The 72,089-nt window shown below is 41.8% G+C and overlaps 2 protein-coding genes across 2 annotated transcripts; both read left to right on the forward strand.

Annotated features, from left to right (window-relative positions):
- The first annotated feature begins 29,902 nt into the window (after window positions 1-29,902).
- LOC128132836 (uncharacterized) lies at window positions 29,903-31,393 on the forward strand. Its single transcript, XM_052769826.1, has one exon. The coding sequence runs from the start codon at window positions 29,903-29,905 to the stop codon at window positions 31,391-31,393; it is 1,491 nt and encodes a 496-aa protein (XP_052625786.1).
- A 1,676-nt stretch (window positions 31,394-33,069) lies between these two features.
- Window positions 33,070-33,858, forward strand: LOC111885702 (uncharacterized). Its single transcript, XM_023881946.1, has one exon. The coding sequence runs from the start codon at window positions 33,070-33,072 to the stop codon at window positions 33,856-33,858; it is 789 nt and encodes a 262-aa protein (XP_023737714.1).
- The last annotated feature ends 38,231 nt before the right edge of the window (window positions 33,859-72,089 follow it).

Here is a 72,089-nt window from a genome sequence, read left to right on the forward strand (position 1 = left end):
TTCCTTCTTGGCCTCGGTCTCCGCTGGCTTCTCACCCTTCTTGTTGTTGTGGTCATAAAGCTTCTTGGCCAATCTATTAGCACTGTCGAAAGTTTCAGGATTTGCAGCTATTACGTTTCCTTGGATCGGGGAGGTTAGTCCCCAGATGAATCGCTCGATCTTCTTTCCTTCCGAGGTGATCATGCCAGGACACAACAGAGATAGTTCGCTAAACCTTGATATGTAGGCATCTATATCAGCATTCCGGACAGTGAGGTTCCACAGCTCTTGCTCCATTTTCTGAATTTCACCGCGAGGGCAGTATTCGGCCATCAGCATTTCTTTCATTTCTGTCCATGGCATGGAATTGGCTACGGGGAGTGTCATGGCTTCCACGTGTCCGTTCCGCCAAGTGAGCGCTTGGTCAACAAAAGTGCATGCAGCAAACTTCACCTTCATCTCTTCAGGGAAATCGCATATCTCGAACACCGATTCCACCTTTTTGATCCATCGTTTCAGGGTGATCACTCCTCCAGTGCCGTTAAAGGTTCGTGGTTTGGCGTTTGTGAAGTCTTTGTAGGTACATGTTTTGGTGGGTCCTTGATTCATTCCATTGTTCGAACTCCTGGCCCCTTGTCCGTTGACTCCTCCGTTGTTCCCTTGGTGAATTTGTGCCATTGCTGCGGTGACTGCAGCAGATACGGCTGCCTGGAATGCAGTTGAGTCAACTTCGGGTGGGGTTGGTCCAGGGTTTCTGTGAGTAGGTCGTCGAGGCATCTTTCTGTCATGAAACGGAAATATGTTGGGTGTATGTGGTTTTTGTGAGGTTGTGATCCTACCGACTAGGTGCATGGTACGAACTTAAGTACTTCTTCAAATTAGCATACAATCATGGATTCGCAACACATAGCAGATTATAATGTCATAATAAAACACATACAAGTTTACTAATATTATCCGCATTTGATACATGAAAATTTTGCTCGTAAGAGCATACATGAATGATATTAGTTCGACAGCATAACGACTTTATGACTACTGTGGTCACTTAAACATAGAGTCGGAGTACATAGCATAGATCCTAATGACATAGTACTACAGACTGATACTGCTATTCCTAGTACTCCACGGAGTATCCTAAGATAGGGGGGTGAGATCAGATGCTGAAGTGTTGCGCCAACAACTGAGCCATCTCCGCCATGTCTCCAATGACCTCATCCCTCTCATGCTTAGCTCGCACTGCACGTGCTTCCATGGCGAACAGTTGTTGCCGCAGGGCGGCAATCTCAGCTTCGGGGGAGCGATTCACCCATGCGGGGATCACTGGTGGGGCGGGGTGGTCCTACTGTGCCTCGATAACAAACGACGTGGCGTGATCTTTGCCCGAGTCTTGTTCTTCCTCTATGTCCTCATCAGTCTCCTCGAACTCGTAGTCGGTGTTCGTGTATTCGTCAGGTCCGACGCCGTGTGCTCCCTCTTGATTCCCATCGGGTTCATCTTCGAGTATCCCGTGAGCCACTAGGACTTGATGAAACTGGATACCCTGTTGCTCTCCCTCCATGAAGACTGGGGGAAGGTATGTGATGGTGTGCCTAGGGCAACACAACAGAACTGCGTCCAAGCCTTAGCGCCGGGCACACCAGCCAGGCTCAGCACCCGCTGGCGCCCCCGGGAGCGAAACGGACAGGCGGAAGGCTCGCGCCTGCCAAGTAACGCTCCTTGCTCCAAGACAAAAGATACGGTCAGGAGACAAAGGGCAGGATCAGAGCATTACCGTCGGAGCCAATGAGAGCGCTCTTGCGTTTGAGGGCGCACGGCCCTCCAATCAATGCCTCTGACCTTGTCTCTGTTGGATTAATGTCTAAGTCCATAACTATAATTGGTAAGACTTGACCCGACCCGGCGTGGTCCATTTGGGTTGTATGGCATCCTGCACTTGGATAGACTATAATGACAGAAATAAGACACTTATGGTCATTAATATATTATAAGTTCTAGTATATTAATAATCAGAATAATAAGATTATTTAATTAGTATTGATCAAGAATTAATCTAGGATTAATTAAGTGATCAAAAGAAGACTAATTAAATATATGGGTTGATTGTGTAAATCATCCATACTTGTATAGTGGGCTAATGCTCCATGGATAATCAAGTTGGGCTAAAACCCATAGGATGGTCCATGGATGCTCCATGGTGTATTTGAACCCATGGATCCAAGGAAATGGAAAGTCATGACAATTAGGGTTTACCCTAATTGTAACACTATATAAAGATCTTATTCTTGACAAAATCGGCCACTAGTATCAATCTAGTGAAGGGCTAGCCGATTTCATGAGTTGTGGATTTCTCTCAAATTATTCCAAGTGTATTTGGTGTTGTGTGAACCATTTGAGGTGTCACACTTGGGGCACTTGGCACTCAAGTTTCATGAAGACTTTCTACATGAAAGAGGTATGTATTCTATCTTGTTATATTCATTATTTTGTATGCTAGATTAGGATAATACCTTGGAAGTTCTTATTTGCATGTATAATAGAGAAAAAATAGATCCAAGGTATTTAGGGTTGCATGTACACTTAGGAGTGTTAGAATGCTCAAAACCCAACAGTGGTATCAAAGCCTAGGCTTGTTTTCTTGTTATACTTGCAAAAGAAGCTAGAAAATCGAGTTTTGATGCTGCCTGCTGTTGTGTGAAAAGTCACTTAGTTTTAAAGCTACTTTTAATTATCAAATAACACACAAAAGGCAGTGAACCTATCAATTGTGGTATAGCTAAATAAGCAGGGTATCGATCACAGGGAACGGTAAATTAAAATTAAAAACTAATTTTATCTAAGTTAATTAATAAGTAGGGGTTTTCTCTAGTTTTACAAGACTAGAAACTTACTAACTATTACTAATTTAAGAACTAGAAAATAAAGACTTAACTAGATTCAATAATTGGAAAGGAACTTCTGTTTAGTTCAACTTGGTTGACTCTACGGTTAATTTCAAGGTAATGGTGCATTGGATTAATTCTTTCGTTGGTTACCGATTCAAGTGATTAGATTCGTATTCACTACCCTAATCCTTAGCAAATAAACTAACTTAAACAGTGGCCAATTGTCTAATTTAATTAAATTCACTAGATTAATTATTCGGGTTAAGTTAGACTTGCAATAGTTAACTAATTTATTCTTTTAATTAACTTCTTGTTTGATGGTCATCTTACAAGCTTGCACATGGATTTACTGAATTTTCTTATTAATTCTAGTTTCATATTCATTAATCCTAGACATATGGTATAGTGATCACATAGCATATGAGGTTAATAATCAATAGATGTTCATGCTAATCAATTATCTTCCTATTAACAGAAAATTAATTATTATTCACACACAAGATTTTTTAGCAAGCTAAAATAACAAAAATTCACCAACTTAGAATTAGTCCTACCAATCAATCAAACCATATTGTCAACTTTGTATCCCCAAACAGAAGTCTAAAGGTTTTAGCTCATAATAGAAGTAAATAACAGCAAACAAACAATGTCAAATTGCTTAACCAAAATTATAAAACAAAAGAATAAGTGGAATGATGAATTTTTGCCTCAATTACTCTCCTGGATTGAATTCTAGCTTCTTTCGTCGTCTTCTAGGGTTTTTCTGCCTTCTCAATCGCAGCTAAATTCTCCTGAATCATTCCAGAACTCCCCTCTATCATTCTGAGGAATTATCTTTATATATATGAACCGACTCGTCGAGTCAGGTGGTGACTCGTCGAGTCTCTCTCACATTCCCCGTATTGTGATAACTCTCTGGGATCCCGAGTCATTATCTTCTCGATTCTTCGATTGGACTCGCCGAGTAGTCGATCTGACTCGCCGAGTCAGTGCCATTTTTAGTGTTTTTCTTCTTTATTTCATCCTCGATCTTCTAACTGTTTCTCCCGCTTCCTTTCGCTTCCGAGCTTCATCATTGGACTGAAAAACATAATTTAAACACTTTTAGGTACCTTTTGTCCATAATAGGCAATAATTTAGCTAATAAATGAATAATAATGTATACTTAATATGAACCAATTATGCACATATCAAAATACCCCACACTTGTCTTTTGCTTGCCCCCAAGCAAAACTAAATTTTAAACATATTAGAATCACATATGACAACTCCAATCTAACCCAGCCATTATGCCAAGACCGCAACGCATGCATTTGTGTCTAAAAATTTCCTAAAGACCTCCCATACTCCAAATACTCACAATCCTCATAAACACTTTCCCACTCATCCCGAACTATGCTCATTTTATGCAACCCTCCGAATCCATCCGCAGAAAACCTCTTACCCTCAAGGTGTTTTTAATTGAGCAACCCAAGCATACATAATCTAGAATTACAACTTTTCCGATACCACTATGGAGCTCTTTTGAATTCTTCACTTCCTTTGGTAATTTGATTTTTGATCTCTTTGAATTCACCACCTTTATTGTTTTATTTTTGGTATCTTCAACTTTTGAATCTTCGGAATTTTGATCTTCTAATTTCATACTTAACTTTGATTGCTCAATAGTTCTTACAACTTTTCTTGTAATTCTCTCTCTTTTTTTTAACATGTACCTCTCTTTTTTCACTCAAATCCTACATGCTTAAGCAGGGGCGCTCAATCTCAACCTTTATTGGCTAACGATAACAATCTTCCTGGATACATTTCAGGTTTAGGTTGCTAAACATATTGCATCCCTCGGGCTGAGCAGGGTCGTGTTTTTGTCCCATGATTTCACTGGAATAAGGAAGCCACAAATGCGCTAGAACGTATATAGGCTCAACTAAACATTTGGGTCTTCATGCAATTATCAACACAACTCTAACATGGGATCCTAATTTCACTTTTACCAAAATTTTCTAAATTAAATCCTAAGTAATACTTTTGGTATGAAAATTTTTTAAAATTAACCTAAATTAAGACTCTAAATTTTCTAATATGTAACCAACCCCCTACCCTACACTTATTTTATGCAATGCCCTCATTGCATATTATGCATGATAAAAACGTAAAAAGAAAATAAAGAGGGAATTGGAACAAACTCCCCTAGGATTGCCTTGGATAGGTTGGTCACTTTCATTTTAGCTTCAACTTCAATTGACTTTAGACATGGTAATATCTCATCCATGCCTTGGGTGTCAAATCTCATGTGGGTCGCTCCAAATACGCGGAAAAACAGTGTAAGATCTTCAGGAATCAATATAGGATGAATAAATGGTCAAGTGGTACTCTAATCAGCATCAAATTAGCAGCCCCTTCGACATGAAAGCAAACGACTCGTCGAGTATATACACGACTCGTCGAGTTACTTCGGGAAATCTTCGGATTTTTGAGAATTAAGGGCGACTCGTCGAGTCAGCTTAATGCACTCGACGAGTTGGTCACTGAATGAAAATAATAGCATCCTGCATCTGATCCAGCTTCCAATAAACTCTCTATACTTTCTATTCACTTCTAGACTCGCTTGCCAACATCTCTAAGGACCTGACTCAATACTTTAACTCTAACGATCCTCTTTCTCGACTCTCTTTCTCACTTTGATTCTATGATTCTAAACCTTTTGAAGCTAGGACTCCTAATTCAATTATGAAAAATTGTCAAAGCATCAAACATCAAATAAACATCAAAAGCAAGTTTTAAAAACATTAAACAAACCGAATAAAAACAAACAAAAAATAAAAAGATTGTTTTAAAAAAAATCGCAATGAAACTAATCCTCATCATCATCATGATTATCTAGCCCTGCTCCACTTCCTCCCGCACCACTTCTTCTTGCACTTATCACCTCTTCCCATGATGGAATATATGGAAAGTTACCACCATCGATGTGCGGAATGTTAAAGTGGTCGAAAAGTCGGATATGTGATTGGTTACATAAATTCAAGCTCTGCGCCATTTGATCTTGTAGCCACCTCATCTCCACATTGTACCAATCCATTGGTACTTCGTCGTTATCAACCGGAATCACCGGCGGTTATTCCTCCACATCCCGCTCTCTCCTCGATCTAACCCTTCTTCCCGGTGCTTCGGGACCAACAACCGGATCATCATTCGGAATGGCATAATGGCCACCACCATAGTCTTCAATAATCCTCGCTCTCCGGAAAAGAATTGGATTGAATGGAGGTATAGGGATAATTGTCATGAAGTTCCATGCACCACGGTTCATCAACCCGAATGAGTTGGCTAACCGGGTGACAAACATCCCACCATTGATTCGAGAAGTTTTGCGATCCTTGACCGCACCCTCCGAGAGATATGAAGCTAGACACCAAGGAATATTGCAAAAAACGCCGGGTGTGATAATGCTCCATAAATAGAAGACATCAAGGTTAGAAACCTTGTCATCATCCTTCCTTTGGTTGATGGTGGATGAAAGGAGACGAGGAATGAGGCGGTGTGTTGGGGATCAAATGCTCCCTTCTTGTGCCGACTTCGGAATATAGACCTGGTTACCAATTGTATTCCACCAGCCCGCGCTCGTAACTCCTTCAGGAAACACCATGTGGGATTGTGCCAAAAAGGCCCGAAATATGGGTGTTGAGACCAAGGGCTGATCATAAACCCCCAATCGACAGGCAAGATCCACCACAGAGCATTGATGAAATTCTCCACCAAGGCAGAAACTAAATCTTGACGGGTGATAAACATCCACTCCCCCGGTGAAAGATACCGTGGAGAAGAACTCCAAACACAGCTCCAAATAAACCAGCTCTTGAATACGGAAGACCCGGCTCCACCCGTCGCAAATCATTGTTTCGCCTTCATGGTGAAACTCCTTTAAAAGATAAGGAGCTAGCTCCTCTTCATAGCGTACTCCTTGCAACCAATCCCAATCTATCTGGTTGGGCACGTAGATCTCTTTCTTCTTTATGTCAGCCAACTTCTTCTTCCACTTCCGCAATGTTGAAGCGGACTCGATTTGTGGGAAATTCAACCAAGGAAAGTCCCCTTGGTGGCCACTGGAACTTTGCCCCCTTATGAACATGATTTCTGCAAAAACAAAAATGCAAAACCCAGAAAACACAGATTAAAACGTATCAAGCAGATGGTCCCCGACTCGACTCGTCGAGTCCATGGCCGACTCGGCGAGTCGCAAGAACTGCACGCGTCAGTCGGCGGGTCAATGGAAATTGGACCATGGAACCTGGAAATTACGTCAAGGGTTTTGTCTAGGCACATATTATTAAGGTATTAAGGCCAGAATAAGCATTCAAAACAACATAATTCATGAAAAATTCAAAACCCTAGAAATTTACTACTTTTCAAAAACGGGTTTTTTCATGCAATTTCTATCATAGATAGCCTTATAATCATGTTCTTAACAGAAAAAAAAGAAGAAATTCATTACCTTTTGAGATGGTACTTGAAAGATTCGAAGAATAATTGAAGGAAAAAGATGAATGCTTGAGAAATTGGAGAGAAAAGGAGGCACGACGAGTGTGTGTGAAAGAAAATTGAAAACTTTAGGGTGAAAACCCTAATTACCGATTGTAAAAGTTAATATTTTTTTGTGAATAAGACCAACTCGTCGAGTCAGGGTCAGACTCGGCGAGTCTGGTCCCGATGATACTTCCTTCTGAATTCTAAATGGACTCGTCGAGTGATGGTCAGACTCGGCGAGTGTCTTGCAAACTATTAAAATTTTATAAAAAATTTATCATTTGTTTAGAAAAGAATCTTCATTTCACCCCACACTTAGTCCATGCAAATTCTCAAGCAGACATGTTCGATGATTCGGAAAAAAACTAATCAAACAAAACCAAAAATATAAAAAAAAAAGTAAAAGAAAGCAAACTCTAAACAACGGGTTGCCTCCCGTCAAGCGCTTCTTTTTAAGGAGTCATTAGCTAGACTCATTCCCATCTACGTTTCGTCATCTTCGAGCATCGGGAGCGCACACCTAACTTTTTGTGGTTTGTACTTGGTCTTGTAAGCGTGAATCTTCTTCTTGTAAGCCCTTTTCAATGCATCTATTTTCTTTTTCACAGCATCATCCTCAGCTGCTTGGGCTTCCCTTTTCCTCTTTTTCTTCTTTACCCCATTCTTTTTCACCTTCTCTTGCACCTCCTTCTCTTTAAATTTAATTACTTCATATTTCGTGATGGGTCGTGCTTTAGGTTTAGTAGTGAATGGTTGATCAGCTTCCACCCTCCTTTCCTTTGTATCTTCATCCTTTCTTGTGCTCAACCCATCTTCAAAGGGAATCGTATCAAGACATGCTACATCGGCGTATTGAACTTTCATTCCCATTCCTCCTTTTGCTGTTTGTTCTTCTAAAGAATCATGAATAATATCTAAATCCAAGGTAGGTGAAGAACTAGTAACAAACAGACCTAAGTCGGCCAAGTCTTTGTCAAATTCGACTGGACTCGTTGAGTCCATTAAAGTGACTCGGCGAGTCTGATCGGGTTCCATCAATTCTTGGGTGTTTTCTGAGTTGGCTCCTTCCAGTAGCTTTTCTAACTCCTCCAAGTCCTTGTTAACATCTCCATCTTCTTCAGAGTGTATCAAAAACTTGCTTGGATCTTCTTTTAGCAAAAGTGCAAGCTCTTTTTGTAATATCTCATCATCCAATTGGATAAATGAGATTTCTTCATTCTTTTCTTCTTCTTGCTTGGCTTCTGGAATAGCTTTAAACATTACAGACTCATCACCCACCCTTAATGTCGATGTAGACTCACATATATCAATTAAAGCACACGCGGTTTTCAAGAATGATCTCCCCAAAATAATTGGAATTCCGGGGTCTTCTTCCATATCAACTACCACGAAGTCTACTGGAAAAATAAACTTGTCAACTTTTATAAGGAGATCCTCACAAACGCCTTGTGCATGACTTATCGTCTTGTCCGCCAAATGGATCTTCATATTCACCGGCCTTGGTTCTGGTAAATTCAACTTCTTAAAGAATGAAAGAGGCATCAGATTGATGCTTGCCCCCGAATCAGCTAATGCTCGGGCGAAAACTTCATTACCAAATTGGCATGGAATCACAATATTTCCCGGATCACCCTTCTTTTTAGGTAGCTCACTCATCAATATTTCCGCGACTTCAGCCAAATCTTTCCTTGCAGCAAAAAGGCCCTTAAGCAAGTTGAAGTACTTAGGTGTTTGGAGCATTGTTTCCACAAATGGCACATTAACTTGTAAAGTTTTAACATGCTTCATGTAGGTTCTGTATGCTTCTACTTTTTCTGCAGGCATGGCTTTGATTGGGTATGGAAGAGGAGGATTATAAGGCTTCAAAGAACTGACAGTTTTATCATTTACGCATGGACTCGTCGAGTCCAATGGAGTGACTCGGCGAGTCGGATCGGGTTTTGCTGGGTCTGATTCTTCTACTTTTTCTGCCTTCTTCTTGGAGATTCTCAGTGCTTCTGTAAATGTTTCTTCACTGCTGGAGGTTATTACACTTACATTCTCCATTCTTGGATTGGGTTCGGTGCTACTTGGAAGTTGACCCGGTCTTCTATCATTCACTTGATGCGCAAGCTGCCCCAGCTGTTTCTCAATGTTGAGAATTGATGCTTGCTGATTCCTTAGCATGTTTCTGGTCTCGTGTATGGCAGCATCGTGATCATTGTGTCTTTTTTCGGACGCGGCTATGAATCTAGTGAATAACTCTTCTAATCGGCTTTCTTTTCTACCGGTTCTTCCTTTTGGTATAGTCCCCTCTCCTTCTGCTTGTATTTCTCCTCCTTTGCCTTCTTATACTCTTCGTATGGTAGCCATTCCTTCTTAGGTTTCCGCCAATTTTCATCATATCGATTGCCACTTGAATAGAAGACTTGAGCTTTCTTATTTCCATTCTCATCCAAATCACAATCCTTTGTGAGATGGGTCCCTCTACAATTTTCGCATCCTACTCTAATAGCATGGATTGTTTGATCCATTTTTGTCATTCTTCGATTTAGACTATCAAGCTTAGCTATCACCGCAGCCATGCTATCATTTGCCGCGTTCACTACCCCTCGATTTACTTCGTTTCTCGGATTGTGGTATTCTCTAGAGTGCTTAGAGAATTCTTCAATTAATTCTTTAATTACCCCGGGCGCCTTCTTTGTGAGCGGGCCTTGAGAATCAAGCAATTGCCTTGTGGTGACATTGACTCCATCATAGAAGATGGAGACCTCTTATTGGCTATTAAGGTCATGGTGTGGGAAATTTCTAAGTAGGCTCTTGTACCTTTCCCAAGCTTCATAAAGAGATTCTCCGGGTTGTTGCTCGAAGTTGGCAATGGCTTTCTTTAGCTTGGCTATCTTGGAGGGCGGGCAGAAATGGTCTATGAACTCTTCTTTCATCTTGGCCTATGTGGTGACCGATCCGGGAGGAAGTGACTTTAATTAATCTTTTGCAGCTCCTTTAAATGTGACGGGAAGCATGCGAAGAAGCTGGGTATCGCGTGGAACATTCGGTACGTTGAAGTAATCGGCCACATCATTCACTTCGTCCAAGTGCTTGTAAACGTCTTCGTGATCCTTCCCGTAAAAAGGAATCTACTTGAGTTGGGCGAGAATATGGCCTTTTAGTTCGAAAGTAGCGGTCGCGGGAATTGTGGGTTGTACAGGTCCCGGCCCGGTGTCATCACGCATCCTTTTCTTCCATTCCCCCTTGGGGACTTTATCAATGTTAGCCATTGTGATAGCTAACTCTTCTTCGGAATCGGTTTCGTGCTCGTAAGTATGTTCTTCTTCTTCCTTGGTCTCGTACTCGATATCTTCTTGAATTGGTTCTTCAACTGTCAACGAGGAACCGGATGCTCCGAATTTGCTGCTCTTCTTCTTGCTGAAAACGGACTTTAAGTTTTTAAGTGGCGAGTTCTTTGACGATGCGGATTCTCCAAGGCTTTACCCTTGCTCTTCCTTAGCGCGGATTCCGAGTCTTCAAGAGGGGGGACCAGAGGTGTATCAGATCCTCGGGTCATGAAACAACTGTAAACAAACAAAAGAAAAGAATCAAAACACGTAAAAAGAACAAAAACGAAATAAAAAATTAAAACTGAAACAGCGATGTACTCGCCGAGTCTGCTCGAATGCACTCGGCGAGTTCAAGGCAAAAACTGAAAAAAAAAATTCTAGTTATCCTAAAAACAAAATTTTATTCAAACTAATTCTACTTACTGAATTACTTTGTAAATAACTTTGTGTAAGATAAATCTCACACAAAGGATCGATTAAACTAGAATTTAATATTAATTTTAGAACCGTTCCGCGACAACAGCGCCAAAAACTTGATGTGTGAAAAGTCACTTACTTTTAAACCTACTTTTAATTATCAAATAACACACAAAAGGCAGTGAACCTATCAATTGTGGTATAGCTAAATAAGCAGGGTATCGATCACAGGGAACGGTAAATTAAAATTAAAAACTAATTTTATCTAAGTTAATTAATAAGTAGGGGTTTTCTCTAGTTTTACAAGACTAGAAACTTACTAACTATTACTAATTTAAGAACTAGAAAATAAAGACTTAACTAGATTCAATAATTGGAAAGGAACTTCTGTTTAGTTCAACTTGGTTGACTCTATGGTTAATTTCAAGGTAATGGTGCATTGGATTAATTCTTTCGTTGGTTACCGATTCAAGTGATTAGATTCGTATTCACTACCCTAATCCTTAGCAAATAAACTAACTTAAACAGTGGCCAATTGTCTAATTTAATTAAATTCACTAGATTAATTATTCGGGTTAAGTTAGACTTGCAATAGTTAACTAATTTATTCTTTTAATTAACTTCTTGTTTGATGGTCATCTTACAAGCTTGCACATGGATTTACTCAATTTTGTTATTAATTCTAGTTTCATATTCATTAATCCTAGACATATGCTATAGTGATCACATAGCATATGAGGTTAATAATCAATAGATGTTCATGCTAATCAATTATCTTCCTATTAAAAGAAAATTAATTATTATTCACACACGAGGTTCTTTAGCAAGCTAAAATAACAAAAATTCACCAACTTAGAATTAATCCTACCAATCAATCAAACCATATTGTCAACTTTGTATCCCCAAAGAGAAGTCTAAAGGTTTTAGCTCATAATTGAAGTAAATAACAGCAAACAAACAAAGTCAAATTGCTTAACCATAATGATAAAACAAAAGAATAAGTGGAATGATGAAATTTTGCCTCAATTACTCTCCTGGATTGAATTCTAGCTTCTTTCGTCGTCTTCTAGGGTTTTTCTGCCTTCTCAATCACAGCTAAACTCTCCTGAATCGTTCCAGAACTCCCCTTTATCGTTCTGAGGAATTATCTTTATATATACGAACCGACTCGTCGAGTCAGGTGGTGACTCATCGAGTCTCTCTCACATTCCCCGTATTGTGATAACTCTCTAGGATCCTGAGTCATTATCTTCTCGATTCTTCGATTGGACTCGCCGAGTAGTCGATCTGACTCGCCGAGTCAGTGCCATTTTTAGTGTTTTTCTTCTTTATTTCATCCTCGATCTTCTAACTGTTTCTCCCGCTTCCTTTCGCTTCTGAGCTTCATATTTGGACTAAAAAACATAATTTAAACACTTTTAGGTACCTTTTGTCCATAATATGCAATAATTTAGCTAATAAATGAATAATAATGTATACTTAATATGAACCAATTATGCACATATCAAAATACCCCACACTTGTCTTTTGCTTGCCCCTAAGCAAAACTAAATTTTAAACATATTAGAATCACATATGACAACTCCAATCTAACCCAGCCATTATGCCAAGACCGGAACGCAAGCATTTGTGTCTAAAAATTTTCTAAAGACCTCCCATACTCCAAATACTCACAATCCTCATAAACACTTGCCCACTCATCCCGAACTATGCTCATTTTATGCAATCCTCCGAATCCATCCGCAGAAAACCTCTTACCCTCAAGGTGTTTTTAATTGAGCAACCCAAACATACATAATCTAGAATTACAACTTTTCCGATACCACTATGGAGCTCTTTTGAATTCTTCACTTCCTTTGGTAATTTGATTTTTGATCTCTTTGAATTCACCACCTTTATTGTTTGATTTTTGGTTTCTTCAACTTTTGAATCTTCGGAATTTTGATCTTCTAATTTCATACTTAACTTTGATTGCTCAATAGTTCTTACAACTTTTCTTGTAATTCTCTCTCTTTTTTTTAACATGTACCTCTCTTTTTTCACTCAAATCCTACATGCCTAAGCAGGGGCGCTCAATCTCAACCTTTATTGGCTAATGATAACAATCTTCCTGGATACATTTCAGGTTTAGGCTGCTAAACATATTGCATCCCTTGGGCTAAGCAGGGCCGTGTTTTTGTCCCATGATTTCACTGGAATAAGGAAGCCACAAATGCGCTAGAACGTATATAGGCTCAACTAAACATTTGGGTCTTCATGCAATTATCAACACAAGTCTAACATGGGATCCTAATTTCACTTTTACCAAAATTTTCTAAATTAAATCTTAAGTAATACTTTTGGTATGCAAATATTTTAAAATTAACCTAAATTAAGACTCTAAATTTTCTAATATGTAACCAACCCCCTACCCCACACTTATTTTATGCAATGCCCTCATTGCATATTATGCATGATAAAAACATAAAAAGAAAATAAACAGGGAATTGGAACAAACTCCCCTGGGATTGCCTTGGATAGGTTGGTCACTTTCATTTTAGCTTCAACTTCAATTGACTTTAGACATGGTAACATCTCATCCATGCCTTGGGTGTCAAATCTCATGTGGGTCGCTCCAAATACGCGGAAAAACAGTGTAAGATCTTCAGGAATCAATATAAGAAGAATAAATGGTCAAGTGGTACTCTAATCAGCATCAAATTAGCAGCCCCTTCGACATGAAACCAAACGACTCGTCGAGTATATACCAGACTCGTCGAGTTACTTCGGGAAATCTTCGGATTTTTGAGAATTAAGGGCGACTCGTCGAGTCAGCTTAATGCACTCGACGAGTTGGTCACTGAATGAAAATAATAGCATCCTGCATCTGATCCAGCTTCCAATAAACTCTCTATAATTTCTATTCACTTCTAGACTCCCTTGCCAACATCTCTAAGGACCGGACTCAATACTTTAACTCTAACGCTCCTCTTTCTCGACTCTCTTTCTCACTTTGATTGTATGATTCTAAACCCTTTTGAATCCAGCACTCCTAATTCAATTCTGAAAAGTTGTCAAAGCATCAAACATCAAATAGACATCAAAAGCAAGTTTTAAAAACATTAAAGAAACACAAAAATAAAAAGATTGTTTTAAAAAAAATCGCAATGAAACTATTCATCATCATCATCATGATCATCTAGCCCTGCTCCAATTCCTCCCACACCACTTCTTCTTGCACTTATCACCTCTTCCCATGATGGAATATATGGAAAGTTACCACCATCGATGTGTGGAATGTTAAAGTGGTCGAAAAGTCGGATATGTGATTGGTTACTAAAATCCAAGCTCCGCGCCATTTGATCTTGTAGCCGCATCATCTCCACATTGTACCAATCCATTGGTACTTCGTGGTTATCAACCGGAATCACCGGCGGTTCTTCCTCCACATCCCGCTCTCTCCTCGATCTAACCCTTCTTCCCGGTGCTTCGGGACCAACAACCGGATCATCATTCGGAATGGCATAATGGCCACCACCATAGTCTTCAATAATCCTCGCTCTCCGGAAAAGAATTGGATTGAATGGAGGTATAGGGATCATCGTCATGAAGTTCCATGCACCACGGTTCATCAACCCGAATGAGTTGGCTAACCGGGTGACAAACATCCCACAATTGATTCGAGAAATTTTGCGATCCTTGACCGCACCCTCCGAGAGATATGAAGCTAAACACCCAGGAATATTGAAAAAAACGTCGGGTGTGATAATGCTCCATAAATAGAAGACATCAAGGTTAGAAACCTTGTCATCATCCTTCCTTTGGTTGATGGTGGATGAAATGAGACGATGAATGAGGCGGTGTGTTGGGGATCGAATGTTCCCTTCTTATGCCGACTTCGGAATATAGACCTTGTTACCAATTGTATTCCACTAGCCCGCGCTCGTAACTCCTTCGGGAAACACCATGTGGGATTGTGCCAAAAAGGCCCGAAAGATGGGTGTTGAGACCAAGGGTTGATCATAAACCCCTAATCGACAGGCAAGATCCACCACAGAGCATTGATGAAATTCTCCCCCAAGGCAGAAACTAAATCTTGACGGGTGATAAACATCCACTCCCCCGGTGAAAGATACCGTGGAGAAGAACTCCAAACACATCTCCAAATAAACCGACTCTTGAATACGGAAGACCCAGCTCCACCCGTCGCAAATCATTGTTTCGCCTTCATGGTGAAACTCCTTTAAAAGATAAGGAGCTAGCTCCTCTTCATAGCGTACTCCTTGTAACCAATCCCAATCTATCCGGTTGGGCACGTAGATCTCTTTCTTCTTTATGTCAGTTAGCTTCTTCTTCCACTTCCGCAATGTTGAAGCGGACTCGATTTGTGGGAAATTCAACCAAGGAAAGTCCCCTTGGTGGCCACTGGAACTTTGCCCCCTTCTGAACATGATTTCTGCAAAAACAAAAATGCAAAACCCAGAAAACACAGATTAAAACGTATCAAGCAGATGGTCCCCGACTCGACTCGTCGAGTCCATAGCCGAGTCGACGAGTCGCAAGAACTGCACGAGTCAGTCGGCGGGTGAATGGAAATTGGACCATGGAACCTGGAAATTACGTCAAGGGTTTTGTCTAGGCACATATTATTAAGGTATTAAGGCCAGAATAAGCATTCAAAACAACATAATTCATGAAAAATTCAAAACCCTAGCAATTTACTACTTTTCAAAAACGGGTTTTTTCATGCAATTTCTATCATAGATAGCCTTATAATCATTTTCTTAACTGAAAACAAGAAGAAATTCATTACCTTTTGAGATGGTACTTGAAAGATTCGAAGAATAATTGAAGGAAAAAGATGAATGCTTGAGAAATTGGAGAGAAAAGGAGGCACGACGAGTGTGTGTGAAAGAAAACTGAAAACTTTAGGGTGAAAACCCTAATTACCGATTGTAAAAGTTAATATTTTTTTTGTGAATAAGACCGACTCGTCGAGTCAGGGTCAGACTCGGCGAGTCTGGTCCCGATGATACTTCCTTCTGAATTCTAAATGGACTCGTCGAGTGATGGTCAGACTCGGCGAGTGTCTTGCAAACTATTAAAAATTTTTAAAAATTTTCTCATTTGTTTAGAAAAGAATCTTCATTTCACCCCACACTTAGTCCATGCAAATTCTCAAGCAGACATGTTCGATGATTCGGAAAAAAACTAATCAAACAAAACCAAAAATATAAAAAAAAAAGTAAAAGAAAGCAAACTCTAAACAACGGGTTGCCTCCCGTTAAGCGCTTCTTTTTAAGGAGTCATTAGCTAGACTCATTCCCATCTGCGTTTCGTCATCTTCGAGCATCAGGAGCGCACGCCTAACTTTTTGTGGTTTGTACTTGGTCTTGTAAGCGTGAATCTTCTTCTTGTAAGCCCTTTTCAATGCATCTCTTTTCTTTTTCACAGCATCATCCTCAGCTGCTTGGGCTTCCCTTTTCCTCTTTTTCTTCTTTACCCCATTCTTTTTCACCTTCTCTTGCACCTCCTTCTCTTTAAATTTAATTACTTCATATTTCGTGATGGTTCGTGCTTTAGGTTTAGTAGTGAATGGTTGATCAGCTTCCACCCTCCTTTCCTTTGTATCTTCATCCTTTCCTGTGCTCAACCCATCTTCAAACGGAATCGTATCAAGACATGCTACATCGGCGTATTGAACTTTCATTCCCATTCCTCCTTTTGTTGTTTGTTCTTCTAAAGAATCATGAATAATATCTAAATCCAAGGTAGGTGAAGAACTAGTAACAAACAGACCTAAGTCGGCTAAGTCTTTGTCAAATTCGACTGGACTCGTCGAGTCCATTAAAGTGACTCGGCGAGTCTGATCGGGTTCCATCAATTCTTGGGTGTTTTCTGAGTTGGCTCCTTCCAGTAGCTTTTCTAACTCCTCCAAGTCCTTGTTAACATCTCTATCTTCTTCAGAGTGTATCAAAAACTTGCTTGGATCTTCTTTTAGCAAAAGTGCAAGCTCTTTTTGTAATATCTCATCATCCATTTGGATAAATGAGATTTCTTCATTCTTTTCTTCTTCTTGCTTGGCTTCTGGAATAGCTTTAAACATTACAGACTCATCACCCACCCTTAATGTCAATGTAGACTCACATATATCAATTAAAGCACACACGGTGTTCAAAAATGATCTCCCCAAAATAATTGGAATTTCGGGGTCTTCTTCCATATCAACTACCACGAAGTCTACTGGAAAAATAAACTTGTCAACTTTTATAAGAAGATCCTCACAAACGCCTTGTGCATGAATTATCGTCTTGTCCGCCAAATGGATCTTCATATTCACCGGCCTTGGTTCTGGTAAACTCAACTTCTTAAAGAATGAAAAAGGCATCAGATTGATGCTTGCCCCCGAATCAGCTAATGCTCGGGTGAAAACTTCATTACCAAATTGGCATGGAATCACAATATTTCCCGGATCACCCTTCTTTTCAGGTAGCTCACTCATCAATATTTCCGCGACTTCAGCCAAATCTTTCCTTGCAGCAAAAAGACCCTTAAGCAAGTTGAAGTACTTAGGTGTTTGGAGCATTGTTTCCACAAATGGCACATTAACTTGTAAAGCTTTAACATGCTCCATGTAGGTTCTGTATGCTTCTACTTTTTCTGCAGGCATGGCTTTGATTAGGTATGGCAGAGGAGGATTATAAGGCTTCAAAGAACTGACAGTTTTATCATTTACGCATGGACTCATCGAGTCCAATGGAGTGACTCGGCGAGTCAGATCGGGTTTTGCTGGGTCCGATTCTTCTACTTTTTCTGCCTTCTTCTTGGAGATTCTCAGTGCTTCTGTAAATGTTTCTTCACTGCTGGAGGTTATTACACTTACATTCTCCATTCTTGGATTGGGTTCGGTGTTACTTGGAAGTTGACCCGGTCTTCTATCATTCACTTGATGCGCAAGCTGCCCCAGCTGTTTCTCAATGTTGAGAATTGATGCTTGCTGATTCCTTAGCATGTTTCTGGTCTCGTGTATGGCAGCATCGTGATCATTGTGTCTTTTTTCGGACGCGGCTATGAATCTAGTGAATAACTCTTCTAAATCGGCTTTCTTTTCTACCAGTTCTTCCTTTTGGTATAGTCCCCTCTCCTTCTGCTTGTATTTCTCCTCCTTTGCCTTCTTATACTCTTCGTATGGTAGCCATTCCTTCTTAGGTTTCCGCCAATTTTCATCATATCGATCGCCACTTGAATAGAAGACTTGAGCTTTCTTATTTTCATTCTCATCCAAATCACAATCCTTTGTGAGATGGGGCCCTCTACAATTTTCGCATCCTACTCTAATAGCATGGATTGTTTGATCCATTTTTGTCATTCTTCGATTTAGACTATCAAGCTTAGCTATCACCGCCGCCATGCTATCATTTGCCGCGTTCACTACCCCCCGATTTACTTCGTTTCTCGGATTGTGGTATTCTCTAGAGTGCTTAGAGAAGTCTTCAATTAATTCTTTAATTACCGGGGGCGCCTTCTTTGTGAGCAGGCCTTGAGAATCAAGCAATTGCCTTGTGGTGACATTGACTCCATCATAGAAGATGGAGACCTCTTGTTGGCTATTAAGGTCATGGTGTGGGCAATTTCTAAGTAGGCTCAGGTACCTTTCCCAAGCTTCATAAAGAGATTCTCCGGGTTGTTTCTCGAAGTTGGCAATGGCTTTCTTTAGCTTGGCTATCTTGGAGGGCGGACAGAAATGGTCTATGAACTCTTCTTTCATCTTGGCCCATGTGGTGACCGATCCGGGAGGAGGTGACTTTAACCAATCTTTTGCAGCTCCTTTAAATGTGACGGGAAGCATGCGAAGAAGTTGGGTCTCGCGTGGAACATTCGGTACGTTGAAGTAATCGGCCACATCATTCACTTCGTCCAAGTGCTTGTAAGCGTCTTCGTGATCCTTCCCGTAAAAAGGAATCTCCTTGATTTGGGCGAGAATATGGCCTTTTAGTTCGAAAGTAGCGGTCGCGGGAATTGCGGGTTGCACAAGTCCCGGCCCAGTGTCATCACGCATCCTTTTCTTCCATTCCCCCATGGGGACTTCATCAATGTTAGCCATTGTGATAGCTAACTCTTCTTCGGAATCGGTTTTGTGCTCGTAAGTATGCTCTTCTTCTTCCTCGGTCTCGTACTCGATATCTTCTTGAATTGGTTCTTCAACTGTCAATGAGGCACCGGATGCTTCGGATTTGTTGCTCTTCTTCTTGCTGAAAACGGACTTTAAGTTTTTAAGTGGCGAGTTCTTTGACGAAGCGGATTCTCCAACGGCTTTGCCCTTGCTCTTCCTTAGCGCGGATTCCGGGTCTTCAAGAGGGGGGACCAGAGGTGTATCAGATCCTCGGGTCATGAAACAACTGTAAACAAACAAAATAAAAGAAACAAAACGCGTAAAAAGAACAAAAACGAAATAAAAAATTAAAAATGAAACAACGATGTACTCGCCGAGTCTGCTCGAATGCACTCGGCGAGTTCAAGGCAAAAACTGAAAAAAAAATTATAGTTATCCTAAAAACAGAATTTTATTGAAACTAATTCTACTTACTGAATTACTTTGTAAATAACTTTGTGTAAGATAAATCCCACACAAATGATCGATTAAACTAGAATTTAATATTAATTTTAGAACCGTTCCCCGACAACGGCGCCAAAAACTTGATGTGTGAAAACTCACTTAGTTTTAAACCTACTTTTAATTATCAAATAACACACAAAAGGCAGTGAACCTATTAATTGTGGTATAGCTAAATAAGCAGGGTATCGATCACAGGGAACGGTAAATTAAAATTAAAAACTAATTTTATCTAAGTTAATTAATAAGTAGTGGTTTTCTCTAGTTTTACAAGACTAGAAACTTACTAACTATTACTAATTTAAGAACTAGAAAATAAAGACTTAACTAGATTCAATAATTGGAAAGGAACTTCTGTTTAGTTCAACTTGGTTGACTCTATGGTTAATTTCAAGGTAATGGTGCAATGGATTAATTCTTTTGTTGGTTACCGATTCAAGTGATTAGATTCGTATTCACTACCCTAATCCTTAGCAAATAAACTAACTTAAACAGTGGCCAATTGTCTAATCTAATTAAATTCACTAGATTAATTATTCGGGTTAAGTTAGACTTGCAATAGTTAACTAATTTATTCTTTTAATTAACTTCTTGTTTGATGGTCATCTTACAAGCTTGCACATGGATTTACTCAATTTTCTTATTAATTCTAGTTTCATATTCATTAATCCTAGACATATGGTATAGTGATCACATAGCATATGAGGTTAATAATCAATAGATGTTCATGCTAATCAATTATCTTCCTATTAATAGAAAATTAATTATTATTCACACACAAGGTTCTTTAGCAAGCTAAAATAACAAAAATTCACCAACTTAGAATTAATCCTACCAATCAATCAAACCATATTGTCAACTTTGTATCCCCAAACAGAACTCTAAAGGTTTTAGTTCATAATTGAAGTAAATAACAGCAAACAAACAAAGTCAAATTGCTTAACCATAATGATAAAACAAAAGAATAAGTGGAATGATGAAATTTTGCCTCAATTACTCTCCTGGATTGAATTCTAGCTTCTTTCGTCATCTTCTAGGGTTTTTCTGCCTTCTCAATCGCAGCTAAACTCTCCTGAATCGTTCCAAAACTCCCCTCTATCGTTCTGAGGAATTATCTTTATATATACGAACCGACTCGTCGAGTCAGGTGGTGACTCGTCGAGTCTCTCTCACATTCCCCGTATTGTGATAACTCTCTGGGATCCCGAGTCATTATCTTCTCGATTCTTCGTTTGGACTCGCCGAGTAGTCGATCTGACTCGCCGAGTCAGTGCCATTTTTAGTGTTTTTCTTCTTTATTTCATCCTCGATCTTCTAACTGTTTCTCCCGCTTCCTTTCGCTTCCGAGCTTCATCTTTGGACTGGAAAACATAATTTAAACACTTTTAGGTACCTTTTGTCCATAATATGCAATAATTTAGCTAATAAATGAATAATAATGTATACTTAATATGAACCAATTATGCACATATCATCTGCCCAGCAGACTCGCCGAGTCCATGTATGGACTCGCCGAGTCCAAGGCAAAAAGCATCCAACTCGCTGAGTTGGTTCGTGCACTCGACGAGTTGGACCCCCAGACAGCATAAATTCGACTTTTTTGGCAGGAATTGGACTAGGAACATTACCCTAAGATGTTTTTGGACTTATAAACTTGTTTTTGATGTGGTAATGTTCATGCTAATCCAATTTCAAAGATAATTGTCAATAGATTCATGTTTTGTATTAGTTTAAGGTTTAGACTAATTACATGAAAAAGTTTGATTTGAATTATCTTGTTCTTATGAGTTGCTTAGATTAATAGAAAAGTTGAGTGAAATAGTTGTTTTCAATCCAAATTAATCTAAGAGTTGATTATAAAATGTGTTTTCGTAACTTGTTCTCAAGTTATATGAAAAGTCACATTTAAGTTTCATAAAACTCATAATAGTTGGCAAAGGTTACAAAAATGAAGAGTCTAGTTCTAATTAAATGGGTTTATGACTTCATAATTTGTCCTCAAGTTATGGAGGACCAAGAGTCTCTTCATTAAATAATAAATTAAATAAAGAAATTGTAACCTTAATTAATTCAATAAGTTATAAAATAAAGAAAAGTTAATTCTTTTATTAGTTTAAAGTCTTCCATAACTTGTCCTCAAGTTATGGAACTTGAAGAGTTTTTGGATTAAAACTACTTTAAACACATAAGTTATGGAATTAATTAGTTTTGAATAGTTTCAAAACTTGCCCTCAAGTTTTGGAATTTGAAAACTTTTCACTTATGAATACTTTAATTCCAAGTTAGCCCTTAGAATTTTAAAGAGTTAAAATTCAACCCTTATACTTTATAATATTATAAGTTAATAATATATATATATATATATATATATATATATATATATATATATATATATATACGTATAAGAGTAAATTCAGTCTTACCGCTAGTATGCCTCATTCACGAAACCGGTCTATAAGGTGGGTATAAGGTTGTTGCCTATAAAATGGCAACATAATGGGTGTCCACTCTCACCCACCGCTTGCTTGACTGGTGGAGGGTCGTTAGCCGAACGGGTTTGACAGGACTATAATTCTCCCTTCATTAAAAGTATTAATGATAAATACTAAGTAACTAAACTCTTAATAATACCCAATCTTTGTTACTTAGGAAAATGTGAATAAGGTGCTAATCCATGAAATTACACTTTGCACTTTGTTTAAGTCGGTTAGTGGAGCGTGTGTGGTTAACCGACTCACTAACTCGTATTTAACAAGGTAGGCAAAGGGTAACTTAATGTTTATCATAGTATCAATGGAGCATGTGTGGTTAACCGGCACATCTATTGAGGGGTAAACACTTAAGGGTACCAAGTAATTTGCATGGTTACTTCACACCTTGTTTTGTGATCCTCGACATCCCAATCACAAAACCTGAAGGGAACACTCGAGATTGAAACAAGCCATTGAACAGTTCAATGAATCTCAAAAGATCTAGGAGTTTCAAAACCAATTAAAACCTAATAATACATTTCGTTTATCTTGGTGGAAATTGGTGAATCGTCATTCACCTACCTTCAAATATTTTATAGCTTAGATTACGGCATCCCTCTTCTAAGTTATAAAATAGTTTGTAGGGTCCTAGCCTTAATATTTCATATTGGGTGTCATATTAAGGACTTAAGATCAACTATCTTGAATATCTCCCAAAAGATGTCTGGTTTAGACATTTATGATCTTCCAAAATCTCTTGAAACAAGCTTTCCTAAATGAAGTTGATGTCCCTTGGAAATCATACTTCATTCACCTCCTCCAATTATTCTCCCCAACCCACAAGCTCTTGAAAAGTTTAAGGTCACTCAAGCCCTATTGGCAAGGCAAGGTCTAGGTGTGATCACATCTTGGAGATGTAGTCACATATTGACAAGTCGGGAGAGTTGGGTGTCAAAGTCTTGAGAAAGTTGGTGGTTCAATCACTTTCTAAGTCATATAGTGAGTTCCTTTGGGACACCTATGAAACAGACTATGACAAGACCTTTAATAATCTTATCTATTTGTTAAGATCAACTTCTTAAAACTTGATGGACATTGACAATAGTGATACAGGAAATCCAGAAAAGCTCTCTCTTCCCAGTGGAAAGGGATCGACCATATTCAACTGGGTTGACCAAATGGTAAAGAGAAAAGCTAAGTCTGTGATAGTCCCGTGTACCATTATCAAAGGGTCCATATTTTTATATTTCCAAAGGAAGGGACATTGGTTACGAATCTGTCAAATTTACCTAAGGATGTTGAAGTCAATAAGTTTAACTCTACTTCAGGTAAAGTGCACTATCTAACTCTGCTAAGTTTCTATTCTGAGATTCTTTATACATGATATGACTGGGTCACATGTTGATGTTTTAAGAATCAAAGAAAAGTGAAGAAACTTAAAGAAAGAATATGCTGAATCTGTTCGCATAGATGGATTTCTATCGCATGGTTTGAAGATCGGATTCTTGAGCTACTTATTAGGAGTTATGAGATATTGCTTAGGAATAGATAACAACAAGTTTTCATATGGATTGTAAGGATAAGTTTTTCCGCAAAGTTTTATAATAAAAGAAAATTTTAGATTTTATTTATTTTAAAATATCCTTACAATGGCATTTGAGGAAAAATTGTTGCTTATATGATTCCATTAATAGCAAGAGTGGAAATATGAAATTGATTCTTTCATTTGTGGTAATGTCTAAATTTACCAAATAAGGAAAGATTCTCATCACCCAAGTTTCAATTGGACCGGAGCTTGGAATCATGCAAGTTGTATAGCATGATGAATGAGAATTTTCAATTATTGGAAAATTAAAACTAACAACTTGTTCACATGGATGTGTGAGTCAAGTAATGGACTAAGGGATCGAGTACACATTCTTGTGCACTGATTAAGTCCACCACAAAATATCGATAAGACTATTCGTCATAGCTTACTAAAGCTCAGTAAATATGATTATACTTACAAGCTTAAGTGTAACTCTGAGACATTGGAAAAAGGTTCCAATGTATGACAGAGCGAATAAGAAGAATCAAATAAGGCAGAAGGATAAAAGTTTCTCAAATCTGAAAAGATGGGAGAGTACTTTAGTATCAGTTTTTGTGATCATCTTAATGATTAAGAAACCATATCAAAATTAGTTCTCTAAGGAAATCTTAGTGCATTCTTATGACTAAGAAGAGGGATCTTGAATTGTTGAAATGGTTAAATCAAGAAGATGAGTCATACTTCGTTCCAATACAAGTCTTAGAGTCATACTCCAAGATTGTAACTTGAGTGACATGTCTTAAAGAAGGTTTAAAACACTTGTCAAATGTAAGAGTAAAAGTTTTCTACTCTTGTACATTTGAAATTGGTAAGTTGTGATGTTTTGGATAAAACAAAGACTAACTTAGGCCAATTGTGTGAAGAGGTTGTCTTGATTAGAACCCACACTATCTCTTGAATATCTGACAAGAAAGTCTTATATGTCAAGAGGACAGTGGGAGTCTTAAAGGTCTTGAAAGTCTCAAGAACTAATCAAGAATAAAACCTGAATTTCTTCACTAGCACACGACTTGAGGTTTATAACCTATCGTGTTGACATATTCTGTGCCCATTCCAGTTAAAGTTGGCTTTGCATATGAGTTCTTAGAGTTCTCAATTTGTTGCGCAACAACTTGGAAGCAATGACAGGCCCTTGAGCTGCCAGGTGGCAAGAAGTTAAGATTGAGTTCAGTCCATATGAGTTTGGATTTGTCATTATTCTTGTCTTGTGACTATGGCTTTGACAATTCACATGGATAAGAACACATACACCATTAAGTCTAAGTGTCATAAGGTTTCTTTCCGATTCATGAAAATGATGGTGAGGAAACACTTTCACTAAGTAGATTTTAGCTAGGTAGCAATTGTGATATTTGCATTCTCAAAGTCGTTAGTGGAGCGTGTGTGGTTTACCAGCACACTAACCTGGACTTGTGAGAAGTGGAAAAAAGGTCTAACCATTATGATTACAGCATCCCTCTTCATAATTGTTTAGACACACAAGTCTGCTATCTAAGGGAAGGTGTATGATTTTGATAAAGTTTTATCAAAACAATCTAGTATTAGAAATCTGAACTTTGGTAAGAAAGTCAGCTGATTTCTGGGTACATGTCAAAGCTAGTGGGAGCATAAGTGTTATGCTAATAATCATCATGTTAGTCGGAGCATGATAATTATGATAAAGGTTGAAAGTTAGCAATGTTAATTATAGAAAACAAAATGTTTCAATTGGGAAAAAGTTGTTTTGCTATAATTAAGGGAGAGGAAATTATACTTCATCTCAAATCTATAAGCTTAGATCGTGAGGTTTTAATCATTTAGTCAAGGAAATATATATGAATTTCATGTTGGAATGGCTCAACATAAGGAAATTCTGTATATGGGTCCATTGTTTGCATTCTAAAATTCGATTATGATTACGACATCCCTTTTCATAATCTGAATTATGAGAACTTGGCAAATTGAAATGGAAATATTATAGCAAAAGATTGGTTTAGTCTTTATGTGAGACATCATGAATCGTGTCCCATATGCTTCGGACATAGGATCGATTACATGTGCTATATTCATCCATTCTAAAATTTTCCAAATGCCTGGGGCATTAAGAAGGGAAAAGGTTTAGAACTGGATATGACTAAAAGGATTAAACAACTGTTGAGGACAATCTAAGGTTTGCCAAAGATTGGTTGCTCAAGGACAGTTGGAAGTATAGTGATAATTCTAGAAGGACCATATTGACATAATCTGTAAGGAGGCAACTATTGTTCAGAAGTGTTAGTCAAAATGGAATCTGGAAATGTTTCAAAGTTAGAATTTTCAATTTGTTTAAGATTAGGAAACTTAGTGCAAGAAGGATGTTTCCAAGGAGCTGATCTCCTTTGGAATAATCTGTAATGATTTTTGTCAAGTCTTTCTAACTTTGTGCATAATCATTACAAGAGGATCAATGCATATAAGTTTAGAATCTAACAGATTTCAGTAAATGACATGAGTTTGGAATTCTTGCATTTGCAGTAAGGATTTGGGACTGTGAAAAGAGGATCATTGAAGTTATGTTCAATTGATCTAGCTCACAAAGTGAAGATCATAGACAAACATAGTATGCATACTTGGTGTGTGGCATGACTAGTGTTTAGAAAACATAGTGTATATGCTTGGAGCATGGGACAACTATTGTTTTAAATTCAAGAATAAAGTTGATAGCTGAAACAGTATACAATGAATAATGTGTAATCATATGGTGATAAATAAAAGGTGTTTTATTTATGTTCATAGGTTTTGATACCATATTGGATTCAATTATTATTGTGTTTCACTTTGCATGTTTTGACTTCCCGAATAAACTGGGTTATTCTTCCGGAATGACTAAGTTATTCAAACCATCCACAGTCGGTCATATGTTGGAAGTAGATATGAATTAAGACTGTCATGGGTTGGCTTGTAGAGGTATAAGGTGTTGGACAAAGGGCTACAACACTCATGAGTGCTCATAAGTTCTGAGTATTGGATTCAACTCGCGCTCATTGGAATCACATCATGGATTTTATCACGAGTGATCATGAGACGATAATATCTTATATTCTTCAAACCTAGAGATATGAGTTGTTACTATGAGTTGGTTGTACATTGATTGCACGAAAACGCATTTGGTAACTCGGTGCTATAAAACGTGCCTTTGTGTATGATTCAACAAGTAGTAGAACAAGCCATATGAGTCGAAGTTTATCCATTCCTTTTACCTTCGGGATAAGAGCGATATCTGTGGGCCCCTCGATGATTTGATGATGGCAAATGGAAGTGCTCGGCCGGGCCAGGACTGATTTGATTTGTTCAATTAGTCAGTCGTCATAAATCGGAAATCGGGAAACAACAAATGGACAGAGAGAATGATTATAATCCATGTCTCAGTTCATATGATATCCAGAATGGAGGAATATATGATCCCTTATCTAATGCACAAGTCATTGACAAAGGTCAGAGTTCATGTACAAGGTCAGAGTTCGACAGAAGCTTTTGAGAGCTACGATTGCCAGTTGGTTCCTGAAGTCATACGCAATAATAGTTTTAGACTTATCCAAGTGGGAGACTGTTGGATTAATGTCTAAGTCCATAACTATAATTGGTAAGACTTGACCCGACCTGGCATGGTCCATTTGGGTTACATGGCATCATGCACTTGGATAGACTATAATGAGAGAAATAAGACACTTATGGTCATTAATATATTATAAGTTCTAGTATATTAATAATAAGAATAATAAGATTATTTAATTAGTATTGATCAAGAATTAATCTAGGATTAATTAAGTGATCAAAAGAAGACTAATTAAACATATGGGTTGATTGTGTAAATCATCCATACTTGTATAGTGGGCTAATGCTCCATGGATAATTAGGTTGGGCTAAAACCCATAGGATGGTCCATGGATGCTCCATGGTGTATTTGAACCCATGGATCCAAGGAAATGGAAAGTCATGACAGTTAGGGTTTACCCTAATTGTAACACTATATAAAGATCTTATTCTTGACAAAATCGGTCACTAGTATCAATCTAGTGAAGGGCTAGCCAATTTCATGAGTTGTGGATTTCTCTCAAGTTATTCCAAGTGTATTTGGTGTTGTGTGAACCATTTGAGGTGTCACACTTGGGGCACTTGGCACTCAAGATTCATGAAGACTTTCTACATGAAAGAGGTATGTATTCTATCTTGTTATATTCATTATTTTGTATGCTAGATTAGGATAATACCTTGGAAGTTCTTATTTTCATGTATAATAGAGAAAACATAGATCCAAGGTATTTAGGGTTGCATGTACACTTAGGAGTGTTAGAATGCTCAAAACCCAACAGTCTCCTCCAAAAGTGATCCTGTCTGGTACGGACCAAGCAGGAGCGCTAGGTATAAAAAGATGTGCACACAAGACCAAAGAGGTAAGCTCTCTAACCAATCTTGAGAGAACAAACACAAACCCTAAAGTCATCCTAACTTGACCGTCGGAGCGTTCTCCCGGGAACCCCTCCCGGGAAGCGGCTGACAGCCCTTGTTCTTTGTGATCTTGCAGTTATAATCAGGCAACCAAGAAGATCTCATCCCAGAGTCAGAAGCAAGGTCTCATCCGGGGCTAGGTTCCATCATTTGGCGCCATCCATTTGTGAGACGAAGAACACAAACAAAAGCACGAAAGCAAGCATCAATGGCGTCCAACGGTAGTGGGGGACTACCAATTAGTCCCATACGTCCCATGACGACGTTGGACGAAACGCCACCGCCTACAACGATCAACAGGCCAGTTTTGGGCGAAGGAAGTTCTACAACAACGGCCGGAAATATTTTGCAACCGTTGTTTTTTCAGCAAGGAACAACTCCGGTGGAGCTACTTTCTCCTACACAGCTTCAGATGCCGCCGTTCTTTGCGCTGCCACTGCAACAGGCGCGAACAGTCCACTCAACTGCACCTCCGTCGAGCCATATTTTCAACCTTTCACCGTCATTCATAACACCTACATCGTTCCAGACGACTGGTGGACAGAGTTCCACAACGCTAGTACCACCATTGGCACAAACCATGATGAACCATTCACCACCCGTCTACCCGACGGTTCGAGCATGGACTGGACCGACTATTCCCCCAAACAACAGCTTACAACAGTTGATAATGATCAACCCTGTTACATCCATGGACCCTTTCTCCACTAGCTATCCCCTCCAGTTACCATTCCAGCCATACCCCTTTTATGGACCAAGTTCAGGCTACCTTACGCCCCTACAACATGGAATGAGTTCTCAATACCAGCAAGGGATGTCGACTGTTCCAAACCAGGATGGTTTTTCCCGGAGCATAACATCTCCGTTTGTTAAAGAGTTGTTGGATTACGAAATACCAAACACTACAAATCTCCCGACGCTTAAAACGTACAATGGAACTACCGACCCAGATAGCCACATTGATACATATGAATGGACGATGACGTCGCTAAAGCTTAACGAGAAGTTTTGGTGCACATACTTCCCGACGACGCTCGATGGCAACGCCGGCACATGGTTCAAAACGCTACAACCAGGCAGCATTTCGAACTTCGCTCAGCTCAAGTACCTCTTCCTCACCAACTTCATGTAGCTACGTAAATACAAAGGCGATTCTCATTCAATTATAGGTTGTAAACAAAGGGAGGGGGAGACTGTTCGAGAATACTTTACAAGGTTCATAAACGCTACGTTGGATGTACCGGGGCATGACGAAGGGCTCATTGCTGGTGCTTTCACATGGGGACTCCTTCCTGGGCCCTTTCGCAAAAACTCATGGGAAAGAAGCCTCTAACACGAGCTGAGTTGAAAGAAAGAGTGGAGCGATACCTACGGCAGGAAGATGGTGAAGCAGCCAAGCAGGCCTACTTGAATCCTATGGCGACTAGACATCACCACCCGACCCACACGGATTTCCGGGGGGAAGAAGACACTATGGCTAAGCAAGAAGACCACCGCCACATTTCCGACCATTTATTAAAGACGACAGATGGGGTCGCCGCCCAGAAGTATATGCAGTGTCTGAGAAACAACAGCCAGCCAAGTCGCCTAAGAGTCGGTACTGTGAGTACCACAAAAGCAAAACGCATGATACAGCTAGCTGTTTGGTACTAAATAAGGAGATGGAGGAGAAACAACTTAAGGGAGACCTGGTGGAGGTGGCGCGAAGCCTACGCGCCAAATTTGATGCTGAGAACGCCAAGGGTCCACCCCGTGAAGGAGTTCAGCCCAAGGAGATATTCATGATACGTAGCAAAAGAAGTAGGGAGGAACAGCGAGGCGAGCAAGTCGTTGTTAAACCGTCAGCACACGCTCTCACGTTCTCCATACAGGATCCCTGTCCGGACGGCTGGAAAGGTGACAACCCTCTGATAATACAGGCATCCATCAAAGACGTGACTATCCATAGGGTCTATGTAGAAACCGAGAGTTCAGCAGACATCATCTATGAGCATTGTTTCCGGCTCCTTCCGAATCGCTGGAAAGACAATTTGCGACCTACGACAGGTAGGCTGGTGGGATTCACCGGACACAGCCGGTGGCTGTTGGGCACGATCCACCTCCCCTTAACAATCACTAGCCACGACAAGCAGCGGAAGAAGACCGCCCTGATAGACTTTGTGGTCATTCGACACTCGGCGGAGCACAACATCATCTTAGGGAGGACTGCCCTCTTGAAGCTAGGGGCCGTACCTTCAACCATGCATGGGATCATGAAATTCGACACACCAAAAGGCGAAGCCACGATTTTGGCCACCCCGCCCAGAGAATTGCGGTGCTATACAGTTATGAAGCCAACAGAAATAACCAAAGGGCCCAAGAGGCCCAGGGGCAATCCTGCAAAGGGTAAGGAGGTAATCAATGAGGGATACCCCGACCAGCCGGTCAATGTTGGAAGCAACCTCCCAAGCCACACAAGAAGAGCACTGGTCGATCTGCTCAAACGCTACAAACATGTATTTGCTTGGACCCCCACGCATATGGTGGGGGTAGAAAGGAAGGTCATTGAACATAAGCTAATGATCAAACCGGGGTTAAAAGAGGTTAAGCAGAAGAAGCGGGTAGAAGGAGGAGACCGTAACAAGGCGATCAATGCAGAAGTGTCTAAGCTGACGGAGGCCGGAATAGTAAGGGAGGCGATGTTCCCAACGTGGATTGCAAACCCAGTTATGGTCCGCAAGCAGGATGGGTCGTGGCGCATGTGCATCGACTTTTCTGATCTAAACAAGGCATTCCCTAAGGATTACTACCCACTCCCGGAAATCGATCAGAAGGTAGAGTCGCTACAGGGATTTAAACTAAAATGCTTCTTGGATGCATACAAAGGGTATCACCAGATATTGATCAGCAAAGAAGACAAAGAGAAAACAGCCTTCTATACAGACCATGGCACGTTCTGCTACACCAAGATGCCTTTCGGGTTAAAGAATGTAGGGGCAACATACCAGCGGCTAGTCGACTCGATATTCGCCAAGCAGATTGGAAGGCATATTAACGTGTATGTAGATGATATGGTGATTAAGAGTCCAAATGAAGAAAATATGCTGCAAGACATCGAAGAGACTTTCAAGACATTAGAGGTGGCCAAGATGAAACTAAGCCCAGCCAAATGAACGTTTGGAGTGGAAGAGGGGCAATTCTTGGGCTACTATGTTACTAGACAAGGCGTCCAGCCCAGCCCGACCAAGGTCGACAAGTTCATCGAGACGCCAACCCCAAACTCTCTTAGAGATGCACAAGGTCTGAATAAGAAGCTCACAGCTCTAAGCAGGTTCATCTCGAAATATGCCGACAAGGGTATGCCACTGTTCCACACCTTATAGGGATGCATCGAGAAAAACAATTTCCAATGGACGAATGAAGCTGAGAAGGCGCTCCAGAGAATCAAGGAAGAACTGCACAAGCTGCCGACTCTAGCAACCCTCATCCCTGGAGAAACATTACAAGTGTATCTTTCAACATCAGGCGAAGCGATATCATCGGTATTGGCTGTGGAAAGGGAAGGGGAGCAGAGACCGGTATACTTTGTTAGCAGAGCGCTGTAGGGACCAGAACTCAACTATCCCACGCTGGAAAAATTGGTGCCGACACTCATCTACGCTGTGAGACGATTAAGGCGTTACTTCCAGGCACATCAAATCGAGGTACTCACAAGCTACCCCATTAAACAGATCTTGCTTAAGCCGGAGACGTCGGGTCGGCTGGCCAAGTGGGCAATTGAACTGGGAGAGCACGATATAAACTACCGCCTAAGAACAAGTATCAAAGGGCAGGCGCTGGCTGATTTCTTACTAGAAATTCCTGACGGAGGGAACCCGACGAAAGAAAAGGTGTGGGTAGTTGAAGAGGCCCCTACCGGCGATGGTTCATGGACCCTGTACACAAACGGAGCATCCAGCAGGGAAGGCTCAGGGGTGGGGCTGATCCTGACTAGCCCAGAAGGAGAAGAGGTAACCTACGCCCTCCGTTTCGACTTCCATACATCGAACAACGAGGCAGAGTACGAGGCGCTGCTCGCAAGGTTGCGACTCGCCAAACGGATGGGTGCGAAGCTGTAACAGCACTAACCGACTCAAGGTTAGCAGCGAACCAAGTCAATGGGAGTTTCGAGGTAAGAGACCAAAGAATGGGAAAGTATGTAAAGATGGTAAAGCAACTGGTTGGATCATTCGGCCAATTTACAATCAAGCAGATACCCAGAAGTGAGAACAAGAGGGCAGACGCTTTGAGCAAGCTAGCGTCCACTTGTTTTGACCACCTGTCAAAGAAAGTTTTAGTGGAGGTACTCCGGGAGAGAAGCATTGATGAACAGCAGGTGAACACCTTGACCCTTGCTGGACCCACATGGATGACACCATTTCGGGAATACCTCCAGAGAGGAGTGTTGCCGAACGACCATGACAAGGCCAGAAAAATACGTATAAAGACGCCCTCATACGCAATGGTGAACGGGGAATTGTACAAGAAGGGATTCACGTCTCCATGGCTAAAATGTGTAGATCAAGCCAGGAGGAGAGAGATATTGCAGGAAGCACACTCAGGGCAGGTAGGCGCATACGAAGGGGCGAGGGATTTGAACGAAATGGTGCTACGAATGGGGGTATACTGGGCGACGATACATCAAGACGCGACAGAAGTAACCAAGAAATGTTGGGAGTGTCAGTCTTACGCCCAAGTCCAGGCGAAACCCCCGACGCCGCTAAGCAACATATCTAGCCCATGGCCTTTCTACCAGTAGGGCATAGACATAGTGGGTCCATTCCCAGAAGCACCAAGGAAGCTGAAGTATATGGTGGTAGCTGTGGATTACTTCACAAAGTGGATTGAAGCTAAGCCACTGGCATGCATATCTGGGAGGCACATGATAAAATTCATTTGGAAAAACATCATGACAAGATTTATAACACCTAAGGTTCTCATCAACGACAATGGTTTGCAATTCGCTGAGAAACCATTCAGAGAATGGTGCACTGCCAAAGGGATAAGCCAACGCTTCACATCAGTGGCACACCCTCAAGAGAACGGTCAAACGGAGGTGTCCAACCGACCCATTGTCAATGGGATCAAAAGGAGGTTAAGCAAAGAAAAAGGGAATTGGGCAGAGGAGATACCAATGGTGCTATGGTCATACAGGACTACACCACGGGAAAGCACAAGGGAAACCCCTTTCAGCTTGACATATGGGACCGAAGCCATGCTCCCCATGGAAGTGGTAGTGAATACGCCAAGGGTGGCCAACCAAGATGAGGAAAGCAACACACAAGACCTGAGGATAAACTTAGATATCCTAGAGGAGAAACGTGAAGAGTCGGGAGTACGCCAAGCTGTGTATAAACATGCAACAGAAAGGTATTACAACCAAAGGGTAAAGGAGAAGGCCTTCAAAGTGGGAGAGTATGTCTTGAGGAAAAATGAGGCCAGTCGGGCACAACCCCAGGGAAAGCTGGGCCCAACGTGGGAAGGCCCATACAAGGTCACAGAGGCAAACAAGAATGGGGCATACGTGTTAGAGACGATGGAAGGAAGGCCCATTCCAAGAACATGGAATGCTAGGAACCTAAAGAAATATTTTTTCTAAGGAAAAGGAAAGATGTAACCCTAGTTGGTTGATGTTCCATTGAGTATGTTGCACCCTAGAGTACTTAGAGTACGTCTATCCATGCTAAGTGACATGAGAATTGATACTCAGTGTATTTCTATGTTTAAAGACATGAGTTTAGTACTCGACATTTATAGAATTTCATGCATAAGTGACATGAGCTTAATACTTAGTGTATTTAAAAAACCCGCGGTTAAATAATAATGCAATTGCTGATCTCTCATACTTAGTGTAATAATATCCAATGATTGAATGATGAGTGCTAAGTGCATTCAATGTGAACACTTAGTGTGTCAATGGCAACAAAAACAAGGCAAAATGTTTGTCACATCTTGAGCAATATGCAATAAACGAATAAGCCAAGCACAAAACAAAAAAAAGTAGATAGTAGATAATGCTTAGTGCATGTCAAACATATATATATATATATATATATATATATATATATATAAACATTGTTCTTGGCAGTTCAACCATTGCAAAGAAAAACACATAGACTAAGCAAAAAAAAGAAATATCATGGCTCCGAACCATCACCAACAACCTTATCACCAACCACAGCCCCCTCCACAACATCATCCTTACCTACTTTCCCAGCCAACCCACCAGAAACTTCCCTATCATCCACCATTTCATCAACATCATCACCTCTAACACCTGCTCGATCATCACCACTAGCACCACGATCATTCCCATTCCCTCCCACATTAATGTCATTCACAAACACCATATCACGACCTGCAACATCCTCAGGAGTGCCCTCTGAACCAAAAGAACACAACTCTCGCAAACCATCAATACCCATCTCTCCCGGAACCCAACAGACCTGCGTGATCTATGCTAGCGAAGGACAACAGAGCATCACTTACGCTAACCACAGGCCCGACAGACAGCGAACCAACACCCGCCTCCCCAACTTCACCACCACTTGAAGTTTTCTGGACTGACTCAACCCCAGCCATATATGCATCATGGCGGATAAGAATGATAGCATTGGTAGAGTCAGGATGCTCCATCAGCTTATCAACGATACGCACAACACCGATTTGCAACAGCCAATCCAAGTCTCGACGAGCAGCGCACACATATGCTTGCAGCGACGACACTAGCTTGTCACGGTCAATGGCGTCATACTCGAGACTTTCAACCTGGATCATTAAACCTTCATTCATTTGAGTGAGAGAATCAACCTTGGCCTCCAATGCATCCCTAGCCTCATCAAGAACATTCTTCTCAGATGCCACCAACTCATATTTCTTTTCAGCTGAGCGAATAATCGTCGCCAAGCTCACCCAGGCGGTGCTCCAGGCTTGCCACACGCGATCCATAGGTGGCATGAGCAGCCTCCATCTTGCCAAGGCTATGGATGCACCGGGAACCTGCAAAAAAGATAGAACATCACCTGCGCAGCAGCATAGGCCATGTTGTGAGCAAGGGCAGGGCTACCCATCGCATCCATATCCCCCACTGTAGCTGGAGGGAAGACATGGCGCGAGAACTCCAAGGCATTGGCACGAACAGAAAGACGAGAATCGTTGCGAAGATCCCAAGATGGCACAAAAATCGTCGATCCAGAAGCACCATCACCAGGGCCACCATCTTTGGAGACTGTAACTGGCCCGTAGGGACCGAAGCCTTTTGCGGGAGAAAGCTTGGAAGGGACAAACAGAACACTTGGAGAAGGGGTTGAAGAAAAATCTAGAAAATCTGGTTGTTCAGTCGCCCTATTGACTCCCTCAGACTGTTGCACGTCATCATCGGGAATCACAACCACGCCAGCGGAGGTGGAGCTCACTAGCGTAGAACTCATCGAGCTCAACAGACGAGAAAAGTTGCGCCTAGTATGCACCCTCTTGGGGGAAGGAGGAGCACCAGTCACCGGCTCACCCATCGCCTGCATAGCTTTCCGTTTCGCCTGCATCCGCCAAACGTTAGCAATGATACCCTCTTTGTTGTCCTCACCGTCCTCCGGGGAAGGGGAAGGAGCACCGCCCGTTGGCATAACAGAGGAAATTGGGCGGGCAAGCAATGGATCTCCCTCAGACGCCAACGAGCCCGCTGGAGGGACAGGAGGAGAAGGGGTCTTGAGACAGTCTGACCGACGAGGAGGGGGAAGAAGCTCGAACAGATCCACCTCATGAAACTCCAGTTTGCCTCGATAGCGTTTACGCAACACCTCATCCATGGATAAGGAAGACTTAACACCTAAAGAAAAGTAGAATGAAATGTAAGTCACATGGAGGCGGTTAAGAGAAACACCAAAAAAGTAAAGTAAAGAGAGAAACAGGACGAATGCGACACTCACCATCAATGACGGGGTAGAACACCGCCATCTTGCCACGACGCCTCCAGGAGGGGCTCATCCCTACCCCGGACAGAAGCGCTTCGGAGTAATCTTCAGCGGTTACCTGCACACTTTTCAGGTAATCGGCGACTTCTTGATTGTGAGGGAAGAGCTTAGGGACAGTATCGGCGAAAGCATTGGCATGATAACGACCACTCCCAACCAGTTCCTGATTCACCCACAACCATTTGTCTTGCCAATTCTTGGGGGTGCGCCCATCAGGAACTAGGGCATGTCCCCCTCGCCGGGCCGAAAAAGTACACTTATCTCCGGTAAGGCAGAACCGGAAGAAGAACTTGAAGACGAAGTAGTCGAGAACATACCCATTGGCTCTACAGATCATCTCGAAGGCAACCACTTTGTTGACAGCATTAAGGGTCAACATCTGAAGACTATAGCCATCCTTCTGAAGAACCTCCTCTTGGAAATCTGTCAAAGGAAATCGTATGCCAATATCTAAGGTTTTTAGGAAAACCCCAATTTTTCCAGGGGGGGGGGGTTGGGGAGAAGAGATGCTAGAGCTAGCAGAGGGAAATTCTACACCTTCTAAAGGAGACAAACCATAAGTGGCCTCCAACTGTTGATACTCAACGGCAGAAGGGACAATTCCGGGAAGACTAGCCATGAAAGGAGAGAAAAGAAGAATATGCAGGGAAAAGAGGGAAGAAATGGCGAGAATCGTTCTCTGTAAATCCCCTTTAAAGGAAAAGGAAGAGGCGGGACATTCAAATGTCTGACACGCTGACGTAACCGCTGACGTAACCGTTAGCAGTCAAGCGCGGTCACGTCGCCATAAAGAGTGGAGTAACGATGGACACGCGTCAATCAGTTAAGTCCAGAACGTCGTAACTAGCGCTACAACGCTACGGCTACTGGACTGGGGGACTTGATGGTGTGCCTAGGTCAGCACAGCAGAACCGCGTCCAAGCCCTAGAACCGGGCACACCAGCCAGGCTCAGCGCCCGCTGGCGCCCCGGGGAGCGAAACGGACAGGCGGAAGGCTCGCGCCCGCCAAGTAACGCTCCTTGCTCCAAGACAAAAGATACGGTCAGGAGACAAAGGGCAAGATCAGAGCATTACCGTAGGAGCCAATGAGAGTGCTCTAGCGGTTGAGGGCGCACGACCCTCCAATCAGCGCCTCTGGCCTTGTCTCCTCCAAAAGTGATCCTGTCTGGTACGGACCACGCAAGAGTGCTAGGTATAAAAGGATGTTCACACAAGACCAGCGAGGTAAGATCTCTAACCAATCTTGAGAGAACAAACACAAACCCTAAAGTCATCCTAACTTGACCGTCGGAGCGTTCTCCCGGGAACCCCTCCCGGGAAGCGGCTGACGGCCCTTGTTCTTTGTGATCTTGCAGTTATAATTAGGCAACCAAGAAGATCTCATCCCAGAGTCAGAAGCAAGGTCTCATCCGGGACAAGGTTCCATCAGTATGAATTATCATTACTCCTATGACTCTGCAACTATGGTATAGACTAAACAGATGTTCTCTTTTTGTGATAAAGGGGTATGTTTTTAGGTTCCCTAGCTATCACGATCTCCTCAGGACGTGTGATAGTTATACCTTGGAGGGAATGTAGTTGATCAGGCTACATCCGCTCCTTGATACAACTAAGAACAGTGCTGGATTAACCGGGATACTAGCATTATCTTGTTTTGTTCGGTGTTATGTTCTTTTTCCTAATACAAGCAATGGTGTTTTTGTTGTTATGTTTTACTTGTTTTGTTCAGAGTTGTGTTAGTCCCTCTTTTAGTTTATAGTTGCATATCAATGTGTGGTTAGATATGCTAGTTCACTATAAACAGAGCTCTGATACCAACCTATCACACCCCCGAACCAGACGGCGGAAACGTCCGAGGGCTATTGTGACTCAATTGAATACCATCACAATGATTATACATGAATCATAACATCATTCATCACCATGCATTGTATTATTACAACTGATATTGTTTACATTCAGTACATTGTTTTAAACATTACATTTCCATAACTTAAACCGTTCGATACTAATTTAATCAAAACACCGTGACATCAATGGATACATATTCTTCAATTTACCTGTTACCTGAGAATACAAGTATTTTGGAAAAACGTCAACATATGAAATGTTGGTGAGTTCATAAGTCATGTTTGAAAAATAATGATTTTTGTGTAGTTTGAAAACCTAGAAAATCCGATATTTTCTGAAACGAATATTGTATATAAGAAAAAGTGTGGAGATCCGTAGTATGCTTGTCGATTTTTGTAAACATGTATAATTGTTAAACCTTGTATACATCACTTAGGTAAAAGTGTTGAACTTCCCGGGAAAACCCGATGTTTTCCTCATACATAAAATTTCGTGTCTTGTTTATTGTTATATCGATACGACGATTGTTTCCGATAATTCCAGGTGACATTGGATAATTATGGGTTGTGAGTCCTTATAATCACGCATTAATGAAGATGACTAGTTTATAACTACCAGATACAAACGATCCCTTAGGCTTCGTCCGTACTACTCACTTAATCCAACCACCCTGACTTCTCATAGCCCCACAACCGAGGAGAAAGGAAGGTAGGAAGCCCCCATTATTTCCATAAGTCGTTCAAGGCTATCGGGAATGCGAAAGGCACTTGGCCCGACTCGCATTTGACTTCTCGACTTTGCTAGCAGTACCAATGGGCCCTTGGGACCCAACAGCACAATAAAGCTATTAAAAGTCCTTTTACATGAAATTAGGTCATAGAAGGCCCAATAACATGTAAGCGCGTTCCCTTCGAGCCTAAAGATCATGTTATTGGGCTAGCTAGGCCCAACAAGCACGATTTGAAACTTTCAAGCCCAAAGATTGTATATTGACTTCTCGTAAATTTCGCGTGTTTATTGAAGTACTATTGTTTATTGATTTTTGATTCGTTATTGATTCGAGACCGAATCAATTCGTTTGGTAACGATATTGGTGTTGAAAGTGAATTTGTTATTAAGTTTCGCCGGTAGCCGTGGTGCTCGTATTTTATCTTAAGGGATTTATTGTTTAAAAATAAGAGTTTACCTTTTTATGACCCTTCTTGGATAAAATTTACACTTTTAACCCTTTATATAAAAGAATTTCCATTTTAGTCCTTAAACCATTTTTCTTGACACTTAGTATCAAGACTTATTGAAAAGACATTTTCAGCCCAGATTTACTTGTTAAACAGCTTAAGTCCTTCAAAAATGGAATTTTCTCGGTTGGAACCCTCATTTTCGCAACTTTACAGTTTTGGCCCAAAATGGAAAAATTTTGCATTTTTGATACATTTTGACTTTGAAAAATATTTTTGACCCTTGAAATAGTTTTATTACACTTGTAATCCCCTGTTTTACAGAAACTTGCACTTTCAGCCCCTCAATTTCAAAAATCTCGCAATTTGGGGCTTATTGGGCCGAAAAGCCCAATTTAGCCCATTATGTTCAAAATTTACATTTTAAGCCCCTCAAAAGTGTTGATATTCAGAACATTTATATTAGAAACTGTTTGGACTCTTTTCAACCTCCAGAAATTATCATTTGTCGTTTTGGGCCTTTAGTTTTGTATTTTTGACAATTTGAGCCCAAAAATGGGTTTTAAGTCCAAAAATGTTCATTCTAACCAAATAAACTATTTTTCTAGACTTGATTAGTGTAAAATGGTATAAGTTATGTTTAGTTCATTCCTCATATTGTAGATCTCGGTTTTTAGGTTCTTTTTGGCTAACATATTCATCACAAAACACATAAGATCATACATACAAGCATAAAAATCACACAAGGCATACATTTAGTCATAGATCTACACATTTGCTTGTATTCTCCCCCACAAAATCTCATAAAAACCGAAAAAGAGGGGGCATGAAGCTCACCTTGGGTGTGGTTTCGGTTTTGGAAGGAGAAATGAGAAAAATTCGGCCCTAGCAACCTTCCTTGGAAGATCTCGAACTTGGATGCTTCTAAGGTGCTAAATCATAAGTTTGAATGGATTAAGAGATGATTCTTGAATGGAATGAAATAACTAGCTTATGGATCTAACATCAACTTACCTTAGATGATGTGTTTGTGCGAAAAACCTCCTTGAAAGCTTCCTAATTTTCGAACACTTGGAGAGGAGTGGAGAGAGTTTCTTTTGAGAGAGTTTGAGTGAAGTGTGTGTGTGTGTGTGTTTGGGTTCGGTCGAGAATCAAGAAGAAAGGAGAGAAGAGAGATGTGTGAAAGGATGGTGCATGTAAGTATGAGTCCTCTTGCATGGAAGTCCCTTGAATAATTGTGAGGTGGCACACACAAAGTCAACTCTTCCTTCCTTTGGGCTTGGGCCGAGAATGGAGAGGGAAAGAGGAGATTTTTGGGCTTTTTGCCCTTAAGCCCATATTATAGTTAAGCTAGATGATGCTTGACTCAAATAAATCAAAATATAATTTTTATGACCTATTAGGGCTAAATTAGGTAAATTATGCCCCAAAATGGTTCATGTAATTAATTTAATTCACTTTAGGCCCAATATGGCCCAAAATATTGAAATACATGGAAGTGGGTCCAACTAGAGCCCATTTAAGAGTTCTAAGCCCAAGATGGTCAAATTGGAAGCTTATTGGTCCATTAGGCCCAATAAGGAATTCCTAGTCCAAAATGGACTTAAACAAGAACTCCTAGGGTTTCCAATTGCTTATTGACTACTTGAAATGCTTGCACGGGGTGTTTGTTTGAAATTTTATTGTCATAGAGTATGCATCATACATGCTCTTATGTCTTTGATTCATAATTTGGCTTAAGTGTTGTAGTTACAAGGCACGAAAATTTCTAGTTGTGACAATAAAGGTATTGACCTTTATAGGGATATCGTGAAGCCATGGGATGATTACTTCGTTGATTGTCGGCTCTATATTATCGATTCTTAATTTGATTTCCTCTACGTGAAAAATACCATCATCCGATAAGGGACAGATCCAAGATTCTGGATCTGGAGAAAGTCGATACTCACCAATGGCCTCATACAACATCTGAAAGCTATGAGTTTGGGAACCAGTTGCAGGGGTTGATCTCCATTGCCAAGTATAGCCTTCCACTTGCACTCTTTGGCTAATCCTGCAAGCTTTACGCCTTTCAAGTTGGTATAGTTCTGGGAATTGATCCTTTAGTGGCTCGCCATCACACCATTCATCCATCCTGAAGAGGGTATCGTTACCATTCTTAACTTTCTTCTTTAGAATGTCTCGGAAACTTATCCAAACTTTAGTTAATTCATTCGCCACCTCTGCAATATTGTTCCACACACCTGCAAAAGTTCTTTTCGATAAAACATTAGCAAGTTTGTTTTTCAGATTATGAATACCCGTAATTACACGACTCCATAAGGCTGTTTTATTTGTTTTTAATGCCCACCACCATTTGACAATCATTAATATGTTGAAGGCCCTGAGAGATCCAAGACCAAGCCCCCTTTTTCCTTTGGAGCAATGATCTTTTCCCACGATACCGAAGCAATTTTATACTTGTTATCGCTCCCGCCCCATAAGAACTGTCTACGAATCTTTTTCCAGGAGGTCGATGACCCCCACTGGGGCCACGAAAATAGAGAAATAATATGACGGAAGACTGCCCAGGACAACTTTGGCTAAGGTTAATCTTCCTCCAAAGGATAGTGCTTTCGATTTCCAAGGCGAGAGCTTAGAATAAAAATGGTCAATTATAGGCTTCCAATGTTTCTTTAGCTTCATGTTCGCGCCAACCGGGACCCCCAGGTAAGTGAAGGGTAACGATGTCGGTTGGCAGCCCAAGGGGGCAGCCCATCGAGAAACCTCAGTCGTGTCAACACCAACACCAAAAACCCTGGATTTGTTAAAGTTTACCTTTAATCCTGACGCTACTTGAAAGCACCTTAACACCTTTGCTAAATTTTTTAGGTTACTTTGACTCCACTCACCCACGAAAATGGCGGCATCAGCGTAGAGCAAATGAGATATTGACAATTCTGTATTAGGAATTTTAAGACCTTGAAAGAGGCCTTTCTGACAAGTTGTTTTCATCGCGATGTTAAGTCCCTCCATGGCAATTATGAATAAGAAGGGTGAGAGTGGATCCCCCCTGCCGAACACCTTTTTCCATATCGAATTCCACCGTTGGAGACCCATTTATAAGCACCGAGAGTCTTGCTGATTGGAGACAGCCCTTCATCCACATAGGCCATTTATCTCCATATCCCATTTGAATAAGTATCGATTCAAGGTACTCCCAATTAACGAAGTCGAAAGCTTTCTCTAGATCCACCTTGAAGAGAAGAATCTGTTTTTTCACCTTTTTGGCCCACGTACATAGCTCATTTACAATCATAGGTCCATCAAGAATATTACGTCCCTTCACGAAAGCTGATTGGGCTTCTCCAATGTTCTTGCCAATCACCATACTAAGTCTATTAGCTAAGGCCTTGGAGATTATTTTGTATAACGAGCCGATTAAGCTAATTGGCCTGTAGTCACCTATATGCAGCGGGTCCTTTATCTTTGGTACAAGCGTGATGAAGGACGAGTTACAACCCCGATCCAACGTTCCATATTTCTCAAAATATTTGACGAATTCCATAATATCCCCCTTCAATACATCCCAGAATTTTTTAATAAAATCCAAGGTGAAACCATCTGGGCCAGGTGCCTTATCCCCTCCACACGCCCAGATGGCTCATTTAATTTCTTCAGTTGAGAAGGGTTCTTCAATTTTTGATCAAGAGGCTGGATCGAGCGAACAGAATTCACTGCTGATGAGTTTTGGCCTGGAAGGCCACTTTTCTTGAAATTTTTTCTGATAGAAAGATAGAACTTCACCTTGTATTGCTGCCACATCAGTGTTCCAGGATCCATTGATAATCAACCCATGAATGTGGTTCTTGTTTTTCTTATTGTTTACATACCCGTGGAAAAACCGGGTATTGTCATCCCCATCGACTGTCCATCAGATTCTAGCCTTCTGTTTTAAGTCAAGGACAGCAAGTTTTTCAAGCTCCACTATCATTTGAACACCAAGTCTCCTCTCCTGTAATTCCAGCTCTGATAACGGGTTATTTTCAGCAGCTATGTCGAGTTCCTGTACCTTACTTTTAAGCTTCAGCAGCTCCTCAGTCTCCTTAGGGTGATCCATTGCTCTCCACTTCTTTATTTCATTTTTTAGGAATCGAAATTTGGCCGCGAGGTAAGCATCCGGGTTGCCATATCCCATGAATTTCTCCCATGCTTCTTTGACGATTTGCTCGAATCCATCTCTTTTCAACCATGAGTTGAAGAATCTAAATGGAGTTTTGCCAAAATCAGCTTTGCTGGTCTGAAGAATGATGGGGCAGTGATCTGAAGTCTCCCATGGAGCTGCTGTGACAGATACAGAGGGGAATAGACTAAGGAACTTATTACAAACAAGATATCTATCTAGTTTCCTCATCTTGACATCCGACTGACTGTAATAGGTGAATTTGTGTCCCCCCATTCTCGGTTCATGAAGACATGCTTTTTTGATGAATCTATTAAACTAGAAGGCTTCAGACGGGTTGAATTGGGAGTTGAATCTTTCACAGTCCTTCCTTACGGTGTTAAAGTCTCCAAAAATTATCCAAGTTCCAGCTATAGTGGATTTGACGTGGTCTAGTTCTTCATATAGCCGCTTTTTATTTTGTGGATCATGAAGCCCATAGATATTTGCAGCAATCAACTGACCTTGAACATGTTGGGTTTTGAGCAATCTAACACTTCCTAAGTGTGCATGCAACTCTAATAAACCTTGGATCTATGTTTGTCTAAATACATGCAAAATAATAATTTTCCAAGGTTTATAACCTATCTAACATGGCATGGGGAACATTTCAACATAAAAAGTTAGAAGAGATTATATACCTTTTTTATGAGTTTGGTTCTTGAGGAGTTTGAGGGCCAAGCACCAATAGTGTGAATGCCTCAAATGGAATCACAAAACACCATAAACTCTTGGAAAACTTTGAGAGAGTATACACAATTGTATATTTCGGCCACACACAAGCACACACACACACTAGTTCACTAGTTGCCATTTCATGCACCATAAGCATGCTTATATAGTGTACATGGTTAGGGTGAAACCCTAATAACCCATGACCTTTCCTTTTCCAAGGATCCATGGGTTAAAATCTCCATGGATCATCCATGGACTTCCATCAAAGCCTAGCCCAGTAACAAATGAGTGTTAGCCCACACCATATAAAACCAATAGCCCATAATCTAATTAGTCTTCCTTTTAATTTCTAAATTAATTCATAATTAATTTAAGACTAATACTAATTAAATAACATAACTTCATATTAATATATTATAAGTTATAATATATTAATAAACATATGTGTATAACTCTCATAAAATTATCCATAAAAGTTTGGATGAGATGCAACCCAAATGGACCATGCCGGTCGGGTCAAGTATATACCAAATAAGTTATGGACTTAGACACCTTATCCAACAGACTCCCACTTGGATAAGTCTAATAACTGTATTTGCCTATATAACTTCAGGAACCAACCAGCAATCGTAGCTCTCGAAAACTCCGTTGAACTATGAAGCGCCATTTTAAGAAAAGTGATCATATAATCCTCTGTTCTCTTGATATCAGCCGAACAAACACATGGAACTAAGTCTTGCTTATCGTCTGGCAGTTGTTTCTCGATTTCCGATTTGTTTGACTAAGAACTTCACTGAACACATCAGTTTAGTTCTGACCGGGACCGGTACATGGGTCAACACAAAATCATCAAGGGGCCCAGATATCGCTTCTATTTCTAGAAGGAACAGATAAACTTCGACTCATATGCTTGTTCTACTACTTGTTGAATTGTACACAAAGGCACGTTTTATAACATCAAGTTACTGATGCGGTTTCGTGCAATCAATGCACAACTAACTCATAGGTAACAACTCATATCTCTAGGTTTGAAGACTTATATGATATTATCGTCTCACGATCACTCGAGATAAATTCCATGAAGTGATACAAGTGAGCGTGGGTTTATACCAATACTCATAACTTATGAGTACTCATGAATGTTGCAGCAACCATTGCCATGTCTAAACACCTTTAGCCATCTACAAACCCAATTCATGACAATCTTGATTCATACCTACTTCCGACGTATGACCGATTGTGGAGGTTTGAATAAATTAATTATTCTGGAAGTCAAAACATGCAAAACTGAAACAATAGTAAATAATTGACAATGATAGTAACACTTTACTCATAAATAAATCACAAATTTTATTCATCATCAAAACGTCGATTACATTTTACAAGTTTTAGGAAAACTATCTAATCTGTAAAACTAATATTGTCCCTCAGCCCAATGCGCCTCGCATGCTGAAAATGCTTATCCCTCGTCAGTCCCTTCGTAAGGGGATCTGCAGGATTTTCATCCGACGATATCCTCCTTGCCACGAGGAGTCCTTCTTCAATCTTGTGTCTTATGAAGTGATATTTTTTGTCAATGTGTCGGGATCTGCCATGATCTCTTGGTTCCTTGGCTAAGGCAACCGCACTATTGTTGTCACAGAAAATCTCCATAGGTTCTTTAATAGCTGGTACAACTCCAAGGTCTCCGATGAAGTTCTTTAGCCATATCGCCTCCTTTTCTACTTCACTCGCTGCTATATACTCTGATTCACAAGTCAAATCAGCCACCGTCTCCTGCTTGGAACTCTTCCAAGAAATTGCCCCTCCATTTAAGGTAAAGATCCAGCCCGACTGAGAGCGGAAATTATCCCTATCAGTCTGAAAACCAGCATCACTATACCTTAATACTCTCAAGTCATCACTCCCACCAAGGGTAAGGATCCAATCCTTAGTCCTCCGCAGATACTTGAGAATGTTCTTTACCGCGGTCCAATGAGCCTTGCCAGGGTTCCCCTGATACCTACTGACCATGCTCAAAGCAAATGCCACATCAGGGCGGGTACAAGTCATAGCATACATGATCGAGCCAACAGCGGAAGCATACGGTAGTTGGCTCATCTTAGCTATCTCCGCCTCTGTACTTGGACTCTGAGTCTTACTTAGTTTGGCATTGCTTTGGATCGGTAAATCTCCTCTCTTGGAATTCTGCGTGTTGAACCTATTCAACACCTTATCCAAGTAAGTACTCTGACTAAGTCCAATTAGTCTTTTACTCCTTTCTCTTAATATCCTTATCCCTAGGATATAGGCAGCCTCCCCTAGGTCCTTCATAGCAAAGCACTTCCCAAGCCAGGATTTAACCTCCTGCAAGGTTGGGATGTCATTTCCTATAAGTAGTATGTCATCCACATACAGTACCAAGAAGCTAACTATACTCCCACTAGCTCTGACATACACGCAAGACTCATCTTCACTTCTCGAGAAGCCAAACTCTTTTACCTTCTCATCAAAACAAAGATTCCAACTACGAGATGCTTGTTTTAATCCATAAATGGATTTCTCAAGCTTGCATACTCTATTAGGGTACTCTGCACTGACAAAACCCTCTGGCTGATTCATGTACACATCCTCAGCCAACTTTCCATTAAGGAAAACGGTTTTGACATCAATCTGCCATATTTCATAATCATGAAATGCTGCAATGGCTAGCATAACCCTAATAGACTTAATCTTTGCTACCGGCGAGAAGGTTTCATCATAATCAATACCCTGAGTCTGAGTAAAACCCTTCGCAACCAGTCGAGCCTTATAGGTATGCACTTTTCCTTCCATATCGGTCTTCTTCTTGAAGATCCATTTGCACCCGACTGTTTTACGGCCTGGTACATGGTCAACCAAGTTCCAAACTTGATTGTCATACATGGACTGTATCTCGTTGTCCATAGCCTCCTTCCATTTAGCAGACTCCGGGCCTGCCATGGCTTCCTTAACACTGCTAGGTTCATCCAGATTTACCAGTGTACTATCACTGATAAACGTATCACCTTCCGTAGTAATATGAAATCCATAATAAAACGAAGGTGTGTTCCTAACCCGTGTGGAACGCCTCGGAGGTACAGACATGTCAGCTTGCTCAACAGGAGCTTCCTCCTCAGGTTGATTGCTAGTGTCTGAGGTTCCTTCACCAATTGCTTCTTGAATTTCTTCAAGATCAATTTGCCTCCCACTGTCTCCTTGGCTTATAAATTCTCTCCCATGAAAGACCCCTCTTCTTGCTACAAAGACCACATTCTCACTAGGTCTGTAGAAGAGGTAACCGAAGGATTTCTGTGGGTAGCCGATGAAAATACACCTTTCACTTCGGGGTTCGAGCTTATCATGAGTCTCACGCCTCACGAAAGCCTCGCAGCCCCAAATCTTGATGTGGTTCAAATTGGGAACCTTCCCAGTCCACATCTCATGAGGTGTTTTGGTAACCTTCTTTGTAGGGACTAGATTAACGATATGGGCGGCAGTCTCTAAGGCATACCCCCAAAAAGAGATTGGTAGCGAAACTCGACTCATCATAGAGCGAACCATGTCCAGCAAGGTTCGATTACACCTCTCGGCTACACCATTCAGCTGTGTTGTCCTGGTAGGAGTCAATTGTGAGACAATCCCACACTCCTTAAGATAGTCAAGGAACTCGGTACTAAGATACTCACCACCTCGATCGGATCGAAGCATCTTAATGTTCCTGCCCAATTGATTTTCTACTTCCTGTTTGAATTCCTTAAACCTTTCAAAGGTTTCTGACTTATGTTTGATTAAGTAGACATACCCATATCTACTAAAATCATCAATAAAAGTCACATAATACCGATTAGCATCCCTTGTGGCGGTTTTGAAAGGCCGACATACATCAGTATGTATTAGGTCCAACAAACCCTCACCCCTTTCACAAGTTCCAGTGAAGGGTGATTTTGTCATCTTTCCAAGTAGACAAGATTCACAACTATCATCCGATTTAAGGTCGAATGATTCCAAGACTCCACTCTTTTGGAGTTGGCCTATGTGTTTCTTGTTTACATGTCCAAGACGACAATGCCACAATGATGCCTTATCTAGGCTAGTAGAAGAATCAATATACAACACATTATTTCCTAAGTTGTCTACAATCGACACAGTTTCATACACACCATCACAAGGTAACGCTTTAAAATAAAACACATTTTTATAGAAAGCATTAATACCACCACATTCATTATCAAACGAAAAGGTAAAACCTTGTTTGTACAAAGCATGAAAAGAAATAATATTCCTCGCCATTTCAGACGAGTACACACATTTATTCAAATCTAATTTTAACCCATTATTAAGAAACAAAGTATAAACTCCTATCTTGGAAACAGGTGAAGCCTTCCTATTCCCCATGATCAAGTTTATCTTCCCGTGCTCCACATCCTCACTTCTTCTTAAGCCCTGCATATCAGAACATATGTGAATACCACATCCTGTATCAAGCACCCAAGAGTTAGAATATGATGAGTAATTAGACAATATTGTGTAAATACCTGCATGGGTGGGTTTCACTTTCCCATCCTTTAGATCCTGCAAGTACTTAGGGCAGTTTCGCTTCCAGTGTGCCTTTTCATGGCAATAGAAACATTCAGCATCCTTGGGAATGGCAGAAGGAGTGACAGAACCGCTCTTGGTCTTCGATGAGGAGCCTTCAAGAGACTTTCCCTTGTTACCCTTTGATGGGTGCTTCCTCTTTTTCCCTTTGCCTTGCCCAATAGCTAAAATAGGGGTAGATGTTGTAGTAGGAGTAGTAGAGGTAACAACCGCCTTGCCCTTAAGACCGGTTTCCGCGGTCTTCAAGAGTCCTTGAAGCTTGCTGAGGGTAACTTCCTCGTTGTTCATATGATATGTCATACGAAAATGGTCATAACAAGAAGGTAAGGAGTGCAAAATGATGTCAATTGCCAACTCCTCAGGGATGTTCACATTCAGCTTCAACAAACGGTCCACATACCTTTGCATCTTTTGCATGTGAGCCGTGACGGAATCACCGTCCTTCATGCGGGTAGTTATTATGGAGGAGATTATTTCATACCGCTCCTGACGAGCACTCTGATGGTACCTTTCCATCAGGTCTTGGTGCATCTCAAAAGGGTAGAAATCTTCATATGACTTTTGGAGCTCGGCTGTCATCGTGGCCATCATGATGCATGACACCTTAGTAGCATCTCTCTCATGTGTCCTGAATTCAGCGATCTCCTTAGGAGTAGTAGTAGACTCATCAAGCTCTTTTAACTCCTTATCGAGGACATATTCCTTGTCCTCATAACGAGTAACCATCCTGATGTTCCTAATCCAATCCATGAAGTTGGAACCATCACAGATGACCCTCCCACAAAGATTCATGAGAGAGAAAGAACCAGTTGGGTTAGAGCCCGAAGCATTAGTGTTGGAAGACATCTGAAGGAAGAAAGCAAGTTTAGATTAGATATATAGAATCCTTAATAAGACACCAAAATGTAATATTAAGGCTAGGACCCAATCACAATATATTATACTTAGAAGAGGGATGCCGTAATCTAAGTAATAATATATTTGAAAGGTAGGTGAATGACGATTCACCAATTTCCACCATGAAAAACAAAATGAATTATTAGGTTTTAATTGGATTTGAAATTCCTAGATTCTTTTGAGATTCATTGAACTTTTCAATGGCATGTTTCAATCTCGATTGTGCCCTTCAAGTTTTGTGACCGGGATGCCGAGGATCACAAAACATGGTGTGAATAACCATGCTAATTCACTTGGTACCCCACCTAATCAATGTGCCGGTAAACCACACACGCTCCATTGATCTATGACAAACATTAAGTCACCCTTCGTGATCCTTACTAGTCCAAGTTAGTATGTCGGTTAACCACACACGCTCCACCAACGACTTGGTAAGGTACAGAGTGTGAATTCCATGGACTAGCACCATGTTCACATTTTTCCTAAAATAACTAAGATTGGGAATTAAAAGGTTTAGTTACTTTATAATAATCATTATACTTTTAATGAGGATTTAAAGTCATTGTCCTACCCGTTCGGCTAACGACCCTCCACCAGTCAAGCGAGCGGTGGGTGAGAGTGGACACCCATTAAGTCACCATTTTATAAGCAACAACCTTATACCCACCTTTATAGACCGGCTTCGTGAATGAGGCCTACTAACGGTAGAACGACTTATTCTTATACATATATATAATAATTAACCATTAATGTTATAAATAGTATAAGGGTTGAATTTTAACTATTAAAACTCTAAGGGTTGGAATTAAAGTTTATTAAAGTGTGTGAAACTTTACAAATTCCAAAACTTGAGGACAAGTTTTGTAACTATCCAAAACTTTTCATTTCATAACTTATGAATAAAGGTTCATAAAAATGAAGACTCTTCACTTTCATGTAACTTATGTGTTTAAATTTGTGTGTTAAAGAAAGTGACCTTTGGATATCCATAACTTGAGGACAAATTATGGACTCCATTAAAACACATAAATGATCAAGAATTAATTCTAAACAATTCAGCAAATAATTCCTATCATCTTCTAAATTCATAAGAACATGAACATGATCATCAAAATTTCAAGAATTATATGAACACATAAAAATCATGGAATTTTGATATATGGTATTGTAAATGGATTAGAACAACCATTACACCAACCTAAAACAAGTTTTAAAACACCAAAACAGTTTAGGGTAATGTTTCTAGTCCATTTCCAGCAGCAAAAGTCGAAAATCTCCACTCTGTCGCTCCTACTCGTCGAGTGCATGAACCTACTCGGCGAGTAGGTTGAAGATACACATGGACTCGGCGATTCCCCCCATGGACTCGGCGAGTTCATCAGTCAGACAGCAAGTTTTTCGACTTTTTCAACTATTTTGCATCAAGTATCAAACAAGCAAGCCTAGGCTCTGATACCACTGTTGGGTTTTGAGCAATCTAACACTTCCTAAGTGTGCATGCAACCCTAATAAACCTTGGATCTATGTTTGTCTAAATACATGAAAAATAATAATTTTCCAAGGTTTATAACCTATCTAACATGGCAAGGGGAACATTTCAACATAAAAAGTTAGAAGAGATTACATACTTTTTTTATGAGTTTGGTTCTTGAGGAGTTTGAGGGCCAAGCACCAATAGTGTGAATGACTCAAATGGAATCACAAAACACCACAAACTCTTGGAAAACTTTGAGAGAGTATACACAATTGTATATTTCGGCCACACACAAGCACACACGCACTAGTTCACTAGTTGCCATTTCATGCACCATAAGCATGCTTATATAGTGTACATGGTTAGGGTGAAACCCTAATAACCCATGCCCTTTCCTTTTCCAAGGGTCCATGGGTTAAAAGCTCCATGGATCATCCATGGACTTCCATCAAAGCCTAGCCCATTAACAAATGAGTGTTAGCCCACACCATATAAAACTAATAGCCCATAATCTAATTAGTCTTCCTTTTAATCTCTAAATTAATTCATAATTAATTTAAGACTAATACTAATTAAATAACATAACTTCATATTAATATATTATAACTTATAATATATTAATAAACATATGTGTATAACTCTCATAAAATTATCCATAAAAGTTTGGATGAGATGCAACCCAAATGGACCATGCCGGTCGGGTCAAGTATATACCAAATAAGTTATGGACTTAGACACCTTATCCAACAGAACACCCGACCACCTACCAATTGTGATTAGGAAATGTCTCGCCTTTATGACTCCGTCAACCTGGAACAATTTGGAATCCCACACACTGAGCAGTCCTCCCGATCTTCCATTGGACGGTGTTGCAACGAATCCAAATTCACCATTATACCAGCAGCCAGCTACATCTATGTTGTTTTCATCGGATAGTTGCATTTCCTGCACACCCAGGAACGAGATGCGATATTTCATTGATAACCTTCGCACCCATGAGACCTTATACCCTTCGCCGATGCCCCTAATATTTAGACTTAGACAATTCATCAGGGTTTGTTTATCTCTCCAATTACTCCCATTGTTTCTAGTAGTACCGGGTTAGTTGAGTCAATCTCAAAACCCAGTTCCTTATTAACATCAACCGTTTTACCCACTTCCATAGATAGAGATCTGGAGCACGAGGAGGAACCGTTGTGCAAAGCCATCGGGGTTTTTATTAAGATCAATGTTGGGTGGAGCATGATCATCCTTGATTAAATTCTTTCCTTGGGACACCATGACCAGAGGAAGGTTGTGCTCTGTTTCCATTAGGTGAAAGTCCGACCCATAATTGTCATATCTTTTTCGCTTGCCTAAAGACCAGGAACGTTTTGGTTTTGGACTGGGATATATGAAGCATCATCGATATTGGGGGATGGGAAGGGCCCAAAGCACCCACGTGGGAGCCCGATAACAAAATCATTCTTGTGGGCCATTGGAGGGGGAGTGGTAATTACTTCAGTGGGCCTAATCGTATCTTCTCGATTTTTGGGAGATGAAAATATCCGTTACCAATTGTTCTGGAATAATTCTCAGGCGACGATCCATCTGACTCCATAGGGAATGTCGCCGATCGTTGGGGGTTCCCAGATGACCCTTGATCTACTCTAATCGGCTCCGGCGATTTTTCCAGTGAACCCGGAAATTTTTTCATCTCCGTCGATCTTTCCCCTTGTACTGGTTCCTCCCTTACATCTGAAAATTCCTTGCGTTTGGATACTGGGCTTATTTCCCCTTCCTCCTTTTCACCATCGTCTACATGCATCCACATATCCAATACCCCCTCTTCATCGTTGTTTTCTTCATCAGAAACATCTGCTTCACTTAGTTCTTCTTTTTTCATAATAGTCTTCGTTTTGGTCGAACTTAAACGGAAACCAGTCTTCATCAAACTCCATAATACCGAGTTTTATAAACTCTCCTACACATGATACATAGATCTCATCATTTATTCTCGTCCTCTTTTTGGCAAGGATTCCGATTTTACACAGGAAAGATCCACGCGGTTAGGAAGATCATCAAACGGTGCAATTGTGGTCCCAAATCCTTCTGTTATTCTCGTGAAGTTACTTTCCCCCCATAGATGTAGAGGGAGACCAACGATCCTAATCCATGCAACCCTATCGAATTCACAATCAATTTTTTCTGCCCAATCAACCCATTTCAAGTGCTCCTGCCATCGTTCTTTATTATCTTTGAATCCTTTTGCCGTGACAGAGTCATTGAACTGCAGTAGGACTTTTAGACCTCCTACATATTTGGTATCCATGGGAATATCATTTTGGAACGATAACAACTTGGGTAGGTGTCCCAAGTGGTCTAACGACCTTGCCTCTCCAATGAGGGACGTCTTCCATAACCAGTTTTGCGTATTTCTGCATAAGACAATATGTGGGGGAGTTGGAGGTGGTGGCGGGGGTGCAATATGAGCATGTCTTTTTTGTCCAAGAACCTCTGCAAACGTCCTGTGGTCCCTTGATCTCCCCCACACCCCATTTGTGGGTTGTTTGTCAGTGTAAGGATCGTTGTGTCTCCCAGTAGAGTTGCTGTTTATGTTCCTTGCCATGGTCGGGATCTCTTTTCTCTTGTGCAATGCCATATTCACTTCAAGTTTTCTTCCTCTAACCATTGTGCCATTGAGTCTAATCTCCAGATCTTTTACATTTTTTACATCTGTAAATCTGATGAAAGCGTAGTATTCTCCATTTTTTCCTTTTCTCAACCCCATGAATATATCCACCAATCTACCGAAGCGGATGAATGCATCGTGCATCTCCTTCTTTGTAGCGTCCTTTGGGACATTTGTGACGAAGAAAGTAGTTACCTCTTTGCCAATTTTGTCAGTTGTTCTTCTCCTAGGAACTTCTTTCCACTCTTGTTCCATCACAATACTTTCACTCTATCATAAACTTTCACTAGTATAGCTTGGTGGGTGAGAATTTTTGGGATACTTGAATTGCTTCTTTTGTTATAGCATATTAATTTAATATTATATGATAAATAATGCCTTTGTGAAATCCATACTACACAATCGGTATCTGAAATTGATACCTCATTAACTGACATATTTTCTTTATATTTCGTTGATGATGGTTTATCCGGTTTATTGTGTACTATATGAGTGCTGATATTGATTTCAAACGCTGGTAGACAGAGGAAGTTAGTTTGTGTTTCAGAAGGGATACGAGATACTGAATAATAAATTAACAAATGGTTATGTATATACCGAATTATAAACGAAAAAGTAATGAACTACTTTGAATTTTGGCTATAAGAGGCTTAGTTGTTCCTCTTTTGACCTATTTTCAGTTTTATGTTATTAAATTTGCTTCAGATCATTGTACAATGTGAACCTTCTGAAAGTATGTGTTGATTTTGATTTTGAAGTTCTTATTCCTATGCCAAATAAATGTGAAATGCTGTTAAAACGTGCCAATACCTTCCAAGGTATTTTCTTTATTTATTATTTTGTAAATTGTTAAATTTACCTAATTTATATACTTTTACTTAAATAATTTAGATTTACTAGATTTGAGTTTGACATGATTTTTAAATAAGTGTTGACTGGATCAATCTTAGCTAATGAAATGATGCACGCATTATTTCCATTATCCATGCAAATAAAATAAGTGTATGTTCTGATCCATGAAAGAGAAATGTAGTTCAGTCTATAGGCAACTTTGTATAACCTCTGAAGCAAAAACCGTAAAAGAAACCAAAATGGTTGGTTGCATTTGTTTCCATTATCCATGCAAATAAAATGAAAATTAGAGCCAAAAAAAACACACACACACACATTGAGGAATCAAAACAGAAATATGTGTGACCCCGTGGATGTTCAATTATGATTTTTGATTAAAGAAAATTTCTAATCGGTATAATAATTCAAATTGTCATTATTTGATTTTAAATTTGGTGAACATCAATTGGAGTTATATAAACATGTTTTTATTTCACTCTAAATAAATGAGTTTCCCATGAAAAAAAAAAAAAAAAAAAAAAAAAAAAAAAAAAAAAAAAAAAAACTGTACAAGAGAGCTCCAAAAGAAGCTTAGTAGAGCACTACCAAACAAAACGTGAGATATGAGTTCAAACAAACAGTACAATGATTCTGAAATTTCAAATATATTTCTTATAAAATACAAATAAAAGTTGTAAAAAATGAACGACATTCTAATTCAATTAAAGGAGTATAGTGTAGTAAGTAATGATAAAGTGGAATAACGGATTTTGTTACATGCGTTTGGTTTAACTGTTTAAGTAGTAAATAAAAAATGATTAAAAAAATGAAACGTTAAAACTTGAAGTAAACTAAATGAAAAGACTACATAGGTCAGGTATGTGGGATTTTTTTTTTTTTTGCATGTTGCTTGTATAAACCCTTTTTGTTTAGTAATTTGTTTTTTAATATAATATTTAAATCTACTCATAACTACTCTATCTAAACATATTGATTTTTTATTTAAAGACAACAGTAAATATACATCTCCCGCTCCTAGATTGATCACTTTTCTTCATGGAACCCCTTCGAAGATGCGAAGAGGCAAGTAAAAGTTTTTTTTTTTAAAAAAAATTGCTTAATCTTTTTTACTGTTTCTTAGAAATAGATCATCTTAAAATTGGTTTTAATAGAGCACAAAATCAAAAAATTCTTCTCTATAATTCATGAATAATTATTTCATTTTGTCTGTTTGTAAGCTAAGTCATATAAAAGTTTTCGGAAGAAAAAACCAAGAGGCAAATATTGTTGGTGTTGGGATAGTTTAGATAGTCCCAAACTCTAAATGAGTAGCTGAAATTTATGAACTACAATGCAATTTTTTTAGAGTCCAAATAACTGTCACAATGTTTTATAAGTTCTGTAACATTCTTTCGAAAAGGTTTATATTTTGGGATTGTGGACAATAAATAGATCAAGTAAAGGCCTTATACTTCAAAGAAATAGGGTTTAGACCCTATTGGATATTGATAATGTTGGTCATGGGATCCAAGCCATTGGTTTATGTTTTGGCATCAAAGGGTAAAACAGGAAAAGTGATGTTTCGAAATTCTTTCTTGGAATAAGCATTTTAGTATAATATGTTTTAAGTTAAAAGTAATTAGATAGGATTGTGGAGCTCTTCAATACCTTCTCGTCCATATAAAAAACACCGAAAACGGAGTTGAAACGAACAAAATTATGACTATTTGAAGTTAGATAAAGAGAGTTTGGCAGTACGTTAGACATACACTAGCTAGTACGCTGGGCGTACGAGGCTGAAAAAACGTGTTTTTAGGGAATTACGTCGGGCGTACCGCCGCAGAGTAAAAACCCTATTTTCATAGTTTTGAGCCCAATTTAAGCTCTCTAACCCCTTGGGGGTCCTTCCTATCTAGAGCTGGCAAAAAGCAATCCAACCCACCAACCCAACCCGAACCCAACCCAAAATTAGCGGGTTGGGTTTAGATTTTCAACCCGTTTAAGTTATACGGGTCAACCCGTCTAACCCATTTAATTAAATAGATTTGGTTGGGTAAAAATTATCGACCTATTTTCAACCCGCCAACTCATTTAAGTTATATATATATATATATATATATATATATATATATATATATATATATATATATATATATATATATATATATATATATATGTTTAACCGTATTTCTATAACCCTATTAATATATTAAAGATTTAAAGGTCCTAGTACTTTCTATCGAGCCTTTTTACACACAAACAATCAGTGAATCCCATACGCAAACCTAAATTAGAGCCGGCAAAACTCAAAAGGTTAGAATACATTTTTTTTAAAATTATTACGTATTAATCAGAAGCTTACGACTTTATACATTATGCTTCTTAATATCCTTTAGTTACTTCATCTTTTTGATGTTTCAATTTTGGCGTTTGGATTTTCACAGCTCCTCGATGTGCTCCTCAATACAATCTTCATTGGAACACTATACGACCAGTAATAGTATAGTACGACTTGATTATACGCAAGAAACAAGAACCTAACTTCAAATTTCACTTCATATTCCTTCTCTAACTCTCTCTGGCACCAGTTTACCTCCGATTCCATGGAGAATTTGACATCTGAAAACGAAAACAGAAGTAAGATATTTATATTCAAGTTCTTCCATTAAAATGTTTTCTAGTTAATTTGATTTATCATAAGTGTTAGATTAACACTTTCTTTTTTCAGTGACGAATATTGTTGAAATATCGGAAGAAGATGTCCATGGGGTACAATCGCCTACACCTCTAACAGGGGACAAGGAGAAGAATCCAAAGCCTGTTAAGCAATTAAAGCCACAAAAAACTGGTGTGGATGTCAAACGTCACAGAAAACTTACATCAGAGGTTTGGAAAGATTTTGAATTTCTGGATACTGATGAAAATGCTGGATTGCATTGTAAATGTAAAAAGTGTGGTCAAGTTTATAATGTTGAAACTAGAAGGGGTACTGGAAATTTAAAACGCCATCTTAGGAGCTGTAAACCAAGTCGTTTTAAGGGATATTGGGCAAATGGTTTTGGATATTGGTGGTAATGGTGGTTCAATAACTAGCAGGGTCCTTGAGTTTATGTAACACTCTAAAAATTCCAACCAATTTAAACTTTTTGAAAACAACCCAATTTCATTAAGTTATTAAAAAAGGTTTTCAATACAATTATTATCAGAGTATTCCCAAAACCATATCGTAAAACATAAACATGAGGAGCGGTACGATCACGCCTTTGCCTTGCCACGGTCTCCTGAAATACCTGAAACATTTAAACCACAACTGTAAGCCCGAAAGCTTAGTGAGATACCCCCAAAATACCAACCACATACCATACACATAACATGCCATATCATAACAGAACACAGAACAACCATGCACTTCCGGTCTACTGTGTGACTGGTCCGTCGTACTGGGCCTTCAGTCCACCTGGTCCACCCTCCGAGTCTAGCCATATGCATCGAGTCTACAGTGTGATTGGTCCGCCCACACCGGGCCTTGAGTACACCTGGTCCACTCTATGAGTCTACAGTATGACTAGTCCGCCCGCACCGGGCCTTCAGTCGGCCTGGTCCACTCTCCGAGCCTCGGCACGTCTGGTCCGCCCTCTTGGAGCCTACAGCCTATCCGGACCGCTCGTTGGGCCTTCGGGATAATCGGTCCGCCCTGGGTATGTTGGCCTACAGCACAAAGCAGGACCCGCCTCAACCCAACCACAGTCCAACATCCATGTGCACATAAACATATAATCATATAACAATTCACATCTAATCAAACCGATCTAGCAGATCACATAACATCATCCTAACCAGGATACCGACCTAACCGGTCACTAGCATAACATCATCCTATATACCAGGGCATCGACCTTAACCTGGTCTCTAACATATACCATCCTAACTACCAAGATGCAAACATAGCAAAGCAATCACATAACAATGATACCCAGATTACAATCCGATAAAGGGCCAGCCTTGGTGTCGTAGACCCTATCGAGATAGTGAGGATAACTCACCTGCAATTGCCAACTGAAAAGATAAGACCAAAATGCTCCGACCACTGACACGATCTCCACCACTAGCCAACACCAAAATACTGAACTCGAAATAAATGCCAACAATTACCAAAATGCCCCTGGAAGTCAACTGGTCAACTCTTGGTCAAAGTCAAAGTCCTCAGTCAAAGTCAGAGTCAAAATGCCCCTGACTGACTCTACTCGCCGAGTCAACCCGCTGACTCGTCGAGTCCCTATACTCAGAACTCCCAATCCATGACTCAACTCGCCGAGTCGCCCCAAGACTCACCGAGTCCAAGGCAACATTCAACATACTCGCCGAGTTGTTATTCCAACTCGTCGAGTTCCTGCCCATCTTAATCCAACTCATCGAGTTCACCCATGTGACTCGCCGGGTACCTCTAGCTCTTAATCCATACAATGGCTTCCCAAGCCATGCAGGGGCTCCAAACCATAGATTCACTTCCTTACAACCCATCCATCACGTAAAGTGGCAACCTTTACGTCAATCCAAAGAGATCTAAGCATAAAACACTCTTGGGCTAAGGTTTGGGACAAAAGAAATTCACCTACAGCTCTTGAACATAGACTTTATGGCTCCCTGGGTCATTACAAGCCTAGATCTAAGGTAGCAACCTCAGATTTCACACCAAACTCGAGATGGACCTCATTCATGCCCCAAAAACCCCACAAATGATAAATCTAGATGCACAAAAGCTCAAACAACAGGTTATTACCGCAAATGAAAGCTCCAACTGAAGAGTAAGCTAAATCTTGGTAAAGCCCCCTGTTCCAATCTACTTGCTCTTCAATTTCCCTCCAAGATTTTGTAACACCGTAAAAATTTAAAACAATTTCTCGCATTTTCAAACACATTTTAACAAACTCATTCATTCATAAAATGTCATAGTATCATGTCTTTGTTTCACAAAACATCTCCCAAGATCGAAATACATAAAATCCCATGTGTGTGTATGAATCAAGCCGGCACCTTCCCACGGTTATCACTGGTACCTGAAACACATAACACGTAACACTGTAAGCATAAGCTTAGTGAGTTCCCCAAAATACCACTCTAACATATATTAGCCACTCGAGGCTATAAATCTATTGACCCTCTGGTCAATGTGTCTCAGTGGGACCCTCCAGCCCCAACTCTCTGTGGGCCCTCTGGCCCTAACTCTATGGACCCGAAGGTCCTAACTCTATGGACCCACTGGTCCTACTCTGTAAACTCTAAATCATGCATATCACATACAATAAATCACAGCACATAAATAACATGCAAATACACTAGCACATAACTCTAAAATACACTGTCACATAACTCTGTTACCACACTAGGTAAAGTATAGTGAGAAGACTCACCTAAGGAATCTCGGTAAATCTTTGACTCGGTAGAAATATTGCCTAGTCTCCGCCTATTCACATAAAGTAAATACTCTTATAAATATAACTCTCGAGACTAGAATCAACCTGCCATTTTCACCTTTAGAAGGGTAAAAGACTATTTTACCCCCCTCTCGACACAAGTACTCCATTGTTGACCAAACCCCTAAAGTCAATAAAAGTCAACGGTCACACTTTGACCCTACTCGCCGAGTGCACCCTGGTGACTCGGCGAGTTCACACATGTTCTCTAACACTTGTCCCGCTTGGCACGCTGAGTCCCTCCCTATGCTCGACGAGTCATACCAGGCATGAATCGCGGGGCCACCCCGACTCAACTCGCCGAGTCTCAAGAATAACTCGGCGAGTACCGCCTTGAACTCCAGTCCTCTAACCCCCTTCTGACTCACTGAGTCATTCCCCAACTCGGCAAGTCTACTCACTGAGCAATTTACGTGAAACCTTAACCCTACTCGCCGAGTGCCAAGAACAACTCGGCGAGTTCATGCCATGCACAAACTCTACTGGCCTCCTGAGGTCAGATCTGTTTCCCTAAACCATAGATCTGGCCTTCCCAAGCATGAATGTCACGTAAAGTCCGAAACTTGATGCTTGTATAACAACAACAAGGCACCAAAAGGAGATTTATTCCCAAAAATGGCATCCTAAGTCCAATAACCCCAAACTGATCCATAAAGCTCCAAGGGTTAACGTCTCTGGACCTCTTTGAGTCCAGATCCAAGGCACAGCTCGAAGAGCGACCATTTGCTCCACATAATCACTCTCCAAAGGGGTTAGAAAACCCTAACTCTAATGATCAACACCAAAACTGAAGGAGGTTCGAACTATTACCTCAAAATGAAGTCTCTGAACTCTGGAACTGCTAGAATCGCACCTCCTCTTTGCTCTTGGTCACCTCCTTATTGCTAAACCAAAGGTACAAGGATCAAAAGTGACTTCTTCTTCCTCACAACAATTTGGCTCACTTGGGGTTCTCTCAAGAGACTAGTAGCCGCAATGGGAGGCTATAAGTGCCCTTAAATAGGCTCTAAACCCGGGGGATTAGGGTTTCATTAAATAGCGTGGACTCGTCGAGTCCATAAATGGACTCGCCGAGTCCGGATGTGAACCCGGATGAACATCCGCGACCCTACTCGGCGAGTCTTGGCTCCAACTCGCCGAGTTCCTCCACAAACTCCAAAAATAATTAAATAAAATAACATACCTGGAAATCCGGATGTTACAATTCTCCCCCACTTGAATTAGACTTCGCCCTCGAAGTCTCATTCTGGAAACAACTCCGGATGCTGCTCACGCATCTCCGACTCTGACTCCCAAGTTATCTCGGATCCCTTCCGATGTTGCCACTAAACCAAAACCAAAGGCACTTCCTTGTTCCTCAAAACCTTGATCTTCCGATCCCTGATCCCCACCAGTCTCTCAGCATAATTCAGGCTCGCATCCACCTGAATATCCTCTAATGGAACCACTGCCGACTCATCGGCTATACATTTCTGTAACTGTGACATGTGGAAAGTGTCATGAATCTGCCCCAACTCCTCAGGTATCTCCAAACAATATGCTACTCTGCCCACCCTCGCGATCACTCTAAACGGACCAATATACCGGGGCCCTAGCTTGCCTCTCTTCCTGAACCAGATCACTCCTTTCCAAGGAGATACCTTCACGAGCACAAAATCTCCGACCTGAAACTCAAGCTTGGATCGACGCCTATCTGCATAACTCTTCTGGCGACTCTGAGCGGTCAACAACCTCTGTCTGACCTGCTGAATCTACTCCGTCTTCTAAAGTACTATCTCCGTACTACCCATCACACGTTGCCCTACCTTTCCCCAACAAATGGGAGTCCGACACCTCCTCCCATACAACAGCTCAAAAGGCGGCATACCAATGCTTGAATGATGGCTGTTGTTATAGGAAAATTCTGCCAAAGGTAGGTACGTGTCCCAACTCCCTCTGAAGTCCAATACACATGCCCGAAGCATGTCCTCGAGCGTCTGAATCGTCCGCTCGCTCTGCCCGTCAGTCTATGGGTGGTATGCGGTACTAATATGCAGTCTCGTACCCAATTCCTCATGAAATTTCTTCCAGAATCTGGAAGTGAAACGCACATCTCGATTTGAGACGATCGAGATCGGCACTCCATGCCGCGATACCACCTCTCTCACGTATAACTCTGCCAACCTCTCAGCGGATGAGCTCCCACTGATAGCAAGGAAGTGGTCGCTCTTCGTCAACCTATCCACAATCACCCAAATTGCATCGACCCCCTAGTAGTCCTCGGCAATTTGGTGATAAAATCCATGGTAATCTGTTCCCACTTCCACTCGGGAGCCTCCAACGGCTGCAACTTACCATGCGGTCTCTGGTGCTCGGCCTTAACCTTACGACAGGTTAAGCACCTCTCAACAAACCACGTGACATCCCTCTTCATACAGGGCCACCAATACTCTCTCTTTAGGTCCAAATACATCTTAGTGGCCCCAGGATGGATTGAGAACTTCGATCGATAAGCATCTTCCATCAAAATGGTACGCGTCCCGCCCACAAACGGTACCCAGATACGACCCTGGAATGTCATAAGCCCCTGGCTATCGGTAACGAACTCCGATACCAACCCGAAAACTCGTTCTCTCTTCTGGTTTTCTGATCTCACGGCCTCAGCCTGGGCCCCACGAATGGTATCCAACACCGGAGCCGTTGCGGTCAATCTTAAACAAACATCTCGTATCGGGGCACTCTCCGCCCTTTGACTCAGTGCGTCAGCTACAACATTAGTCTTACCCGGGTGGTACAGGATCTCGCAATCGTAATCCTTTACCACATCCAACCATCTCCTCTGTCGCATATTCAGGTTGGGCTGATCCATTAAGTACTTCAAGCTCTTGTGGTCCGTGTATATGGTACACCGAACCCCATACAGATAATGACGCCAGATCTTGAGGGCGAACACCACTACACCTAACTCTAGATCGTGGGTGGGATACCTCGTCTCATGAGGCTTCAGCGGTCTCGATGCGTATGCTATCACATGCCCTCACTGCATTAGTACCGCTCCCAACCCTGATATCGACGCATCACAATACACCACAAAGTCCTCCATCCCCTCCGGAAGGGCTAAAACTGGGGCTTCGCATAGTCTCTGGCGAAGTGTCTCGAAGGAGGCCTACTGTTATGGGCCCCACGAAAAAGCAACACCCTTCCGGGTCAACCTGGTGAGTGGCACGACGATCTTGGAGAAATCCCTGATAAATCTCCGATAATAGCCTACCAGCCCTAAGAAACTCCTGATCTTGGTAGGTGACCTCGACACCTCCCAACTCATCACTTCCTCAATCTTGGTCGGGTCGACCAATATCCCTTTCTGGTTAATGAGGTGCCCTAGGAACTGGACCTCTCGCAACCAGAAATCACACTTGGAGAATTTGGCATAAAGCCTCTCCGATCTCAGAACTCCGAGGATCTCCCTCAAATGCTTCTCATGCTGCTCTCTGGATCTCGAATACACCAAAATATCATCGATGAACACGATCTCCGAACGATCCAACATCGGCCTGCACACTCTGTTCATGAGATCCATGAACACCGCCGATGCATTGGTGAGTCCGAAAGGCATCACCACAAACTCGTAATGCCCATAACGAGTCCTGAACACTGTCTTCTGGATGTCCTTATCTCGCACCCTCACCTGATGATACCCAGACCTCAAATCGAACTTGGAGAACCAAGATGCTCCCTGCAACTGATCGAACAAATCGTCGATCCTCGGCAACGGCTAACGGTTCTTGACCGTCAGCTTGTTCAACTCCCGGTAATCAATGCACATCCGGTGTGAACCATCCTTTTTCTTTACAAAAAGGATAGGTGCTCCCCACGGCGAGCTACTCGGCCAAATAAACCCCTTCCCCAGCAACTCCTGAAGTTGCAAGGATAACTCCTGCATCTCTGGAGGCGCAAGGCGATATGGCACCTTAGCGATAGGCGCGGCCCCCGGAACCAAATCGATACTGAACTTCACCTGCCTCACGGGAGGCACACCCGACAACTCCTCCGGGAACTCACGCACTATCGGAACCTCATCAACTGACCTCGGTCTCTCTGAGTCAACCCTCGTATCCATCACATACACTACAAAGCCCCTATAGCCCTGCTGTATACACTGTCTCACTCTAGCAGCCGAACAAAATGCTGACCCAGAACGTGTACCCTCGCCATACACCGAAAGAACTCCCCCACTAGGGTCTTGTATGGTCACCAGCTGTCGTTCGCAGTCGATAACCGCTCCGAATCTGCTCAACCAGTCCATGCCCACGATGACACAGACATCCCCCATCGCAATAGGAACTAAATCAATCGGGAATTCAATACCGAAAATCTCGAGTACACACCCTCGGGTCACCTCTATGGCATACACCGCCCTCTCGTCAGCTATGGAAACTCTCAGAGGTCGACTCAACGCCTCACGACTAACACTGATGTGCTGACTAAAAGCCAAAGATACAAAAGACCGACTCGCACCCGAGTCAAATAACACCAAGGTAGGTACAGAACTCACAAGAAAAGTACCTACGCATAACATAATATAAGTACAATACATCAACATCAAAAAAAAACACACGAAAGAATACATACCAGCCACGACATCGGGCATTGCACGGACCTCCTCTGCGGTCAACTGAAAGGCTCTCCCTTGTGCCTTCGGTGCCTCGGCCTTCACTAGCCGGCTCTCAGTAGCTCTGATAGCAGCAGGGGCAGATCCCTGTGCTGATCCCCACAGCTGTGGACACTCTGCCTTCCGGTGTCCGGTCTGGTTGCAGTGAAAACATACTGCAAACCCCTTGGGGAAATCCTTGGCCATATGCCCCTCCTTACCACATTTGTAGCAAGACCCTGCTCTGCACACCCCATCGTGGCTCTTGCCGCACTTGCCACAAGTGCGGCCCCTCTGGTTCCCTGATCTTGAATCAGCGGGCTTGGCCCGCTTGGCTACCGGCTGAGACTGCACCGGTCGCCGATCCCTCCCCTGAGACTCAGCCTCTTCCCTAGCCTGGGTCTCCAGCTCTATCTCCCTCTTCCGGGCATTTTCCTGAAGCTCGGAAAATGTCTGGTACATCGATTTCACCATGAACTCTCATATATCCCTCCTCAAAATGCTCAGATATCGGCTCATACGTGCCTGCTCATAGGACACGTGCTCTGGGCAGAACATCGCCCGCTCATGAAACATCCTCGTAATCACTGTAACAGACTCAGTACCCTGCTTGAGGGTCAGAAATTCCTGGGCCAAACGCTCCCTCTCCACCTGGGGAACGTACTCATCTCGGAACATAGTAGTGAACCACTCCCAGGTCACTGCAGCAAGCTCAGCAGGCGTATAGTGTGCCGTCACAAACTTCCACCAATCCTTCGCTCCCAAGCGAAGCTGGTTCAGCGCGAACCGAACTCTCAAATGCTCTGGAGATGAGTAAGTAAAGAAACACCCCTCTATGTCTGAAATCCACCTCATCGCCGCAATCGGATCCTGGGTCCCATCAAACTCCGGTGGTTTTGTGTTGCTGAACTCTCGGAACAGCAACGCATCACCACCCTGCGGCCTAGTCGCAGCTATAGCTGCAGTGGCCGCAGCAACAACAGCCTTAGAAAGAGCAGCATACTTCTCATCAAATGTCTCTATCAGCGTGGTCTTGATAGACCCGAACATCTCTGGTATCTCTGCCCTGATGGCCGCAGCCACCTCCTCCTGGATGATCCTACGGATCTCCTCATCACTCGTACCGCTGCCCCCTGGAGTGTGGCGTGTCACAACCATGATCTCCCTCTCTCTGAAATACAACACAAGAATAAATATCAGGGACTCGCTTGAGTATGCTCACACTCAAATACTCCACCCTACTTGTCCCTTGGTACTCTAAGGATTCTTACTTGAGCTGTGCACTGACCCGGTGTCTTCAGTAGTACGGGCCCAATACTACCGTTCACACCGCATCAGCATCCCCCCAAGTCCTCCTCCCAGAGTCCCAAATCCCAAGTACTCTATTCTCTCTAATCATATGATACTTGCTAGCAGATCTCTCAAAATCTCCTCGCTGCTACATAAACACTCTGATGTATCCCTAGCAGTAAGACTCCTAAACTCATTCATCACATATCAGGCCACTCTAGTCCTAATGAGAATACCTAGTCTATTCTAGCATGCATAGCATAGCTCATCATATAACATATCATATCATATCTCATAACACTTATTGTAATGGTATTTTGGGAAATCATCATTCGGGCGCTGACTGTTCGTACACACGACTCTGCTCTGTTTGTCTCGAAAGTTCTACTTTTGAAAACTTACTTTATTATCGAAATTTCCTCAAATCCTCAGTTTTAGTTCAGATACGCCCGAAGGTGCACCCGAATCCCTCAAACCAAGGTTCTGATACCAACTTGTAACACCATAAAAATTTAAAACAATTTCTCGCATTTTCAAACACATTTTTACAAACTCATTCATTCATAAAATGTCATAGTATCATGTGTTTGTTTCACAAAACATCTCCCAAGATCGAAATACATAAAATCCCATGTGTGTGTACGAATCAAGCCGGCACCTTCCCACAGTTATCACTGGCACCTGAAACACATAACACGTAACACTATAAGCATAAGCTTAGTGAGTTACCCAAAATACCACAGTAACATATATTAGCCACTCAGGCAATAACTCTGTTGACCCTCTAGTCAATGTGTCTCAGTGGGACCCTCCAGCCCCAACTCTCCGTGGGCCCTCTGGCCCTAACTCTATGGACCCGAAGGTCCTAACTCTATGGACCCACTGGTCCTACTCTGTAAACTCTGAATCATGCATATCACATACAATAAATCACAACACATAAATAACATGCAAATACACTAGCACATAACTCTAAAATACACTGTCACATAACTCTATTACCATACTAGGTAAAGTATAGTGAGAAGACTCACCTTAGGCATCTCGGTAAATCTCTGACTCGGTAGAAATATTGCCTAGTCTCCGCCTATTCACATAAAGTAAATACTCTTATAAATATAACTCTCGAGACTAGACTCAACATGCCATTTGCACCCTTAGAAGGGTAAAAGACTATTTTACCCCCCTCTCGACACAAGTACTCCATTGTTGACCAAACCCCTAAAGTCAATAAAAGTCAACGGTCACACTTTGACCCTACTCGCCGAGTGCACCCTGGTGACTCGGCGAGTTCACACATGTTCTCTAACACTTGTCCCGCTTGGCACGCCGAGTCCCTCCCTATTCTCGACGAGTCATACCAGGCATGAATCGCGGGGCCACCCCGACTCAACTCGCCGAGTCTCAAGAACAACTCGGCGAGTACCGCCTTGAACTCCAGTCCTCTAACCCCCTTCTGACTCACTGAGTCATTCCCCAACTCGGCAAGTCTACTCACTGAGCAATTTACGTGAAACCCTAACCCTACTCGTCGAGTCCCAAGAACAACTCGGCGAGTTCATGCCATGCACAAACTCTACTGGCCTCCTGAGATCAGACCTGTTACCCTAAACCATAGATCTGGCCTTCCCAAGCATGAATGTCACGTAAAGTCCGAAACTTGATGCTTGTATAACAACAACAAGGCATCAAAAGGAGATTTAGTCCCAAAAATGGCATCCTAAGTCCAATAACCCCAAACTGATCCATAAAGCTCCAAGGGTTAAGGTCTCTGGACCTCTTTGAGTCCAGATCCAAGGCACAACTCAAATAGGGACCATTTGCTCCACATAATCACTCTCCAAAGGGGTTAGAAAACCCTAACTCTAATGATCAACAACAAAACTGAAGGAGGTTCGAACTATTACCTCAAAATGAAGTCTCTGAACTTTGGAAATACTAGAATCGCACCTCCTCTTTGCTCTTGGTCACCTCCTTCTTGCTAAACCAAAGGTACAAGGATCAAAAGTGACTTCTTCTTCCTCGCAACAATTTGGCGCACTTAGGGTTCTCTCAAGGGACTGATATCCGCAATGGGAGGCTATAAGTGCCCTAAAATAGGCTCCAAACCCGGGGGATTAGGGTTTCATTAAACAGCGTGGACTCGCCGAGTCCGAACGTGAACCCGGATGAACATCCACGACCCTACTTGGCGAGTCTTGGCTCCAACTCGCCGAGTTCCTCCATAAACTCCAAAAATAATTAAATAAAATAATATACCTGGAAATCCGAATGTTACAGATTTCCTCCTCTAAGGCTCTAATCTCACACAAAGGAAATCTCACACGAATCTAGGGTTTCTGGAACTCAAAGGGAAGGTAAAGAGGCTGGGGAAGAGGTGTTATGTTCTTTATATAGGGAACAACCCCCGGTACTAGGGTTTCCTCTCTTCAATACCAACTCGTCGAGTCCCAGCTACCGACTCGGCGAGCTGAATCTACTCCGTCTTCTAAAGTACTATCTCCGTACTACCCATCACACGTTGCCCTACCTCTCCCCAACAAATGGGAGTCTGACACCTCCTCCCATACAACAGCTCAAAAGGCGGCATACCAATGCTTGAATGATGGCTGTTGTTATAGGAAAATTCTGCCAAAGGTAGGTACGTGTCCCAACTCCCTCTGAAGTCCAATACACATGCCCGAAGCATGTCCTCGAGCGTCTGAATCGTCCGCTCGCTCTGCCCGTCAGTCTATGGGTGGTATGCGGTACTAATATGCAGTCTCGTACCCAATTCCTCATGAAATTTCTTCCAGAATCTGGAAGTGAAACGCACATCTCGATTTGAGACGATCGAGATCGGCACTCCATGCCGCGATACCACCTCTCTCACGTATAACTCTGCCAACCTCTCAGCGGATGAGCTCCCACTGATAGCAAGGAAGTGGTCGCTCTTCGTCAACCTATCCACAATCACCCAAATTGCATCGACCCCCTAGTAGTCCTCGGCAATTTGGTGATAAAATCCATGGTAATCTGTTCCCACTTCCACTCGGGAGCCTCCAACGGCTGCAACTTACCATGCGGTCTCTGGTGCTCGGCCTTAACCTTACGACAGGTTAAGCACCTCTCAACAAACCACGTGACATCCCTCTTCATACAGGGCCACCAATACTCTCTCTTTAGGTCCAAATACATCTTAGTGGCCCCAGGATGGATTGAGAACTTCGATCGATAAGCATCTTCCATCAAAATGGTACGCGTCCCGCCCACAAACGGTACCCAGATACGACCCTGGAATGTCATAAGCCCCTGGCTATCGGTAACGAACTCCGATACCAACCCGAAAACTCGTTCTCTCTTCTGGTTTTCTGATCTCACGGCCTCAGCCTGGGCCCCACGAATGGTATCCAACACCGGAGCCGTTGCGGTCAATCTTAAACAAACATCTCGTATCGGGGCACTCTCCGCCCTTTGACTCAGTGCGTCAGCTACAACATTAGTCTTACCCGGGTGGTACAGGATCTCGCAATCGTAATCCTTTACCACATCCAACCATCTCCTCTGTCGCATATTCAGGTTGGGCTGATCCATTAAGTACTTCAAGCTCTTGTGGTCCGTGTATATGGTACACCGAACCCCATACAGATAATGACGCCAGATCTTGAGGGCGAACACCACTACACCTAACTCTAGATCGTGGGTGGGATACCTCGTCTCATGAGGCTTCAGCGGTCTCGATGCGTATGCTATCACATGCCCTCACTGCATTAGTACCGCTCCCAACCCTGATATCGACGCATCACAATACACCACAAAGTCCTCCATCCCCTCCGGAAGGGCTAAAACTGGGGCTTCGCATAGTCTCTGGCGAAGTGTCTCGAAGGAGGCCTACTGTTATGGGCCCCACGAAAAAGCAACACCCTTCCGGGTCAACCTGGTGAGTGGCACGACGATCTTGGAGAAATCCCTGATAAATCTCCGATAATAGCCTACCAGCCCTAAGAAACTCCTGATCTTGGTAGGTGACCTCGACACCTCCCAACTCATCACTGCCTCAATCTTGGTCGGGTCGACCAATATCCCTTTCTGGTTAATGAGGTGCCCTAGGAACTGGACCTCTCGCAACCAGAAATCACACTTGGAGAATTTGGCATAAAGCCTCTCCGATCTCAGAACTCCGAGGATCTCCCTCAAATGCTTCTCATGCTGCTCTCTGGATCTCGAATACACCAAAATATCATCGATGAACACGATCTCCGAACGATCCAACATCGGCCTGCACACTCTGTTCATGAGATCCATGAACACCGCCGGTGCATTGGTGAGTCCGAAAGGCATCACCACAAACTCGTAATGCCCATAACGAGTCCTGAACACTGTCTTCTGGATGTCCTTATCTCGCACCCTCACCTGATGATACCCAGACCTCAAATCGAACTTGGAGAACCAAGATGCTCCCTGCAACTGATCGAACAAATCGTCGATCCTCGGCAACGGCTAACGGTTCTTGACCGTCAGCTTGTTCAACTCCCGGTAATCAATGCACATCCGGTGTGAACCATCCTTTTTCTTTACAAAAAGGATAGGTGCTCCCCACGGCGAGCTACTCGGCCAAATAAACCCCTTCCCCAGCAACTCCTGAAGTTGCAAGGATAACTCCTGCATCTCTGGAGGCGCAAGGCGATATGGCACCTTAGCGATAGGCGCGGCCCCCGGAACCAAATCGATACTGAACTTCACCTGCCTCACGGGAGGCACACCCGACAACTCCTCCGGGAACTCACGCACTATCGGAACCTCATCAACTGACCTCGGTCTCTCTGAGTCAACCCTCGTATCCATCACATACACTACAAAGCCCCTATAGCCCTGCTGTATACACTGTCTCACTCTAGCAGCCGAACAAAATGCTGACCCAGAACGTGTACCCTCGCCATACACCGAAAGAACTCCCCCACTAGGGTCTTGTATGGTCACCAGCTGTCGTTCGCAGTCGATAACCGCTCCGAATCTGCTCAACCAGTCCATGCCCACGATGACACAGACATCCCCCATCGCAATAGGAACTAAATCAATCGGGAATTCAATACCGAAAATCTCGAGTACACACCCTCGGGTCACCTCTATGGCATACACCGCCCTCTCGTCAGCTATGGAAACTCTCAGAGGTCGACTCAACGCCTCACGACTAACACTGATGTGCTGACTAAAAGCCAAAGATACAAAAGACCGACTCGCACCCGAGTCAAATAACACCAAGGTAGGTACAGAACTCACAAGAAAAGTACCTACGCATAACATAATATAAGTACAATACATCAACATCAAAAAAAAACACACGAAAGAATACATACCAGCCACGACATCGGGCATTGCACGGACCTCCTCTGCGGTCAACTGAAAGGCTCTCCCTTGTGCCTTCGGTGCCTCGGCCTTCACTAGCCGGCTCTCAGTAGCTCTGATAGCAGCAGGGGCAGATCCCTGTGCTGATCCCCACAGCTGTGGACACTCTGCCTTCCGGTGTCCGGTCTGGTTGCAGTGAAAACATACTGCAAACCCCTTGGGGAAATCCTTGGCCATATGCCCCTCCTTACCACATTTGTAGCAAGACCCTGCTCTGCACACCCCATCGTGGCTCTTGCCGCACTTGCCACAAGTGCGGCCCCTCTGGTTCCCTGATCTTGAATCAGCGGGCTTGGCCCGCTTGGCTACCGGCTGAGACTGCACCGGTCGCCGATCCCTCCCCTGAGACTCAGCCTCTTCCCTAGCCTGGGTCTCCAGCTCTATCTCCCTCTTCCGGGCATTTTCCTGAAGCTCGGAAAATGTCTGGTACATCGATTTCACCATGAACTCTCATATATCCCTCCTCAAAATGCTCAGATATCGGCTCATACGTGCCTGCTCATAGGACACGTGCTCTGGGCAGAACATCGCCCGCTCATGAAACATCCTCGTAATCACTGTAACAGACTCAGTACCCTGCTTGAGGGTCAGAAATTCCTGGGCCAAACGCTCCCTCTCCACCTGGGGAACGTACTCATCTCGGAACATAGTAGTGAACCACTCCCAGGTCACTGCAGCAAGCTCAGCAGGCGTATAGTGTGCCGTCA

This window comes from Lactuca sativa, chromosome 3, assembly GCF_002870075.4.
Source record: "Lactuca sativa cultivar Salinas chromosome 3, Lsat_Salinas_v11, whole genome shotgun sequence".
Taxonomy (NCBI): domain Eukaryota; kingdom Viridiplantae; phylum Streptophyta; class Magnoliopsida; order Asterales; family Asteraceae; genus Lactuca; species Lactuca sativa.

Coding starts and splice junctions, on each gene's coding strand:
- LOC128132836 (XM_052769826.1), top strand. CDS start 29,903: ATGGAGGAGAAACAACTTAAGGGAGACCTGGTGGAGGTGGCGCGAAGC.
- LOC111885702 (XM_023881946.1), top strand. CDS start 33,070: ATGGTGGTAGCTGTGGATTACTTCACAAAGTGGATTGAAGCTAAGCCA.